Source organism: Nicotiana sylvestris, chromosome 2, assembly GCF_000393655.2.
Source record: "Nicotiana sylvestris chromosome 2, ASM39365v2, whole genome shotgun sequence".
Lineage (NCBI taxonomy): Eukaryota > Viridiplantae > Streptophyta > Magnoliopsida > Solanales > Solanaceae > Nicotiana > Nicotiana sylvestris.
Genome location: NC_091058.1, coordinates 167855300 through 167927388, shown reverse-complemented (window position 1 = coordinate 167927388; position 72089 = coordinate 167855300). Strand labels below are relative to the sequence as shown.

Sequence of the window (72089 nt, the reverse complement as noted above, 5' to 3'; positions counted from 1 at the left end):
TAACAACAGTACCAACATCCTAAGGGGAGTTCCCTCACACAAGGTTAGGCAAGCCACTTACCTCGAACCAACTCAAAATCAATCTGAAACCACGCTCTTACCACGAGTATCCAACTCCGAGTGACCCAAATCTATTCAAATCAATTTCATAACATAAATACAACTATAAACAACTAATTTAGCTAAAGAAATCGAGGCTAAGGTAATAAAATAGAAAAAATGCCCTAAAATCCTATACGGGCCCACATCTCGGAATCAGGTAAAAGTTACTGATTATGAACACCCATTCACTCACGAGCACACTCGAACAAAAATTATCAAAAACCGATGCCAAAATCTCCCTCAAAACTCAGATCCTCAATTCTCCCAATTTTTCACCAAAAATCCGAAATTAAATGACAAAATTAAGATTAGATTAATGGAATACAACTAGAAAGGGATAAAGATTCGTTACCCACTGATTTCCTCTTCAAAATCCTCCCAAAATCGCCTTCTCCGAGCCAAAAATCAAATTTGGTGTTATGAGCATCAAACCCCTGCCCAGCGATTTCTGCATCTGCGATCATGGGACCGCACCTGCGGTCCCGCTTTTACAGCTGGGGACTCGCACCTGCGAGATTTCATTAAACGAGCGGATACCGCACCTGCGCTCCTTTCTCCACAGATGCGGTCCGATTTTGCGGCCCTATAACCGCATCAACAGTCACTGACCATCACTGCCCAAATCGCACATGTGACCTACTTCCTCGCATTTGTGGGATGCACCTGCGGGCTCCTCACCGCAGGTGCGAAAATACTAGAAGCAACAACTTCAGAAAATAGCCTAAGTCCAATTCAACTTCCGTTAAGCATCCGAAACTCACCCGAGGCCCCTGGGACCTCAACCAAACATGCCTAAAGTCCAACCCTCAAATCACATCAAACAACGCTAAAACCATGAATCACCCTCCAATCCAAGCCTAAAGAACTTGAAATTTCAAGAATCCTATAACCGATGCTGAAACCATCCAAACCAAGTCCAATTGACCCCAAATTTTGCACACAAGTCACATTCAACACTATGGAGCTATTTCAAACTTCGGAATCGAATTTCAACCCCGATATCAAAAATTCACTATTGTTCCAGAAACTTCAAAAATTTAACTTTCGACATTTCAAGCCTAAATAAGCTACGGAACTCCAAAACACAATCCGAACACGCCCCTAAGCCCGAAATCACCCAGCAGAGCTAAGGGAATTGACGGAATTCCATTCCGAGGCCGTCTTCACATTGCTCCAACTACGGTCCAAATTCTAAAGCTTAAACTCTCATTTGGGGACCAAGTATCCCAAAACACTCCTAAACTCAAAACGAATCCTCCCGGTAACTCACAATAGCATAAAAAAATATGGGGAAAGTAGTTAATAGGGGATCAGGGCGTTAATTCTTAAAACGACCGGCCAGGTCTTACACTCATTACTTTTTATGGCTTGTGAAAATAACACCGGATCCTTATTAAGACCAATGTAAAAATATGACTCTTGCAAATAAACCACATAATCATCCAAAATAGCTAATTTTCTAACTCTTTAAGATTTTCTTAATGGCATTTCTTGTGGTTCATTTGTATCAGATATTTGTGAGCTAGTTTCTTCATGAAGTGTTTCCAAATGTTGCTCGATGTTGCCAAAATGTTCTTCAATAACTGGAACAATATTTGGTAATTATGTGGAAGTAGGCACATTCTTAGGTAATAGAATATTGACCCCCACCTCTTTTATTTTCACACTTTGTTTTTCAACACTCCCACTAACTTTACTATACTCAATGAATCTTGCATTACCGATTTCAACAATTCTCGAACTATGGTTTGGATAGTAAAATGCAACCCTTTAGATTTCTCTGGGTAACCAATAAAGTAACTAATTACTGTTAGAGAATCTAATTTCTTTTCTTGTGAATTATAAACTCTAGCTTCTGCTAGGCAACCCCAAATGATTTTTACCTTTTTATCTAATTGCCTTTCAACTTTATTAACAAACACTTTGAGAGCATCTGTTGCTTGAGATTTTTCTTTCAGCAAATAGATGTATCCATAACGTGAAAAATCATCGATAAAAGTGATAAAGTATTTTTCTCCACCAAAAGATGGAACATCAAAGGACCCACAAATATTGGTGTGTATAATTTCAAGAAGATGGGTGCTTCTTGTGGCACCTTTCTTACTATGCTTGGTTTGATTTCCCTTAATGCAATCCAAATATATAGTAAGATCAGTAATTTAGATTCGGATGCGTCCTTCGGTGCTTAGACTTTGAAGGATCTCCGCCATTCTTTCCCCGCCATGCCTTTCCTCCAATATTTCCGTCAGCAAATCTCATTCTTTACTAATCTTTCTAATCTTTCTTTGGATATATGACCCAAACATCTATGCCATATGTAAGAAGAACTTTCATCTAGTGAACTACGTTTAATTCCAACATTATGTTGAATAGCAAGAAGGGATTCAGAAAAACCAATATCGAGTTTCAATTTATATAAACCATCACTAAGAAAACCAGAACCATAAAAAATAGCATTCTTATATAAATTAAAACATACATTTTCAAACTTTAAATCAAATCCAGAAACATCAATTCCTGAAAGAGAAATCAAATTTCTAGAAACTGAAGGTACATAAAGAGTCTATAATAGATCAAGGTGACGTCCAGTCTCCATGATCAAATGATAAGTCCCTATGCCTTCAATTGGAGCCTTCATATGATTTTCCATGAACAAGAAATCCTTATTTGGATTTGTAGTTTGGATCGTAAGGAATCCCTGCAATGTAGTAGATATATGAGCAGTTGCACCAGAATCAAGCCACCAAGTATTATTAGGAACTTCTATTAAATTTGATTCGAAACATTCAAAAGCAGTAATTGTACTTTTCTTTTCGAAGCAAGCTTTACGTTTCAGGAAATATTTCTGATAGTGTCCTTCCTTGTTACAAAAACGACACATATCTATCTTATGTTCCTTCTTAGCATCCTGTGGAGCTTTAGCAGGTGCTTTCTTATTCTTGAACTTGTTGGCCTTCGCTTTAAGTCCTTTACTAGCTCCTTGACCCATGAGGTTAATTGAATAACTCCCTTGTTTCATAAGTCTTGACTCCTCCTGAGTAAGTATACTGGATAATTCACTAACATTCCACTTATCCTTAATAGTGTCATAGTTAATTTGAAAAGGTCCATACTCAGGAGGTAACAAGTTCAGAATAAACTGAACCAAGAAAGAGTCATCCACTTTCATCCCCAAGGTCTGAAGTCTTGCTGCAATGTTAGTCATCTTGATAATATAGTTTTGCATACTACGTGACCCATCAAACTTCATGGTCGTGAGTTCAACCATTATTGTACCAGCGAGAGACTTATCTGCAGAACGAAAACGTTTTTCCATAAACTTTAGGTATTCCCTGACACTTTCTGTTTGTGAAATAGTACTCTTAATGTTGTTGACAATATTCGTTCGCATAAACATAAGGCTTAGCTTGTTAGAGCGTTTCCATGCTTTATGGAAAGACTTCTCATCCGCACGGCTCGAATCAATAATGGCAGCGGGCTTATCATTCAGCAGAGCCAAGTCAAGATCCATCATACCTAAGTGGAACTGGACTTATTCACGCCATTCAGAGAAGTTCAATCCATTGAAAATAGTAACAGACGAAGCAAGCGAATGAAAAGGAATAGCTGCAAAATATATAATACATGCTCACAAATCAATATAGACTCAACAAAATAGTTAAAGCATATCGCAATTCTCCTTTGGGTAAATACTACGGCACGCTATCATAATTTAAGTCCCATTTAGTCTTTAATAGGTAATTAAATATTTTTAACCAAATATATATGCCATCTTTGGACAGACAATATATATTTGACTAAGAATATTACTTTACCTCATCATATCACTATTCATAAATAATTTATTTACCTTTGGGTAAATCCTTAAGTTCTAGCAATAGTGAAAGCCAGTTTATCCATTTATTTTCAATAATAGGCATTTCATTAGTTTTTATGAATAAACTATAATTTTATGCATGCGTAATTTCTTAAATATACTAGTTTGGCCACTTTGGTGACTAACAAACTATATGAACATAAATACACACATACAATAAAAAATTTAGACATTCTAGTTTGATCATTTTGGTGACTAACGAACTATATAACTATAAACACATACATTAATTATTTCACAATGTAAGAACCGAATTCCAATCAATGTGGCATGTGAAATTTACGTGTGTATTCCAAAAATTTAGGAATAAAATATTATCACTTTAATGGTCCAGAAAGTTTAAATATTAAAACCAAATATTCTAGTCCAAAACATAATAGTTGAAACTTCCTGTAATAGGTTTACATAGACATGCTATATGTTTATATATATTAATGATAAAATAATAATTAGACTGAAGAAAACTTAATTACTTAGAATATGCCAGAACTTTATAGGTATTGATTTCATTCATTCATTCGGCGCCTTCGAGGATTCTTCATTATGCCAAAAGTGATTTTAAGGGAAATAAGGATCTAGAATAATAGATCAATACAGTCAATTTTCGTACAAACTCAAAGACAAATTTGATTCTTAACACATACTATTATTGGATTATGCCCAGCAATTGCATATATAATATGAAGTCAGAAATATTAATAGAGGAATAATCTTATATCACAGAGAAGTCACAATACCGTAATCCGTAAGGGTGTATGTATAACTCTATATTTTTTTACGAGGATTATCAATTCAAACCTCACGCTCTAATACCATATGTAAACATATATTTTAATTGTATACCAGGATCTTGAACATGATAATCGTACATAAAATTGTTACAGAAAACATACCTGAATCGTAAGCCATTATCACGAAGTGGAAGTGTTAATTAAAATTGGTTTCTCACCCCTTGCCCTAACTTTCGTTACCGCCGACTTTAGTGATAGAAGAGAGAAAAAAAATACGGTAATCCTAATGGGTGGGGAGATGACCAATTTATAGAAGTTCTCATTTAATCCAGTACGTCCATCAAATAACCGATCGGACGGATGAGACTTGCTCACTAATTAAATATTAATTATGGGCCTTAAACTTATTGGACCACAAATAAGTTAACGTAAGAAAATCTTACACTAAGCTCCCGCTATGCGCAGGGTCCGGAGAAGGGTCGGACCACAAAGGTCTATCTTCGAATATTTATTTAGGTAAGAATTTTCGAGATTGTTTTATTCTTTATTAATCATGGGTTGAGATGCGGCTAAAGTTCCCTCTCAAGTAATATCTATCTAGCAGAAAGAAATTCACTCCTTTAAAGACTTTTTACCCATAGCTACCGCTTCAACAAAAACAGAATGACTTTTCTCGGATGAGATGGAACAAGAGACTATTGTGCACATTCTATTAAAATGTGTCCATGTAACACATTGTTGGCAAAAGCTTAAACTACAATGTCTTATACGATCAGTCAACACACACGACAGTCCTAACCACAACTGGCTTAGATACCTCATTCATCAAAAGGGTAAGTTCACACACTCAACATTCCTCTAAAAAATCTCATTTCTTTTGCATTATGGCATTTGTGGAATACTCGAAATAAAAAATGCTTCGAACACACTGGGACTCTCCCATCACCAAACTTAATTATTCAACTAACTGCGTAACATCTTTTTTTAACTAACACTAATGCTCATACTCACGGTACAATACTTATGTATGTAAAGTGGAAGCCTCCCAAACATGGCTTCATCACCTTAAATACTGATGGGCCTTCCATATACACAATTCACAAGCAGGCTTTGGGCACTTTTTTTTTTTTTTTTTTTTGGTAAAATTCAAGCTTCAAATTATAAAGGAATTTCATATGAACTCTAGTCTTAATTAAATTTGCTTGACTTTAAATTGGCTAATGTGTTCCTGTATTGTAAAACATAGATCAAATAGACACAATGGTGCGTCTCATAAAACGCATCCTACTTAGTAATAAGGTCCACCCTCAGTATACTTCAATTATTGCACTGTCCCACACACCTTGTCATCTTATAGTGGGATTAATTGAAAATGGCCCATTAAGTAGCTCCATTATATTATAGAGTAAAAGATTGATGCTGCCATAACACTAGCTTACAATTTCCAGATAAAAGAAGGTTTAAATTAATTTTCCTCAAAATGAAATTGGAATCTCCTATCATAAATAGAAAACTAGTTAAGCCATTTGATAATGACATTCTAATTATATATCATACGTCATACGTTATTTTAGCTTTTCTATAGGAGTTATTAAAAGACATTTGACAAGTGATGGCTGATCAATCAATTTCATAATTAGCTATATTATTTTTTTTCTGTTCTTTTTCTTTTCTAAAATTTTAGGGGTGGATGGGCCTATGTATGGTGATAAAAAAGGTAAAAGAGATTAAAGAGGGCTTTTGATATGTTGAAATCATGTACTGCATATTGTGAAGTTACAATTACCAAACTGTAATTCCAATTCCAAGCAACTATATATGTCTCGTAATTTACAAGCTTTTGAAACTGTTGTTTTTTATTTCTTTTCCTCGAGCATTATGATTGTCCAGAAAAAAGAAATGCAGGTGGAACCGTTGGAGTCATTGTCAGGGGCAGAAAAGGTTAAGAATTTGGCCAAATTCCCTAATTTGGTCAATACGTATAAATTATTAATTTAAAAAAAGAATTAGACTTCAATTTTTCATCCAAACACTGTTCAATTAACAGATCATAAAAGAGGGAAAAGCAGTAAAAATGGGAAACACAGAATTATACTTGGGCTCAGTCATAGCCTGGTTGACTCACTGAGCCTATCTATATTCATTCGGCCTGAATCATTGCCCAAGAACAAAAAATTTACACTAGCAAATTAAATGACTGTATCAACATTTCCCTCACCCTGCCAATAATTACTGAATTGTTCAATTTGAACAGATAGCTAATTAAACATTTGGCTTAGCCATTGAACCCGGTCTGACTCCACACTGCATCTCTGACTCTGCTCATGTCTCGACCCTTCAGCGTCCGGCCCACGCCTTCAAATACCGAGTTAGTAGATGATCTTCGGGACCGACCGTACCCACGAGCCAAGTATTCATGTGGCGGAACCATCTCCAACTCATGATCATCGACACCATCGTCCGAGTCGTGGAATGACTCGACCGAGTCGACCCGACATATCATGGACCAATCAGGGACATTCACTGGAGCTGAGGATGCCATGTGGCGCTCACGTGGGGATTGCACTGTCATGTTGTCTTGTCCACGAAACTGGTGCAAGATCCGAGGCTGTGTCGTTGTACCTGGATCGTCAAAAGCCAACGACAAGCCTCCAGTTTGGCGGCGGCTCCTCAAGCTTCTGTTACTCTCGGCGGTGGCACGTGAACTCCAGTCGCTCCTTGAGCCATTCAGTAAATGATCATCGCCGTTGACCATGTCATCAACCGTTGACCAGACATCATCTTCTCCCAACTCCGAGGTTTCGTTGACTGTTTCATTTCCATGATTGTAACTATAGCTTCCTAAGTACCTTTCACTCATACTGGTGGTCAGTTTTCGACCTTTTGCCATTTTAACGTCACCTCTATATCTAATTACAGATACTTTAATTACTTTCCGGTAATTGTGAAAAGAAAGTGTTATGTATATACAATAGTACTATGTGCTTTCTTTAAATACTTCAGGGTACCGGAATCTTGATTTTCCGGCGACCCCAGAAAAAGATACATAATAAAAATTAAATAATAAATTGTCTCTGTTTAAATATATGATGTAGTGTTATATCTCTCTGAGGGAAAGCAGTAAAGTGCAGAGACAACTTCAAAGGCTGATGATGTATATATAAGCTGTGATGGCGAGAGGAGGGAAGTTAATTTGAATTTCATGTGAATTTGGATTTGTCATCATTTCATAAATGTTACTATGGTCGTATGGCGACTCAAAGTATATGGTGAGAATAGAAGACGAGCACGAAACTGTAAAATCAAGTTAAAAAAATTAGGAAAAAATTAAGAAAAGCCAACTTGGCAGATGTGATTGGAGATGATGGATTTACACGCAAAAAGGGCAGAGATAGCATGACAGGTGTCAATTACTCGACGGACACCGTCTTGTTAGATTGGATTAATAATACTCTTGACATGAACCTATTTACTTTTTTCGGAAGAAAAATAATCTTTTTTAAATTTGAAAATAATTTAACTTAAACTTTTAATTCTGTCATTAATGAGAAATATTTATAGTCACACAAATACTCTAGACCCCCTTTTGACTTGTTTAGGACCACAAATTCTAAAAGTCTTCATTTTTTCTTAAATTTCGTAACCAATCAAACAATTTCACATAAATTGAAACGGAGGGAGTACTATTTGAATTTTATATATCCACTAGCAAAATAGATTGATTGTTAGACAATCAACAAAAATTAATATGCTATAGAAGACTACTTATATGATCTTTTAGCTTATTATTTTTATTAATTAAAGATAGTTACTTTTCTTAATTATTTTTAAAGCGGCTTGATAACATAACGTTCATCTATGTCGTCAATGTATAAAAGTTGAATTTTACTATTAGAGAAGGACTTAAATAAGGCCTTAGCAAATATATTTTAATTCACGTTAGATTGAGTGATATATTAAACATGTTAACAATATTACTTCTACATGTACAGGTTCAGCTTTCAAAATTTTACTAGTAAATTTCTAAGTATTTATGAGGAATATTCTCAAAAGCTTCATCAATGTTTCCCTACTTTACCACACCTATATATAATTTTTAAACATTACACTTATCTCCAGTTTAATCTTTTGTTTCATTTAGTAAATTTTCTCACATGTGTAAATTCTTTTACACCTATTTGCAATGTTAAGTATTCAACATTTTCACGTGTGATCTGAGAAGAGATAGTCCTATCATAGAGTTTCTATGATTAAAATGCTTTTAAGAAACTCACCTTTTTAATTATTGACTCAATAAATTAGACAATCAACCGATACCTACTAACGTGATTAGTATTGTTATTTATGAAAATTAGAAAGATAATCTACTACTCATTTGTTTCAATTATCGTGTGACATTACAACCTTTACTGCAATATTTCGTAAATTATATTGTTCAACAGGAAACTTAAAAGTAACACGAATCTTGTAATTATTTATAAATGAAAGCATATGCTGAACCTCAAAGATTTGGATAAAAGAGCCATGCATGCAAGGCATGTGATCTTTTTCTGTCCATATAAGATTCTATATTTTTATACATTTTTCTTTTAAAACGCTAAGGTTTCATGTGTACATTTTAAAGCATTAGTCTGATGATGACATTTCATGTTCAATGGAAATAAAAGCTTAAAAATCTTAAAGCAATTAAATAGAGTTAGGTTTAAGTTCTATTGCCCTATTCTTCCGGGTCAATATCTACGTCATTTTGCATATGAAATTGCACTTTATTTAATTTTAAGGAGCAGTAGAATGTGACATATTAAGTAATATATTGTAGACATATTAAGTAATATATTGTACTTTTTTGTTTATGTCACTTTGTACATTAATCTAAAATTGTAAATCAAGTTGACTGTGTCACGACCCGGATTTCCCACACTCGGGAGTCGTGATGGCGCCTACTCGTAGAAGCTAGGCAAGCCACTAAACATAGAAAATTTTTAACTCTTTCATTTTAACCTTTTTTAACAATCTGAATTAACAGGTATCCAACATTTAGATATTAACAATAAATGAAATCAAGCGAAAGACTTAATCTAATATAATAACCAAGATCAGTACGATAATGACAACACACATCTCTACCCAGAATCCGGTGTCACAATATCACGGACGGACTAAGATTACTACAACAAATGTCTGAAAGAAATACAATCTGTCTCGAAATCTAATGAAAACAGAGTACATAATAAAGTAGAAGAGAATGCCGGGCCTGCGGACGCCTGCAGGACTACCTCGGGATCTCTGGCTGGACTGAAGGCCGGCTCCCCAAGTGCTACTGTCCAAAAATTGCTCTGGAATCTGCACATAGTACAGAGTGTAGCATCAGCACAACCGACCCCATGTGCTGGTAAGTGCCTGACCTAACCCCGGTGAGGTAGTGACGAGGCTAGGACCAGATTCCAAATAAACCTGTTGTGATGACCCGGCCAGTCGTCTCATGAGTTACCACCCCATTTCCTCCATTTTTGCTTCTTTATGCTTCTTTATCCGTGTTTTATGGTATCGGGTTGGTCGGATCGAGTCCGGAATGATTTTGGTAAGGTTTGAGATACTTAGTCTCTTTTAAGGGAGTTTGAGTTGGAAAAGGCAACCAGATGTTGACTTATGTGTTAGAGGACTCAGATGTGAGTTCCGATGATTCGGTTAGCTTTGGTAGGTGATTCATGACTTAGGAGGGTGATCGGAACGGGTTTTGGAGGTTCAGAGTAGAATTAGGCTTGAATTGGCAAAGTTGATATTTTGGCGATTTTCGGTCGATAGGTAAGATTTTGATATAGGGGTCAGAATGGAATTTCGAGAGTTGTAATAGTTCCATTGTGTCATTTGGGATGTGTGTGCAAAATTTCAAGTAATTCGGACGTGGTTTGGTTGGGTTTTTAATCAAAAGCGTAATTCGAAAGATATTAGAAAGTTTGGCTTGAATCCAATGTGTTTTGGGTGATTTGATGTTGTTTGAGGTGTTTTGATGATTGGAACAAGTTTGAATAAGGTTTTAGGATATGTTGGTGCCTTTGGTTGAGGTCCCAGAGGCCTCGAGTGAGTTTCGGGTGGTCTATCGGATCATTTTTGGAGTTAGGAAATTGTAGAAGTTGCAGGCTCAGCTGTATCAGGCTTTTACTCTTCGCGTTCGCGAGTGGAGCCTCGCGTTCGTGAAGAGTCAGTGGGGATCAGTGAAATTTTAGCCTTCGCGTTCGCGAGGGAGGCTCCGCAATCGCGAAGGGCTGGAAGCTCGTGCATCGCGTTCGCAAGATGTAAGTCGCGTTCGCGTAGGGTCTTTTTGGTCAGCTGGTCTGAGGTCGCGGTTGTTCTTCGCGTTCGCTAGAGAGGGGTGCGTTCGCGAAAGGAAGGGTTGAGGAACCATCGAGTTCGCGATGGCCATGTCGCGTTCGCATAGGAGGAAAAGTTGGTCGAAGTAATTTGTGCTTCGCGAATGCGAGGGTTTGACCGCGTTCGCGAAGAAGGAAAATAAGGTCTGGGCAGAATGTTTTTAAACTCGTCTTGTCCACGAGGATTGGGTTTATTTCATCCATAGTTGATCATTTTGGGAGATTTTTGAAAGATATTGAAGAGGGATTCAAGGGGAATCATTGGGAGGTAAGATTTTTGGACTTAAAACTCGATTATTATGTGAATTTCACCTAGAAAATCATAGAATCTAAGCCTAAAATTGAAGAACTAGGGCTTGAAATTGGAGATCAAACATTTGGGATTTGAAGGGTCATTTGTGGATGGAATTTGATGTTCTTGGTATGTATAAACTCGTGGGGAGATAAGGAATCCGTTGATGTGAAAATTTTCGAATTTCAAGACGTGGGATCGGGGGTCGGGGTTTGGTAATTTCGGGATTTTGTGCCCTTTGTTGATTGTTTTTGCTTGGGCTTTGTTCCCTTAGCATATTTTGACGTACTCGTTCTGATTTTAAATAGATTCGACGCGCGTGGAGGCCGATTCAAGGGGCAAAGCCGTCACGAGCTAGAGATTTAGCCGGTTCGAGGTGAGTAATGATTGTAAATGATGATCTGAGGGTTTGAAACCCCGGATTTGCACATCGTATTGCTATATTGAGGTGAGGCACACGCTTTATGACGAGCATGGAGTCGTGCACTATTGGGGATTGTGACTTGGTCCATCTCGATTGATGATTTTACCGCGTATTTGATTGAAAACTAATTGCTATCATCATTATTTGGGCTGAATGTCTTATTTAGGCTTCGTGCCAACTATTTGAACTCCTCGGAAATTTTTATTGATATTTCCTCTCTGTTTTGACTTTATACTTGAACTCAGTCATGTTATTTTTCACCGTTTTACTGCTCAGCCATGTTTACTCAGTTTTAATACTTAAATGATATTTTAAATGATGATTGGGCTGAGAAACACTGTTTTACTATTGCCCGAGAGGCTTGTGATAATTTTTGACTGAGTAAGGCCGAGGGCCTACGTTGTGAGGAAACACTGATACTGATATAAGGCCGAGGGTCTGAGATATGACGCCACGAGGTGGCTTGACTGATATGAGGCTGAGGACCTGAGATATGTACGCCACGAGGTGGCTTGATTCATATGAGGCCGAGGGCCTAGTTTGATGCCACGAGATGGCTTGATATTGCGCTTGGGCCGTAAGGGGCCCCTCCAGGAGTCTGCACACCCCCAGTGAGCGCGGGTACCCATTGTGATGTGAGATTGAGCCCGAGGGGCTAGTATTGTTCGGAGATATTGCCCGAGGGGTGAATTTGTTGATACTGTGTCCGAGGGCCGAACTTCTATTTGGTTACTCTAGCTTAATTACCTGTCAATTACTTGTTTATTTGTTGAAAGAGGATTTTACTTGACTTTCCACTGTTGTACTGCTTTTAAATGGTTTTACTGCTTCATTATAGAGTGTCTTGTGCCTTACGTGTTTTCTTACTTTCAGTCTTTATTTACATTTGTTACTCACTGAGTTGGAGTACTCACTTTACTCCTTGCACCCTGTGTGCAGATTCAGGCGTAGCTGGTTCCGCTCCCGAGTGCTGATTCTTCCAGTTTCAGGCGAGCGTTCGGAGACTACGAGGTAGTTGTTGACGTCCACATCCCCATGTCTCTACTCTTTTATCATTTCTATTTCCCTTCAAACATTTGTACTAGTTTATGGATTTAGCAGACTTGTATTATGGCCTATAGACCCTCATGACTTGTGACACCCCGATTAAGGCTGTGTTGGGTTGTATTTCTACACTTTATTGATATTATCCGCTACTTAGTATTGCTATATCATGTTTTAGACTGCTTTTACATTATTTAACTGTTTAAAAAGTAAATTGGGTTTGATTAACTGGCCTTGTTTTCACGAGAGGCGCCATCACGACCGAGTTCGGGTTTGGGGTCGTGACACCTGTGCAGTTATATAATATACAACGGAAAATAAATAGGAATAAACAATTAACATGGGAGGGGTACATGCTATGGGGGAAATATTGAATCCAGCAGAAACTTAAGAGAAATATGAGAGAACAATTCAAGATTTACAATAAAACCATAATAACACTATTGCGGCGCGCAACCCAGTCCCTATGATTTAACACTGTTGTGGCGTGCAACCCGATCCATTTATATCACTATTGTGCGTGCAACCTGATCCAATATAACATTGTTGCGGCGTGCAACCCGATCCATCATAACATTGTTATGGCGTGCAACCCATTCCATATATAGTATTGTTGCGGCGTGCAACCCGATCCAACATAACATTATTGCGGCATGCAACCCGTTCAATATATAGTATCGTTGCGGCGTGCAACCCGATCCAACATAACATTTATATAATTTTAGCAACAACCATACCAAGAGTCCCGACAAGGGATCAACAATAAGCTACACTATCCCGGCAAAGGATTCGACAGTAAAAGTAAATACATCCCGGCAAGGGAGAAACAACTATAACCAATCCTAACCCAACTTCTACTCATCTCAGCTAACACCAATACTCAATCATAAGTAATTTCCACGAAAACAAACTTAATCCTTGCTCAATATCGAGAATCTTCAATTAAAGCATCCGTAGTACTATTTAAGAACACACAATAAATTGCAATTTAAGACTCACGGTCATGCTCGACACCAATATATAGATACTCGTCACCATGCCTATACGTCGTACTCAACAAGAAGCAAATAGCAAATAGGACACAACTTCTAATGCTTCAAGCTAAGGTTAGACCGAACACTTACCTCGAACTTCCACGGCCAACTCAAGCCTCAAACACCGCCTTTCCTTTTGAATTTGACTCCAAATCAATTATATATAGACATAATCGACTTAATAACATCAATAAACGCTAAACAATCCAATTCTAATGCTTAATTATAGCTTTCCCATCATTCTTCCCAAAAAGTCAAAAATTGACCCCGGGCCCGCTTGGTCAAAACATGAGGTTCAGGCCAAAATCCGATCACCCATTCACCCACGAGCCCGAATATATATTTTATTTTGAAATCGGACCCCAAAACAAGGTCAAATTCCCAAATAATCAAAAAGCCATAACTCTACCCAAATCCCTAATTTTCTACCCTTAATCTCATGTTTTAGGCCTAGATATCTAGTAGGTGTTGATAAAAATGGAGGAAAATAAGCTTAGGATTACATACATATGAAGTTATGGTGAAGTTCCTCTTCACAAATCGCCCAAGAGGTGTGGAGAAGATGAAGTTTATGAAAAATGGTGGAATTCACGTAATACATTCTGTTTTTGGAACTTAAAATTACTGGGTGAATTTGCTCTATGCGTTCGCGACAAGCTCATCACGTTCGCGATGAGCTAGGCCTGAGAGACCTTCGCATTCGAGGAAATGGGCTCGCGTTCATGGAGAACTAACTCCTTGAGCCTTCGCGTCCAAGTGGTCGTGTTCGCGTAGGTATAATACACCCCCTGCCTAGGCTCATAAGCCACCGCGTTCGCGTATGCTGGGTCGCGTTCGCGAAGGGTATCCCCCCTTAGCCTTGCGTTCGCGTCACCAGCTTCGCGTTCGTGAAGAAGAAATTTGGCACCTGGGAGATTTGCCTTACGTGTTCGCGAGTGTGCCCACGCGAATGCGAAGAGAAAAATCCCTAGGCACTGAACAACAAAAAACCTACAACTTTTATGAGTTCAAAACCTTCCAAAACACATCTGAAACACACCCGAGCCCTCGGGGCTCCAAACCAAACATACGTACTAACTCAAAAACATCATATGAACTTATCCGTGCGATTAAATCGCCAAACTAATCCCTTAAACAACGAATTAAACCTCAAAATCAATGAAATATTTCAAAACTTCTTAAAACATTAAATTTTGCATTTAAGGTCCGAAACACGTCAAACAGATTTCGTTTCTTACCAAACTTCACAGAATTATCTTAAATCACATATAAGACTTGTACCGGGCATCAAAACCAAAATATGGGCCCGATACCAACATGTTCTAATCAAAATTCATTTCCAAATCCTTTAAACAATTTCAAAAAATAATTTTCTTTAAAAATTCATTTCTTGGGCTTGGGACCTCGGAATTCGATTCCGGACATACGCCCAAGTCCCATATTTTCCTAAGGACCCTTTGGGACCGTCAAATCACGGGTCCGGGTCCGTTTACCCAAAACGTTGACCGAAGTAAAATTAATTCATTTTATAGTCGAAATTTATTATTTTTCGTAGAATTTCACATATAAGCTTTCCGACTACGCGCCCGGACTGCACATGCAAATCGAGGTGATGCTAAAAGAGGTTTTTAAGGCCTTAGAACACAGAATTCAATTTAAAAACAAGTCATGACCTTTTGGATCATCACATTCTCCACCTCTAAAACAACCGTTCGTCCTCGAACAGATAGAAGAAGGAAGTACCTGCATCAGGGAAAAGATGGGGATAACGGCTCCGTATATCGGATTCAGACACCCAGGTCGATGCCTCAGTAGGCTGACCTCTCCATTGAACACGAACAGAAGGAAAACTCTTTGATCTCAACTGACAAACCTATCGGTCTAGAATAGCTACTGGCTCCTCCTCATAAGACAAGTCCTTGTCCAACTAGACAGTGCTGAAATCTAACACGTGGGATGGATCGCCATGATATTTTCGAAGCATGGACACATGAAACACTGGATGCACGATTGATAAGCTCGGCGGCAATGCAAGTCTATAAGTCACCTCTCCCACTCGATCAAGGATCTCAAACGGGATAATGAACCTAGGGCTAAGCTTGACCTTCTTCCCAAATCTCATCACGCCCTTCATAGGTGACACTCGAAGCAAAACTCACTCACCGACCATAAATGCTAAATCACGAACCTTGCGGTCGGCATAACTCTTTTGCCTGGACTGAGCTGTACGAAGCATATCCTGAATAATCATGACCTTATCCAAGGCATCCTGAACTAGATCCGTACCCAACAACCGAGCCTCTCTAAGCCCAAACCATCTAACCGGAGACCGACATCGCCTACCATATAAAGCCTCATAAGGAGCCATCTGGATGCTCGACTGGTAGCTGTTGTTGTAGGCAAACTCTGCTAAAGGCAAAACCTAATCCCACGAGCCTCCAAAGTCAATGACACAAGCTCGGAGCATATCCTCCAAAATCTGAATGGTCCGCTCAGACTGCCTTGTTCGTCTGAGGATGAAACGCTGTACTCAACTCAACCCACGTGCCCAATTTTCGCTGAACTGCTCTCCAGAAGCGTGAGGTAAACTGCGTACCTCAGTCCGAAATGATAGACACGGGCACACCATGAAGGCGAACAATCTCCCGGAAATAGATCTCAGCTAACCTCTCAGAAGAATAGGAGACTGCCACAGGAATGAAATGCGCTGACTTGGTCAGCCTATCAATAATGACCCATACTGCGTTGAACTTTCTCCGAGTCTGCGGGAGTCCAACAACGAAATCCATAGTGATCCGCTCCCACTTCCACTCGAGAAGCTCAATCCTCTGAAAATGAACCACCGAGCCTCTGATGCTCGTACTTAACCTGCTGACAATTCAAACACCGAGCCACATATGCAACGATATCCTTCTTCATTTTCCGCCACCAATAATGCTGCCGCAAATCCTGACACATCTTCGTGGCGACCGGATGAATAGAGTACCGGGAGCTATAGGCGTCTTCTAAAATCAACTCTCGGAGTCTATCCACATTAGGCACACAAACTCGACCCTGCAATCTCCAAACTCTATCATCACCTAAGGTAACCTGCTTGGCACCTCTGTGCTGCACCGTGCCTCTAAGGACACACAAATGGGTATCATCATACTGTCGATCACAGATACACTCCAATAATGAAGAACGAGCGACTATGCAAGCTAACACACGGCTGGGCTCAGAAACATCCAACCTCACGAACTGATTGGCCAAAGTCTGAATATCCAAAGCAAGCGGTCTCTCACTGACCGGAATATAAGTAAGACTGCACATACTGGCTGACTTCCTACTCAAAGCATCGGCCACCACATTGGCCTTTCCCGGATGATATAATATGGTGATATCATAGTCTTTCAACAACTCCAACCACCTCTTCTGCCTCAAATTCAACTCATTTTGCTTGAACAAATACTGGAGACTATTGTGATCCATGAACACCTCACATGCCATGCCATACAGATAATGCCTCCAAATCTTCAATGCGTGAACAATGGCTGCCAACTCCAAATCATGAACTGGGTAGTTCTTCTCATGAATCTTCAACTACCGCAAAGCATAGGCAATGACATTGCCATCATGCATCAACACTGCACCAAGTATAATACGAGATGCATCACAATAAACTGTATAAGGCCCTGAACCTGTGGGCAAAACCAACACCGGTGCCGTAGTCAGAGCTGTCTTGAGCTTTTGAAAGCTCTCCTCACACTCATCCAACTATCTGAACTGGGTACCCTTTTGGGCCAACTTGGTCATCGGGGCTGCGATAGATGAGAACCGCTCCACGAACCGACAATAGTAGCCTACCAATCCCAAGAAAGTCTGAATCTCTGTAGCTGATGCTGGTCTGGGCCAGTTCTTGACTGCCTCAATCTTCTTCGGATCAACCTGAATACCCTCTACTGATACAACATGACCCAGGAATGCAACTGAACTCAACCAGAACTCACACTTCGAGAACTTAGCATATAACTGACTATCCCTCAAGGTCTGAAGAACCACTCTAAGATGCTGCTCGTGCTCCTCCCGGCTGCGGGAATATATCAAAATATCATCAATGAAGACTATCACGAACGAATCCAAGTAAGGTCTGAACACTCAGTTCATCAAATCCATAAAAGCTACTGGGGCATTTGTCAACCCGAATGACATCACCAAGAACTCATAGTGCCCGTACTGAGTGCGAAAAGCTATCATAGGGACATCGGATGCCCTAATCCTCAATTGATGGTAGCCAGATCTCAAGTCAATCTTCGAAAATACCTTAGTACCCTGAAGCTGATCAAACAAATCATCAATCCTCGACAATGGATACTTATTCTTGATCGTAACCTTGTTCAACTACCGGTAATCAATACACATTCTCATCGATCCGTCCTTCTTCTTAACAAACAACACTGGCGCATCCTTAAGCGAAACACTCGGCCTAATAAAACCCTTTTCAAGCAAGTCTTGCAATTGCTCCTTCAACTCTTTCAACTCAGGTGGGGCCATACGATACGGAGGGATAGAAATGGGTTGAGTGCCCGGAGCCAAATCAATGCAAAAGTCAATATCCCTGTCGGGTGGCATACCCGGCAGGTCTGAAGGGAAAACCTCAAGAAACTCACGAACAACGGGCACAGAATCAACAGAAGGAACCTCGGCACTAGAATCACGAACATATGCCAAATAGGCCAAACACTCATTCTCGACCATACGCCGAGCCTTCACATAAGAAATAACACTACGGGTAGAATGACTAGGAGTCCCTCTCCACTCTAAACGAGGTAAACCCAGTAAGGATAAGGTCATAGTCTTGGCATGACAGTCCAAGATAGCGTGGTAAGGTGATAACCAGTCCATCCCTAATATGACATCAAAATTGACCATGTCCAAAAGAAGCAAATCTACACGAGTCTCAAGACCTCCAATCATAACTATACAAGAACGATGGACTCGATTTACCACAATAGAGTCAGCCACCGGTGTAGACACATATACAGGGGCACTCAAGAAATCACTAGGCATGACCAGATACGGTGAAAAATAAGATGATGCATAGGAGTACATAGACCCTGGATCAAATAAAATGGAAGCATCCTTGCCACAAACCAGAACAATACATGTGATAACCGTATCGGAAGCCTCAGTCTCAGGCCTGACTGAAAGAACATAACATCGAGGTTGGGCCCCACCACCTTGGACTACCTCTCTAGGACGGCCTGCAACTGGCTGGCCTCCACCTCTAGCGGTCGGAGCTTCACCTCTAGCACCTCTACCTCCACCTCTAACACCTCTACCCCTACCTCTAGTTGGCTAGGCGGTCTATGGAACACCTGGTGCCTGAACCATAGCACGGGAACCCTGCTGCTATGACTGAGTACCCACCAATCTCGGACAAGCCCTCCTGATATGACCATACTCACCACACTCAAAACATCCACCTGAGTGCTGTGGCTGAGGAAATTGAGACTGACCCTGACAACCTGAATGACCACCCCAAAAACTCTGGAGCAGCGGTGCACTGATAGGAGATGGTGGTGCACTGTAGGGTTGCTGATCAGAATACTACATGTGAGAACCACGACCACTTGAAGCACCGTGAGAAACCTGAAGTGCTGACTGAAAGGGCCTAGGAGGATGGCCACTACCTTACGAATCCCTGCCTCTAGATGAGGCACCACTGAATCTGCCTGAATGACAGGGCCTCTTGTCTGACCCATGACCACCTCCCTACGACAGAACCATCTCCACTCTCCTGGCCACGTTGGCCACCTCCTGGAAAGTAATCTCACTCCTAGTCTCCCTAGCCATCTGGAGATGAATCGACTGAATAAGTCCATCAATGAACCTCCTCACCCTCTCTCTTTCTCTCTATGGGAAGTATGACAGGATCATGACGAGCCAAGTCGATGAATCTGGTCTCATACTAGGTAACAGTCATGGAACCCTGCTGGAGACGCTCAAACTACCTCCGATAGGCCTCTCTCTGAGTGATGGGGAGAAACATCTCCAGAAATAGCTGAGTAAACTGCTCCCAAGTCAAAGCTGGTGATCCGGCTGGTCTATCCAAATAGAAATCTCTCCACCATATCTTGGCGGATCCAGACAAGCGAAAAGTGGCAAAATCAACCCCATTGGTCTCAACTATCCTCATGTTCCTGAGAACCTCATAATAGCTGTCTAGATAATACTGGGGATCCTCAGTAGATACACCACTTAAAGTAGTAATAAAGAGCTTGGTGAACCAATCCAAGCTCCACAAGGTATCGGTAGACATAGCTGCTCCATCACCGGTCTAAGATACCAAAACCGGCTGAACTGCTCCAACTGGTTGAACTGCTGGAGTCTGAAACTGGGGAGCTACCTGCATCGGGGTGCGAGTAGCAGGAGTCTGGGCTCCTCCTCCAGCCTGAGAGACGGTTGGTGTTACAAGAAGCAAGCCTGCCCGGGTGACACTCTCCACAAGGCCCACTAGACGGACCAGAGAATCCTGAAGTACTAGGGTAGCAATAAACTCCTCTAGGACCTGAGCTGGGCCTACCGGAAGTGCTGGGGCTGGAACCTCATCATCAAAGTCAACCTGAGGCTCCACTGCAGGTGTTGTTGCCCTAGGCTGAGCTCTGTCTTACCTCGGCCTCTAGCACGGCCTCGGCCTCGCGCTCTGCCCCTCGTGGGAGCTGCTACTGGGGGCTTAGGCTGCTGGTCAGTGGATGAGGAAGCGTATGTTCTCGCCATCTGTGAAAGAATAGAGTAGATTTTCAATTAGCATTGAGAAACCATTCCGCACGACAGGAAAGAATAAATGTGGAATGTTTCCTAACTCGGTAGCATCTGGGGGATAAATACAGACGTCTCCGTACTGATCCCTTAGACTCTACTAAGCTTGTTCGTGAATTGTAAGACCTATATAACCTAGAGCTCTGATACCAACTTGTCACGACCCGGATTTCCCACCCTCGGGAGTCATGATGGCGCCTACGAGTAGAAGCTAGGCAAGCCACTAAACATAGAAAAACTTTAACTCTTTCATTTTTAACCCTTTTTAACAATCTGAATTAACAGGTATCCAACATTTAGATATTAACGATAAATAAAATCAAGCGGAAGACTTAATCTAATATAATAACCAAGACCAGTACGATAATGAAAACACACATCTCTACCCAGAATCCGGTGTCACAATATCACAGACGGACTAAGATTACTACAACAAATGTTTGAAAGAAATACAATCTGTCTCAAAATCTAATGAAAACAGAGTACATAATAAAGTAGAAGAGAACGCCGGGTCTGCGGACGCCTACAGGACTACCTCGGGATCTCTGGCTGGATTGAAGGCAGGTCCCCAAGTGCTACTGTCCAAAAACTGCTCCGGAATTTGTCCATAGTGCAGTGTGTAGCATTAGCACAACCGACCCCATGTGCTGGTAAGTGCCTGGCCTAACCCCGGCGAGGTAGTGACGAGGCTAGGACCAGACTCCAGATAAACCTATGCAGTTATATAATATACAACAAAAAATAAACAGAAATAAATAATTAACATGGGAGGGGTACATGCTATGGGGGAAATATCGAATCCAGCAGAAACTTAAGAGAAATATGAGAGAATAATTCAAGATTTACAACAAAACCATAATAACACTTTTGCGGCGCGCAACCCGATCCCTATCATTTAACACTATTGTGGCGTGCAACCCGATCCATCTATATCACTGTTGCAGCGTGCAACCCGATCCAATATAATATTGTTGCGGCGTGCAACCCAATCCAACATAACATTGTAGCGGTGTGCAACCCGTTCCATATATAGTATTGTTGCGGCGTGCAACCCGATCCAACATAACATTGTTGCGGCGTGCAACCCGTTCCATATATAGTATCGTTGCGGCGTGCAACCCGATCCAACATAACATTTATATATCTTTAGCAACAACCATGCCAAGAGTCCTTGCAAGGGATCAACAATAAGCTACACTATCCTGGCAAGAGATTCGACAGTAAAAGTAAATATGTCCCGGCAAGGGAGAAATAACTATAACCAATCTTAACCCAAGTTCTACTCATCTCAGCTAACACCAATACTCAATCATAAGTAATTTCCATGAAAACAAACTTAATCCTTGCTCAATATCGAGAATCATCAATTAAAGCATCCGTAGTACTATTTAAGAACACAAAATAAATTGCAATTTAAGACTCACGATCATGCTCGACACCAACGTATAGATACTCGTCACCATGCCTATATATCGTACTCAACAAGAAGCAAATAGCAGATAGGACACAACTCCTAATCCCTCAAGCTAAGGTTAGACCTAACACTTACCTCGAACTTTCACGGCCAACTCAAGCCTCAAATACCGCCTTTCCTTTTGAATTTGACTCCAAATCAATTATATATAGACATAATCGACTTAATAACATCAGTAAACGCTAAACAATCCAATTTCAATGCTTAATTATAGCTTTCCCATCATTCTTCCCAAAAAGTCAAAAATTGACCCCGGGCTCGCTTGGTCAAAACACGAGGTTCAGACCAAAATCTGATCACCCATTCACCCACAAGCCCGAATATATATTTTATTTTGAAATCGGACCCCAAAACGAGATCAAATTCCCAAAAAATCAAAAAGCCCTAACTCTACCCAAATCCCTAATTTTCTATCCTTAATCTCATGTTTTAGGCCTAGCAATCTAGTGGATGTTGATAAAAATGGAAGAAAATGAGCTTAGGATTACATACCTATGAAGCTATGGTGAAGTTCCTCTTCAAAAATCGCCCAAGAGGTGTGGAGAAGATGAAGTTTATGAAAAATGGTGGAATTCCCGTAATACATTCTGTTTTTGGAACTTAAAATAACTGGGCGAATTTTCTCTATGCGTTCGCGATAGGCTTATCGCGTTCGCGATGAGCCAAGCCTGAGAGACCTTCGCGTTCGCGGAAATGGACTCGCGTTCGCGGAGAACTAACTCCTCGAGCCTTCGCGTTCGCGTAGGTATAATACCCCCCTACCAGGCTCATAAGCCATCGCGTTCGCATATGCTGGGTCGCGTTCGCGAAGGGTATCCTCCCTTAGCCTCGCGTTCGCATCACCAGCTTCGCGTTCGCCAAGAAGAAATTTGGCAACTGGGAGATTTGCCTTACGCATTCGCGAGTGTGCCCATGTGAACGCGAAGAGAAAAATCCCTGGGCACTGAACAGCAAAAACCTGCAACTTTTATGAGTTCAAAAACCTTCCGAAATACATCCGAAACACACCCGAGCCCCCGAGGCTCCAAACCAAACATACGTACTAACTCAAAAACATCATATGAGCTTATCCGTGTGATCAAATCGCCAAATTATCCCCTTAAACAACGAATTAAACCTCAAAATCAATGAAATATTTCAAAACTTCTTAAAACATCAAATTTGCATTTAAGGTCCGAATCACGTCAAACGGATTCCGTTTCTTACCAAACTTCACAGAATTATCTTAACTCACATATAAGACCAGTACTGGGCGTCGGGGCCAAAATACAGGCCTGATACCAACATGTTCTAATCAAAATTCATTTCTAAATCCTTTAAACAATTTCAGAAAATAATTTTCTTTAAAAATTCATTTCTCGGGCTTGGGACCTCGGAATTTGATTCCGGGCATACGCCCAAGTCCCATATTTTCCTACGGAACCTCCGGGACCGTCAAATCACGGGTCCGTGTCTGGGTCCATTGACCGAAGTCAAATTAATTCATTTTATAGTCGAAATTTAATATTTTTCATAGATTTTCACATATAAGCTTTCCGGCTACGCGCGCGGACTGCGCATGCAAATCGAGGTAATGCTAAAAGAGGTTTTTAAGGCCTCGGAACGCAGAATTCAAAAACAGGTGATGACCCCACAGACTGAGACTTTGAATTTTTTTTTTTCTAATGAAGTCCACAAGTTGCTAAAGTACTGAAGCAATTAATGTTTACTTAAATTTAAATTTTCACTCCAAATGAATTAATCCATAAAGTTTAAAAGCGCATATCGTGTAGAAATATTTTTTATTGTTCCGGAAGAAGCTCTTACGAATGCTTGAACTATCTCCAGTTGCACTATCAGGACTTTAATTCTTGTTCCACGTGAATTTCTCACTCCGATGACCACAAGGTATCGCAGGGGTGTATGTAGAATTTTTCGTAAGCGTGTCGACATTTAAAAAAATAACCAATAAACAAATCGCTATAACGATATATATCAAAATAACACAATTCGAATCTTATTGAAAAATGTTGGTTGTACGAATAAAGTCTCACATTAGTAACTGAAAAAATTGGGAGTCTACGTGTAAGGTGTTGGAATCTCTTAATGGTGTGAGGTTTTTAGGGAAAAACCGCGTGGGCTTGGCAAAAAACGGACAATATCACACCATGTTAAGAATATCTTTGGATTGGTTTAGCCCAATAATCGGGAATGACGATGGTAGAGCGATGGTGCGAGACTCGGTTTGGAGATACTCACACAAAAGAAGCTAGTTGCGGGCTTCTATTGTCATAAATACTCTAACATATGTGGGTGACACGCAGTGAACAATTGACCCATGGATCATGGTAATGGCCCACATGGAACTTAGTTTACGGAGGAGACCCGTGAATTGTGGTAGTGAGCCAGGTGGAACTTAGTTCGAGAGAGAGATTGATGGGTGTGAGAAAAAAGTCCCACATTAGTAAATAAAAAGATAGGGAGCCTACATATAAGATGTTGGAATCTCGGCCTTTTGGAAAAAATCGTGCGAGCTTAATCCAAAGCGGACAATATCACATCATTTTAGGAGTATCTTTGGGCTGATTTAGACCAACAAAAAAAAAACGAATTTAATTATATTACTACGACTCTCCTAGACAAGTTTTTATATTTTGAAATGTATTCATAATATTCTTACTGAAATTATACTAAATATTTTTTTCTTATATAAAATACTAAACAATCACTTAAAACTCAATCGTTATTTGATTTGCAAATGGTTTCGACCAACTTCATCTTCCAAGAAAAAGATGAAAGAAAAAAAATAGTAAGACAAGTTAGAAAAAAAAATATTGTCGTTGTGCACCAAGCTCTAATTTTATTATGCCCGGCTAAGGGGTCAAGTGCTCCACACTCTCTGACAGATAATTTTAAGCAAAAAGGCAAAATTTTGTACTCTAACAAAACATGTAGGCGACGAAGTTCGAACCGAGAACCTCTCCTAAGGAAGAGAAGCGCTTGACCAGAAGAGTAAGCGAGATGTTGATTATCTATATAACGGTACGGTTGAATTTATAGTGTGATTTATACACAAGCAAATCGATTTGATCCCAAAATGATAAATAAATTAAATAAAATGTAAGACTTAGCGTTGGAAGCGATATAAAGTAGCAAATAACTTGGTTCCGAGAGAAAGGCTTCCGAAAGCAGCAATAAGAATAACGTTAAACAATAAATAAAGTATTATTGAGCTTGGAATAATGTGTAGCATAAGCTTGTCACATTTTGTTTCATCTCCTACAATGATTGTTGAAGCCACTATTTATAGTTATACCTAGGGAACAAGGTCCTAGGATCAAGCCCCTCTTAAACGACAATAATGAGGGCCATTGATGAATATGTAACAGCAAATTATGAATGTCAAAATTCTCTGTAACGGATATGTATTTAATACCTAGGAATATTCTTCATTGTATGCCATCTGATGTCAAATATTTGTTTGCGCTCGTTGATAATGTTCCCTTCGGGGGTCTACGCGAGGCCAATCGAAGCTGTTGTCCTCGGTCTCAGTTTTTACTCGCTTCATCTTCTATCTGCCCCCTGGTTCCACGTGTCACTCTGTCATTCAAGTATTTAATATGAACTAATTTTACTCTATACAGATAGTCTCCCTACTTTCCGGTGGCACATCTTTGTGTTTCTGGGAACTTGGTGATGATTCCTTTCTTGGCGGGAAATTTTCTAAACCCTTCTGAAAAGTTTCTGACACTTGATAAGACGCACGTCTCCTTGTGTTTAATACCCCGAACATGTGTTACTCCATAATTTAGTAATAATTTCGTCGATCCTCAAGGTAATTATGGCCATGATTTTAGCCACCTATTCCTTTACTTATACGTCTTATTCTTCTTTATTTACACTTAACAGTTTTACAAACTCTCTCAACTTCTTTGCATTCAACTCTTTGCTTCTTTCATCTTTCATTAATCTTATTCAAATACCTCTTATTACCTTCTGCCGATCATGGCTTCTTTCACTAACTCTTTCAAGAACTCTGGTTTTCTCTTCGGTGAGGCCTGAAGAAGAGCAAGGACAAAGAAATCGACATTGATGTTGACCCTCCCACGGTGAGCACCATTATCCCCAAATGTCTCAATACAACCAAGGACTTCTAAGAGAAGATCCTAACTTCAAACCCCCGTACTTGGGCTGTTGGAAGATATCCTTCTTCTATCCACCCTTCTAGTATTCTTGCTGTGAAGGAGGACTGTGATTGCCACAACCTAAACGTCATTGCTCCCGATCTGGTGGAGCGAGTAACCTTCACTAAGAAGGGTTTAACGTACGTTTACACATACCCCTTCACTTTGAGTGTATTTTATGAGCGGGGGGAATTGACCCCGTGGTTTTGGAGCTGTACCACTGGTATCAGATTTGTTTGGCACAAGTGAGCCCTTCGGTATGGCGAACGGTGGCCTGTTTATGGTAGCTGTGGTAAGAAACAGAGGAGCCTCTCACCTTGGCTCACATGATGAACCTCTACTCCCCCAAGATCTTTCGTGGAGGATTATTCAATTTCAGCAAACATGGCCACCATGCATTGCTGACCAGCATGGATGATGACAACGATCGTGGATGGATGGAGCAGTTTGTCGCTATTGCTACTAGGGACATTATCCCGGCTACAACTCCATCCCTTCCCGAGTCCTGGACTCATCCATGTAAGTTCATTCCTTGAAAATAGGTTGTTTCATATAATTGCCAACCTTTCTTCTTTCATTATTTCAGCAACTCAGTGGATAGAACCAAGGATTGATGTCCTAGACTGGTAGGTTCAAAAGATTTTGGACATCACCATGCCCGAAAATTGGCTGTGGAAGGAATTGGCCCCTAAGTATGGGTGGAGGGCCAACAATCATGATAAACGGACTCGTAAAATTGACCCTTACTTTATCTTTGTACATAAGAAACTGGGTAACCCTACATTTTTGTTTGATTCAAACCTCCCTCGGGGTTCTTTCTCCATCAAAGAGGAGGACGTTTTGGTCGATCCCGTAGAGGCTGCAAGGTTGTTGAAGGAGGCTCTTACCTGAACTGGTGCCTCTAGGCATGCTCCCGATGCAAGTGTTTCTTCTCGGAGTCTCCGACCGAAGATCAAGAAACCATAAAGGGGTCGCTCTTCCTCGGGTGAGGGAAGGAATAAAAAGGTAAAAAAATCTGCACCCGAGCTAGCTGTAGCCACTGTGGTTGGTCACGACAATGGGGAAGCTAGTGATGAAGGGGCTTCCCTAAAAAGGAGACAACGACCTTCATCAGCTCAACATAATGCTCAATCTGAAGAGCTTATAACCCCAGACAAGGACGATGCCTAAGCAACCTGGGAGAATTTGACTTGGTGAAGAATGCCAATTCTCTCTTTCCGGTCCCAGTTGCTTCTCCTTGTCCTATGAGGCTGAGTACCAAGCCTCTTCTACCTTCGACTGGTGAGCAACCGACAATCAGTATTGCCTCTACCACAACTGCTTCTCGACCCACAACACCATCAACTTCATCTCCTTCCACGCCGGCCATGCCTTCATCACCAGCAACTGCTATATTACCCCCACTGGCCACAGACGCCCTAGAGGAGTATGTATCTCTTTCCTAGTCCCCAGACTATGGGAATTTGGGGCACAACTACTTACCCACTTCTGCAGATCCCATAGGAGGATGAGTATCTCCCTCTCGGTATCTACCAAGTGCCATCTGTTGTCCCATCTGGTGGAACTCACCAATTATCTGAAGTAGCTGGCTTAACAAAAGGATAAAAGGAAAATGCACTTCCCTTTGGGAGAGTGTTTCTTAAATAAGGCCATGCACAATACGACAATGATAACGTACTTTTTCTTTATGATTTACTGCTTGCTTCTTCTTGACTTGCTATGATAGGATTTCTAACTTGGGTTTTTGCTTCGCAGGCCAACTTCCTTGCTTTAAAGGGCCTTAAAAATTGATCCTTGATAAAGAAGAGCTCAAGTCCGATCAAGATCAGTTGTCGGTCGAGAGGAACCAAATTGTTGCTCGCCTCCCGGTACTGGAAGCAAAAGCTATTTTAGGCGAGTGAGTTAGAGGCTCGGTTGAAATAGAGTGAGCAAGAAGTGATGTCCCTCAGCCAAGATGCCTCTCAGTTAAATATAGAGTTTCAAGAAGCTAAGGCTAAATGGGCTGAGGTCCAAGATGATGTGCTCGCTGTCGAGCGCAAATCTGTCTCCATCGAGAAAGTGAATAGCTTGGAGGCAACCTTGAACTCCAAAGCTGAAGAGGCTGCTATAGCCGAGGATAAGCATGCCCGGATGGAGGACATATATAAGAGTATTATGGAACATAATAAGGTTCATATAACCATTATCCGTGATCTTGATCTTAGTCGTAGCGCCACGAGATCTGAGCGAGATAGTCTTTTAACTGAGGTTGACCGGCTTAAATCAGAACTCCAACATCGAGCAGATTTCCTCATCATTGAAAAAATAAATTCTATGTATAGTATGAGGAGAAAAACCTAGGAAGAGACCAGAGCAGGCGTCATTGATATTAGAGATGAAATTGCCAAGGCCCGAGAGCTGGAATCAACTGCTCGAAGATGCCTCCCGGCTCAGCCGGATGTAACTGACTCTTATAGTTCTGGTTCCGAGTTCTCAGGACCAGAGGAGGAACTTGAGGAGAATAACGATGAAGGCCAAGATCCCGAGCCGATAGCAGATCCGCCTACTTCTCTCGGGGGCACTGATGCTCCTCTTCCCCCGAGTTCTAGGGGCGATGTAGTTTGGATTTTTGCTTTCTTTTCCTTTGTTGTTTTATTTTTGTATTTTTTTATTTGTGTTTCTTGGCACATTTGATAAATAAAAGTGCTTTTTAAGCATTTCACAAAATTGACTTTTTGCGTCGAATTATGCAAGGCTTCGGGTGTATCTTTCCCTAATAGCATTTGGTTTACAGACATAAACTCTTTCGGAACCAACCCCTTACCGTGAGGGTTTCATAAGTGAGGGCCCTATTATGTTTATGATGCTCTTGAAAAGGATGTCTCAGGTTCATTCCGGCACTAGCATTTGAAGTACTTGATTAACTTTCAAATGATAAATTCATCGTTTGGACAAGAAACAAGATAAAAATGAAAGGACTTTATTTTATTCCTTCTATCTTCAAAAGTACATAAGCATTCGTTTTTCTGAAAGAAAATAAATTGCCATTACATGAGGCTAATTTGTACAACTTGTTTCTACGGAGCTGGCTATGAAGTCCTCGATCCCGATGAGATTTTTTTTCCAGATTTCATAGTCCTGATTTATGTGGCAATCAGATTTCTATATTCTCATACTATCCCGCCCCCCAGTGTTAGAATGGGAAGTATGCAAATTGGAACACTGGAAGTTTTGCTCCTTTGAGGATTCAACTAGTGAATGGTTGGATAATCTTTCATTTGATAGCAAGCTTCGTTTCCCATTAGGAACTTTGCTATTGAGCAAAAGATTATATAACCACTCCCTAATAGCTTGTAGGAAAAAGAACTCGTGAATGGTTGAATCGCCTTTGGTCCGATGGCAAGTTTTGTTTCCCATTAGAAATTTGCCACCGAGCCAAAGACTATTTAACCATCTCGTAGTGGTTCTCTACTTCAATGCCTTATCCTTTAAAGGTCTTATCCTTGCTGGTGATGTTTTCTTCATAGTATGTTTTTCGTTGCTGTCTAGTTAAAAACCTTGCTAGAAAACTCATCTAGGACAAAAACTGGATAAAGGAAAAAAGAGTGCGGCATATACTTTCAGTACAAGTGATGCCCATCAGCAGTAATATCTTTTGAGGTGAGTCACATTCCAGTTGCTTGGCAATTTGACTCCATCTTGATTTCTAGTTCATATGATCCTTTTCTAGTGATAGATGAAACTCGGTAGGGGCCTTCCCATGTTGGGTCCAACATTTCTAAATTAACCTCTCGGGTGTTTTGAGTCATTTTCCTCAGAACTAAGTCTTCAACTTTGATATAATGGAGATTGGCTCTTCGGTTATAGTACCTTTCCATTCTTTTTTTTTGGGCCACCATCCTTATGTACGCCAAGTCCCTGCGTCCGTCAAGCAATTCTAATTTGACCAGCAACGCTTCGCTATGTGTTTCTTCATTCGCCCGAAAGTAACACAAAGTCGGTTCTCTTACTTTCATCGAGATGAGAGCTTCTGCACTGTATACGAGAGAGAAAGGTGTCTCTCCGGTGCTTGACTTGTCCGTCGTCCTGTATGCCTATAGCACTCCCGGTACTCTTTGGGCCACTTGCCTTTGGCCACTTCCAACCTTCTTTTGAGGTTTTGAATAATCTCCTTATTGGTTAATTCCTCTTGCCCATTTGTACTCGGATAGTATGGCAAAGATGTGATTATTTTAATTTTTAAGTCATCAAGGAATTTTATGATCTTTTAGCCTATGAATTGCGACACATTGTCGCAGGAAATCTCTTTCAGTATTCCGAAACGGCAGATTATGTTTTTCCATAAGAAATCAACCACTATGCGCTTGCCGATTTTCTAGTAAGGACCTGCTTCAACCCACTTAGTAAAGTAATCAGATAAAATCAAAAGAAACCTTACCTTCCTAGGAGCCATTAGCAACGGACCGACTATATCCATCCCTCATTTCATGAATGAACATAGGGATAGTACCGAATACAATAGTTCTGTCGGTTGGTGCACTAACGGTGCATGGAATTGACGTTTGTCGCATTTCTAAATGAATGACTAAGCGTCTTGTTCCATTCAAAGCCAATTGTATCCTGACCTAACTAATTTTAACACCAACGAATCTAATAGTACCCCGCCCTAACTAATTTTAGCACCAACGAATCTTCTTCTGAATGATTCCCGCAAATTCCATCATGAACCTCTCTCTTGATGTAATTAGCCTTGGAGGCTCCTAGACATCGGGCCTACGGGCCTTGGAATGACCTTATGTATAAATGTCCTCCCAAAAAGATATAACGAGCTACTTTGGTGTGGAGTGTTGGGGATGCCGTCGGGCAGCTTGCCATGCTCGAGGTAATCCATGATCTTATTTTTCCAATCTTAGACTAGCTTGGTTGTGTTCACTTCATAATAACTGCCTATATCCAGTACCAAGTACATGAGTTGTACGACCGTACCGAAATCTGACCCCTTTATTATAATGACCCGGCCGATCATTTTAAGAATTAACGCCCCAATCCCCTATTAACTGCTTTCCCCGTATTTTTACTGCTATTTTGAATTGCCGAGATGTTAGGTTTTGAGTTTCGGAGAGTTTTGGGACACTTAGTCCCTAAAAGATAGCTTAAATTTTGGAAATCTGACCGTAGTCGGAACAGTGTGAATATGGCTTCGAAATGGAATTTTGATGGTTCTGTTAGATCCGTTGAGTCATTTCGGGCTTAGGGGCGTGTTCGAATTGTATTTTGGAGGTCTGTAGCTAATTTAGGCTTGAAATGGTGAAAGTCGAATTTTGAAGTTTCCGATTCGATAGTGAGATTTTGGTCTGAGGGTCGGAATGGAATTCCAAAAGTTGGAGTAGCTCCGTAGTGTTGAATGTGTTCAAAATTTCAAGTCATTCGGACGGGGTTTGATAGACTTTTTGATCGAAAGTGTAAATTTAGAGTTTGGGAGTTCTTAGGCTTGAATTTGTGGTTGATTCATCGTTTCGATGTTGTTTTAGGTGTTTTAAGGATTGATATAAGTTTGGATAGTGGTACTAGACTTGTTTGTGCTTTTGGTTGAGGTCCCGGGGGCCTCAGGTTGATTTCGAATGGTTGACGGAAGGATTTGGAATTTGGAGTTGCAGCTGAAGCTATGACTGATGTCATAACCGCATTTGCAGTTGAGAGGCTACAGGTGCGACTCCCGCAGATGCGGAATCAAGCCACAGAAGCGGCCAGATGAGGAAGGGCCAGGAATCGCAGAAGCGGTAGAGGCACCGCACTTGCGTGACCACAGATGTGGATTTTGGGTCGCAGGTGCGACGAAGGGGTTTTAAGTGAAATTCGCAGGAGCGGTCCCCTTGATCGCAGAAGTGGTACTGCAGATGCGGATTTGCTCGGCAGATCATATAAATAGTTGCATTCGCGAATTTGAGTTATTTTTCACCTATTTTCAAAAGGGAAGAAGCTTTGGGGAGCATTTTCGAGAGGGATTTTCAAAGGGATTCATTGAGGTAAGGTCTTTGGTCCCTAAACTCATTATTTAGGTGATTTTTAGCATTATAAGCATGAAAATTTAAGGAAAATCAGTGGTAATTCGGGGTTAGAGTTTGATTAATTAAAGACTTTTGAGTGATGATTTGAAGGACCATTTGAGGTCCGATTTTGGTACTTTTGTTATGACTGAACTCGTGAGAGTGTGAAAATTCTCGAAATGTAAATTTTACCTGATTCTGAGACGTGGGTCTGAGGGGCGTTTTGGTCATTTTACCTAATTTTGCGTATTAGCTTAGACTTTCTTTGTAGAATCAGTTACTTGAAGTGTTATTTACATTATGCAATTGAATTAAATAGATTTGGGCCATTTGGAGTCGAGTACTCGTGGCAAGAACGTGGTTTCGGGTTGACTTTGAGCCAGTTCGAGGTAAGTAGCTTGACTAACCTTGTGTGGGGGAACTTCCCCCTTAGGATTTGGTATTATTGATAATTGAAATGCATTGTATGTGAGGTGACGAGTGCGTACTTGTGCTAATTGTTGAAAATCTGATTCTCATTAAGTAACTACTAGTATGTTTCTTTTCCTATTTATAATACTTGCAATTAAAGCATGTTGTTAGCTTAGGAAAAGCATTTCTAATTGCCTTACTTGTTCAAACTGCCTTATTTGGATTACGTGCAACATGCTAGGTTAGAAATACCTATTTACCATGGTATGGAACTTGAATTGAACTGTGTACTCTTCTTGCTATTGATGTGCGTTAACTTTGGAACTACGAGACAGTATCCCGGGAGATCCCCCTGTATGTTTACTTTGGGACTACGGAACATTATTCTCGGAGATCCCCCTGCACATTTACATTGGAACTACAGGACTGCACCCGATAGATTTCCCCTGTACTGAGTATTTACATTTGTGACTACGGATCGATATTCCGGGAGATCCCCTCGCATTATGAGTTGGACTATGGGATGGTATCCCGGGAGATCCACTGGATATTTACATTTGGGACTACAGGACGGTATCCTGGGAGATCCCCGGTTGTTATCTTTGTGTTGAGCTGTATTTCTTTCTGTGTCTACTTTGCCTCCGTGGAAGTTGTTGCAGTCCTTTATATGTCGTGTTACTTTTACTGTTGTATTTATCCATACTGTTTTTTTCTACACTGTTGAACCTTATATTTTATTTAACCTCCGCAGGGCCCTGACCTTTCTCGTGACTACTCGACCGAGGTTATGCTTGGCACTTACTGAGTACCGCTGTGGTGTACTCATGCCCTTTCTGCGCATGTTTTTCATATGCAGATCCAGGTACTTCTACTTAGACTTATCATGCTTGAGATGAGGTGCTTGAAGAGACTCCGAGGTATATCTGTCGCGTCCGCAGACCGAAGAGTCCCTTTCTACTCTCCCTTTTAAGTATCAGCCCTTTTTGTATTTTCTTTCCTTTGTTAGATATTCTGGAGTTAGATACTTGTAGATATTCAAAGGCTTGTGATCATGAGATTCCAGGTTTTGGGAAATGTATTTAGTTTTCGAGAGTTGATATTATGTATGCCGAGTGACACTTTTAAACACTATTTTATTACACTATTTCAGTTTTTATTATTTCTTCCGCAAATTGGTTTATTTTTCGCATTGTTAGGCTTACCTAGTCGTAATGACTAGGTGCCGTTATATTGGTTCACGGAGGGTGAACCGGGTTCGTGACATTCATTTTCCTGGATGAGCCCAAATTGACAAATACATCTACTTCTGCATTTTTCTCTCTCTAGATGTGGGTGATGACCATTCCCTGAACCGTGCGAGTAGAGTTTGGACTTTAACCACATATTGTTGCATATGTTCCTCCTTGGTGTAGAAGATTCCATATACTTTATTTACCATCAGTTGGGAATCACATTTGATTTCATTGACCTTGGAGTCTAGTCCCCAGCCAATTCAAGTCCGACAATCAAAGCCTTATACTCGGCTTCTTTGTTAGTCAACAGAACAGTTTTTATGGCCTGCCTCAGTACTTCTCCCGAGGGCGTGATTAAGACTACCCCAAGCCTAAACCCTTTCATGTTGGAATATCCATCCATGAACAAGGTCCAAACTCCTAAGGTCATTTACAACACCATCATCACTTCCTTTGTGGCCAAAGGCAGCAGCCACAGACTGAAATCGGCGATGAAGTCGGCCAAAACTTGTGATTTGATCGCAGTCCTGGGTTTATATTCGATATAAAATTCACTAATTTTGACTTCCCACTTGGCCAGTCGACTTTACAACTCAAATTTGTGAAGGAAATTCCGCAAAGGAAAGGTTGTCACTATGACTATCGGGTGGCACTGAAAATAAGGCCTAAGCTTTTGAGCGGTGACTACGAGAGCTAAAGCTAGTTTCTCCAAGTGTAGATAATGACTTTCTGCTCCCGATAAAAAATTTCTAGCATAATAAATAGGAGATTACGTACGTTTGTCTTACCAGACTAGAATGACACTTACCGCTACCTACGAGACCGTTAAGTATATTAGCAACTGTTCGCCTTCCTCTGGTTTTGATAGTAACAAAGGGCTTGATAGATATCATTTCAGGTCCTTTAGAGCCTGTTGGAATTCTGAACTCCATTTGAAGTTGTTCTTCTTCTTCAAAAGTGAGAAGAAGTGATGACATTTTTTCGAAGACCGAGAAATGATCCTGCTTAGAGTGGCCAGCCTTCCGGTTAGTCTTTGGACTTCTTTCACATTTGTCATCCGTTCTAAAATGTCCTCGATGGCTTTAATCTTGTCGGGATTGACTTCGATCCGCCTTTTTGACATCGGGAAACCCAAAAATTTTCCATAGCTGACTCTGAACGTACAATTTTTGGGGTTAAGCTTCATGTTGTGCACATGCGGAATTTATTATTCTTTTTTGGAACTACTACGTTAGCTAGCCAGTCGGGATAATTTACCTTCTAGATTGAACCGATATCAAGCAATCGAGTTACCTCTTCTTTGACAAACCTATTTCTGACCTCGGCAATTGGGTGCTTCTGTTGCCTTACCAGCAGAATGCTGGGGTCCAGGCTTAGCTTGTGTACGACCAAGCAGGATACCTATCATAACCACATGAGACCATGTAAAACAATCAGTGTTAGTTTTAATATATTCTGTAAATCCTGACCTAAGCTTGGGTTAATCCTATTCCCAAGTGGAACTTCCTCTATAGAAACTTTTTGAACAATGCCACTTGTTCGAGTTCTTCCAACGTGGATTTGGTCTCATCCATTTCTTTCGGTACCTAGAAATACCTTGGTACATGGTGGGATTCTAACGACTCCTCCCCTTTGTCGTGTTCGTTTGGTCTAGGACAAGGCATTTGTTCCTGTATTTTCTATGCCGCGTGTTCCTTCCCTTTACTACTGAAAATCGAGATCGCGTTCATTTCCTTTGTTGCCGGTTGATCTCCTTTTATTTGTTTGATTTCATCTGGAGTTGGGAATTTAAGAAGTTGGTGATATGTTGATGGTGCTGCCTTCATCTCGTGTAGCCATGGTCAAAAATTATGTTGTAGCCCATGTCACTATCTAATACTTCAAACAAGGTAGTCTTCATGACTCCTTCGGCATTCATGGGCAACAAGATCTCCATCGAGTTGTCACACTGTCTAAGTTGAGCTCGGCGATGAGCTTTCTTTCCAGAATGATGCTTCCAGTTAGCTTGGCTTGCTCCACCACTCTCCATTGAATGATATTGGCTGAATTTCCTGGGTCCACTAAAATACGTTTAATTTTAAAATCTAGAACATTAAGAGAATTTACCAGGGCATCATTGTGCGGAAATAGAAGTCCATCAGCGTCTTCTTCTATGAAGGTGATGTTGTCCTTGGAGACTTCCCGGTGTCTCTTGATATAAGTCACCAATACCTTTGTCTTTTTTGCTGCCGAGAAGGTTACTTCGTCGAACTCATTTCCCCCAAAAATAATGTTGATGGTTATCCGGGGAGGATCTTCATGTATCTTCGAGGTCTCTGCATTATCCCGACTATGACCGTAATTATTCTTCGCCTGGTTGCTTAAGAGCTCTCTGAGATCATCATCATTCAACAACGTTGACACCTCCTCGCGCAGATGTTGGTAGTCCCTTGTCTGGTGGCCATTAGTCCTATGATACTCTCCCCATATATTAGGATCCCTTTGGCTAGGGTCAGATCTCATTAGCCCCGTGCTTCCTTGATGTTCCTTATTGCCAATACCAGTTCCACTACGCTTCAGATAGCTTGGGATAGGTGGAATCCTGGGAAATCGATACCTTTTTGTCTTGCAATAATGTGTTATTCCGATCGCTGTCAATTCTTTTATCGAAAGCGAACATATCTACTGACCAGAACCCTCGGTCGAGTCCCTCAACCCTTTCATAGGGGAAAAATTGACCCTTAGAAGATCGCTGATCTGCATCAAAATAATCCTTCAATTTATCCCTGTTCTTTTCTCGATCCCATCCCTTAGCTGATGCTGGGAACCCGAGTTTATCATCTTCCATTCTGATCTTTGATTCATAACGATTATGGACATCCACCCACGTAGTTTCCTGGAACTCGAGCGGGCTTTCTTTTAGTTTCTGAGAGGCGTCACAACTCCTCGGGTTCAGCCCTTTAGTACACGCCTCAGCTGCCCATTTATCTTGCACGACAGTAGCATGATCCTTTCTTTCTGAAAATTGGTCACAAACTCACGCAGCAACTCGGACTCTCCTTTTGAAATTTTAAATGTTTCTGCCTTCCGGGCCTGTACCTTCCTAGCCCCGGCATGGGCCTTGATGAAAGAGTTTGCGAGCATTTCAAAGGAATCTATTGAGTGTGAGGGTAAGAGTGAGTACCATGTCAAGGCCACTTTCATGAGGGTTTCTCTGAACTTCTTCAGCAGGACTGACTTAATATCGTATGGAGCCAAGTCGTTTCCATTCATCGCTTTATAGGTAATCATGTGCTCATGAGGATCCGAAATCCCATCATATTTTGGTACACCTGGTATTTTGAATCACTTCAGAATTAACTCGGGTGTTACGCTTGATTTAAATGGGAACTAGGTGTATTTCTTTAAGTCCGGGTCCTTCAACACTTTTGGCGCGCTCGGAATTTAATCCATTCAGACGTTTATTTCCCTCATAAACTGCATGAGCTCGATTTTGAAGGGATTACTACTGTTGTTGTTACCAGATCCATTGTCGATCCCCCCGGCCCCGTCGAAGTTGACCTCATCCCTCGGGGTGTTGTTATCAACCCTTTGCGCTGTTTTATTCGCGGGAGCACCGGGAAGAGCTGGACCTCTTCCATTCGCGTTGCTGGAAGCACCTGACAATGCTTGCCTTAATTTTGTCATGGCCTCGTCTTGCTGTGAGAGATGACCCACGATGGCCTTTTGCTGTTCTCTCAAGATCCTCACCATTTTCGCAACACGCTCGTCTTCGGCATCATTAGGAGTCGTCTCTCATTCGTTTCAGGAATATTGCCCGCCATGAACCGGCGTGGCTGCGTCCTCCTCTTTACAGGTATAGCTGATCGAATCCTCGTGTTGAAGAAGATTTTCATGTGTCTCAACATTGTGTGTGATGTTGACCTCGTTAGCTGCCATATTTTATGATTTTTTCTAAGAAACAAAGAATCAAACAGATTAATAATAGATGCAAGGATCAACTCAATCACACAACTATCTAGGCCCCACAGTGGGTGCCAAACTGTTTACCCGTAAAACGGTACAGTTGAATGTATAGCATGGTTTATAGACAAATGAATCGATTTGATCCCAAAATAATAAATAAATTAAATAAAATATAAGACTTACCATTGTAAACGAGATAAAATAGTAGATAACTTGATTCCTGGAGCAAGGTTTCCAAAGATAGTAATAAGAACAACGTTAAGCAGAAAATGAAGTATTATTGAGCTTGGAATAATATATAGCATAGGCTTGTCAGTTTTTTTTCCTCTCCTACAATGGTTGTTGAAGCCACTATTTATAGCTATAACTAAGGAACAAGGTCATAGGATCAAGCCTCTCTTAAATGACAATAGTGGGGGCCATTGATGAATATGTAATAGCATATTATGAATGCCAAAATTCTCTATAATGGATGTGTATTTAATATTGAGGAATATTCTTCGTTGAATGTCATGTGATGGCAAATATTTGTTTACCCTCGTTGAAAATGTTCCCTTCGGGGTCTACCCGAGGCCAACTGAAATTGTTGTCCTCGGTCTTAGTTTTCACTCGCATCTTCACTCTGCCTCCCCCCCCCTCCATCCCCACTTCCACCCCTTAATTCCACGTGTCACTCTGTCATTCGAGCATTTAATGTGAACCAATTTTATCCTATTCAAATGTACGTGGGAAGCAGTGTCATTTTAACTTATTTATGCAAAAAACAAATTGTACATATCAATAAATTACACATATTTAGTGACATTTTCTGACAAAGCGGTGTCCAATGACACCACTTTCACCGCCAAGGTGCGTCCACCGCTTCCGTATCCGTAAAACTTGGGACTCTCTGACCAAGCAACCAAGATTATCTGAAATTTTATGTATTAATATTATAAAACTTTTAATAGTGTAAATGTTTTAACTATAATTAGTAATTGATCATAATAAACAATCAGTAACTTAAAAAATGAGGGAGGTAACTTACAACCATAAGTGTTAAATTCTATTGATCATGTCATAGAAATTCTTTGGACCGTCGAAACATAGTCTTTATCAAGAACGTTAACAAAGAAAAGATTCGACCCTCATGGAAAGAGCACAATGGACGGTCGAGAAGGGTTTGGAGGGGACAACATGGAACCCACGACGTGTCTTTGGTGAAATAGTAAGCCACAAAAACCTTGTCAATTGTATGTCATCAGCATCATTCAACATCAAATGGACATAGAAATCTCTAATACTCTACAGGGAGTTTGTGAGAGAGTTTTCTTGCTAGCTGCAGCAGTCAATTGATTGAGTTGGTTCTCACTTTTATGCCTGCCTTTGTTAGTTAATGTTACAGCAAAATGCCGTTTGTGTTCGGTTGGAAGCGTTATTAAGGCCAGCCCACCCAAAACCTTCAAGTCCTTGTGGTTCTTCTAACTCACTTCATTTTTATAAAAGACTAGTCGTAAGGTACGCGCGATGCGCGTCTACCTCGTCTCAATGAGTACAAATTTATTATAAATTATATTTAAGTTAATCAACTCAATAAATAAAGAAAATATCTCATAAAAGTCATTAATTATTAGTCAATAATTTAAGTTAAAATTTATTTCAATTTTATAATATCATAACTTTGATCTCACAAGTTATCATTCTTCCTTTCATTTTCAACAAGAATACATAACCCTTGAAAATCTATTTAATGTTGAAGGATATAACTTAAAACATATGAGCAAGCAACTAATAATCTACGAATTTCAAATGAACACAAAATCAAAATGCACAACAAATTTAAAAAAAAAAAGACATTCAACAAGGATACAAAAGCAAGCTAGTAAATGAAAGGAATTCAAATATAATATAAAAATGTATAATGCATATATATATATATATATATATATATATATATATATATATATATATATATATATACACACACACTAGATTTAGTGTATGTGTGTTGCACGTGTATTATGCGTTATGCACAAAAGAGCATATTTTAATTAGGTAGAATAAGAATGAATTACGTATAAAGGTAACTGATGATGCAACAAATATTTAAATGGTAAACTGTCTAAAATAATGCATATTTAATTGAATAAGAATGACTTAAGTATAATAGCAATTGACGTTGCAAAAAAATTATTACATTAAAGAATTAGTTGTATTCAGTGTGTAGACACTAAATTGAGTGGTACAACGAAGCTTAGATGTGGTAATGTATATTATCAAAAAATTAATAAGGCGAACAGAAGTAAAATATTATTTATATATTTAGTGAAAGATTACTGGATGAAATCTAAATAACTTACCAAAATTTGTTCGATTGGTGCACTTTGATGCCTCTTCGAATGAAACAAAATTATTTGAAAAACCAATGGTCGAAAAGTGAGTATTGCTTTCTTCAACTAAAGTATTCTCCTTAAATCCAATCTCAAGCTCCTTGTGCAATGATTGAAAATTAGGATTGGCACTATTGATGTGTCCGTTTATGATATAACAAATCTTATTTTGTTGTAAATAATTTTTCCACTTCTCAATATAACCATTGAAAAGTATAGCGTGAATTTTTTCCCGGTAAAAAATTCTACTTTAAGCTAATCTGATGGTTAAAACTATAATATGAAAAGACATGAAATAAAATATTGATACAAAATAAAAATTACCTATTCATTAACTAATGTCACAATTTTTCGGGTGCCTTGATTTGTTTTATTGTTGAACTCTTTTACCTATTCCACTCCCAAACACTAACACTCGTATTACCCAACATGAGTCAGATACTCTTAGACTATTAATTGGGACATACTGGTCTGACAATTCCTTTTCACTGGCCATTCAGGTGTACCTAAAATAAAGCATGCATAAGAGTTTTATAAGTTATCAAAGTGACTAATTCAATAATTGATTATTTTTATGATATAAGGAAGATTGTTTATCTGAACAAATGTAATTGTTGAAATCTAAGTGATTCAAGCATGTCAATTGCAAATAACGCAAATCATGTAGTGTTAATGTTACACAGAATTAAAGGAGATAGTCTAATTTCAATTTTCTTTAAAACAAGTAACTTGAGCTGGCATAGCAATAAGTATTATTTATCACACAACAAAGGAAAAAAAATACTAATTTAAGTAATAAGACTTAGATCGGATGTCTAATCGATTTTTGTGATGAATTGCAATTTTTTGATAACATGTATTAAATTTGTAAATTACGTGAGATGTAAAATTAGCCACGTCCAAAACATGAAACAAAAATTATATAATAACAATTTGTTGATGCAACAATAAAGATAAATTGTTGATGCAACAATAAAATCTGGTGCATGCAAACGTGCTTGCAAAATACAAAGTAATAAAAGATGTTGATATTAGTAAAAGAAACAAAACCTAAAATTATGATGTTGGAATAGGACGAAGTTTGACAATTAAATTGTGACATTATAGGTTTTTTTATAGAAATATTTTGGTACACAAATTGATACATAAAAGGAATTATATGCTCGTGGAGAATCTAACTACAAAATTTCCTAGTTTCGATAATTTAATGACAAATAAAGTCATTTATTGAAAGTTGAACAAAGTAATAAAAATTTAGGAAAAAACGTTATTAACTATTCTAGTGTAGGAAAAAATTACCAAATATTTACTACTCCAAAGAATAAAGGGAATTTAACCAAAGTCCAATAGACATACCGTCATTTAATAAGAGTGAACCAAGTAGCGAAAGTGCAGGAAATTCTTTTTATTTACTATCCTTGTGTCAGAAACATGAAGACAAGTTTTACCAAATAATTACGGCAAACAAACTAAGTCATAGGGAAGCGAAAATTTAGGGAAACTTTTTTATTAACTTTCCTATGTAAGAAACGTGAAGAAACATTATACTAAATAATTAAAGCAAAATTAATAACAAATAATTGTGGCAAAAATTTATAAAATAATCTCGTTAACAGTTCAAGATTGTTAAATTTTTATTAAATACATATATGTATGTATATATATATATATATATATATATATATATTAAAAAAAGAAGTAATATGTACGGAATTTATATGGTTATTATACATTATTCAAATAAGAACATAATTTATAAAAGAATATATTTTAATTGATTTCAAAATCTTAAATATAAGGATTTAGTTCAAATACAGAGAATTTAATAAATAAAATTTAGTTGATCTCAAGATACTAAATATTTGGTAAAACAACACTAATGAATTATAGCTATTTTACGACTGAAACTTAATGCCCAAAGACTCTTTTTTACCTATCTCCTTGACAAGTTGTGGTAGCTAACGTTTAGCCTTAAGAACATTCTATTTTTTAGTACTACTAATTAAACTTATTGTTAGTTTGAGTGTCCGTATTGATAACTACAGAACTTTGTTCTTTATCGTGTTCTTTAAGCGTAAAGTAAACAAGCAATAACATAAACACAACGATTTTTACGTGAAAATTCACCCGGCTCAAAAGGTGCAAAACTCACGATCTACGGCATAAGATTTTCAACTCCAACTCCACTAGGAGAATGAGCTAAAATGTATCAATTACAAGACTGTAATTAAATACTCTTTAGTACTCCTAATACTCTTATTTGATTCTCAAGTTACTCTAGCTTGTAAAGCAAAATATTCACTCCAATTCACTAATTGTTTATGACACTTAATTATAACTCAATTTTCTAAAACACATTCACTAGAATGACTCAGGAAGAATACAAGGCAAGTACTCAACACGAGTAAACGACTTATGACTCTTTATTTGATATGTAAAAGGATAATTCAAAAGTCCAAAGTCGATCCTCTTTGAAACACTACTTGAGATCTTCTATGAGTTCTATTCATAGTCAGCTTCCTCTTTGATAGGACTCCTACTGTTTCTAGGATTATACAAGCTTTGGGACTTTTGTCTCTGACTGAATTATTCGTATCTTCTTTAGCAACGACCCTTATCACTTATAGCAGTCTTCTTCTACCAAACTCGGAACTGGTAACTTTGATATAAAGTTACTGTCTTGTATACAAGTACAAGTATCAATCATGAGGAGCTGATCCTTTATCCTGAGGAGCTGGTTCTTCATAATAGTTAAGAAGCTATGTTGAGGACTTGATTCTTTGAACATTTAGTCACACTTTGTTAATCATTAAAACTTCAATACTCAACAAATTCCTCCTTTTCTATGATGAAAAACTTTGTACATAGCAGAACCAGGTAATCACATCAAAAAACCAAATAATCACAACAAGTGGCAAGTACTATTGATAGATATGTATGTTCACAACCCACAACTTTCCAACCTTATCTTCCCCCTTTTGGCATCACAAAAGTACACACAAAAAATGTTATATAGTACACATAGATAATGTAAGATTCAAGGCCAAACATGCAACAACACAAGCTTAAGAAAAGGTAAATAGACTAGGCTGATGATCCAATATAGTATAAAATAGTAAAGTAGAGCAATAAGAAACATTAAGTAGTGCCAAAAGAAGCATAGGGCCTTGTCTTCATTATTAGAACAGAATAAACTAAGCCTACTGCAAACTACTCAGACTAAGACAAAAAAAGAACAAAAGATAAGGCATCAGTGGAATAGCAAAAGAACTAAGGACACTGGGAAGGAACATGTTCATGGGTGAGAAGCAGAGGGCGTCAAAGTTTTCACAAGGGTGGAAATATGTTGGGCATGAGCCTCCCTATCTCTTATGAGCTCTTCCCTGAGTTGCTTTGTTTCCTTTTTCAGCTTATTATTGTCTTCATGAAGCTTGGCATTCTCTTCAATAGCTAACTCCAACCTCTTGCTGAGCTCTGCAGCCCTACTGCTCCCAGGTAGAATAGTAGATCATGTGGTTCCTCTAGCCTTGATCTCCTCATACCCATATTTCTTAAGGGTAACAACATCCAAGACATCATTGTGGTTTTCAAACTTAAGCTCAGGTAAGGCAATATTGAGCTTTTCAAAAAATGCAGTCAACATGAAACCATATGGCATAGCTTGCTTGAGTTTGGAAGCATCTGCAGCTCTTGCCATGTGTTGAATCTTCAGGCTAAGTAGATTGATAGGTCTACCAGTGTCAAGCACCTCCATAACATCCATGTCTAGCAGAGTAGCTTCACGCCTTCTCTCAGACTTCTGATGAATACAAAAATTGACAAAATGAAATAGTAATTTGTGAAAGGGAGTCATATCGATTTTGTACACTTTCTAGGAAGCATTTTGTTCAAACTTTTGGGAGAACTTCCTGGTGAACACAATGCCAGTGTCAACATCATTTTCTATGGCTGGCCACTTCTTCTTCAAGTAATTGTCAAATCCCAAGGAAGAGATATTCAGAAGCATCCCCAGCTCCTCGGCATCAAACTCCATTTCATAGCCCCTACCTTATTCTTGACTACCTTCCCATCAAATTTGAAATTTGCATAGAATTCCACCACAGTAGGAACATATAGTGGGGGAAAATCTTTGACAAACATGTGCTTCCACCCTTGTAGCTCAAGTTTTTCAACTAGTTGAGCCATCCCTTCTCATCAGTATTTGCAAGAATCCTCCCATTTAGCACTTTTTTGTTCTTGAACTTTGTGAGTCGATCAAATACAGCTGGCACATTCTTTCTTGTCTTACCCCTACTGGACCATGCAAAAGAGGTAGCAGGTTTGGTGACTTTTGCACTCTTTCTCTTTGGTGTAGCAGACTTAGCTGGCAAGGCAAAGTCAAACTCATCTTCTCCATCCACCACAATATCAGGTTCCACAATTAAGGCCTTCTTCTTTGGCGTCTTTGTACTTCTAGACTCCTTAATGATTTGTGCATCAATAGCCTATCTTTTACTCCTTGTGAGAGGAGTTCTGGCAGGAGGAGCCACTCCTTTCCTTGTTAAGACTACTGACTTTGTAGATTTCACATGTGCCTTCTTGGATCTCTTCCCTGCCTCAGATAGTGGCACATCATCTTCATTACTGCAAACTTCTTCATTTCCAGTGAAAGGAGTTAACAGAGACCCAGGTTCTTGAGCCCTTGTCTCTTTACCAGTTTCTTCTGAAGGGGTTATGACAGTGTTTTCAATTGTCATGGAACATTCAGATTCCTCACTCATATTCCTATCTTCTTCCTCAATTTCTTCATCACCTGCTTCACTCTCACTTTCCTTTTTTTTATCCTCACCCTCACTTTTAGGATCCTCATTTTCTTTACTATGATTCTCTTCTTCTGAAAAATCATTAGATTGTTTACCTGTCTTATCATCTGTATCACTCTCCTTCTCATCTCCAGATGCTCCCTCATTATCACTCTTTTCTTCTTCATTGGCTATCTTTTGAGCATCCTGCTGCTCATGATTGTTCCCAGCTTCTTCTTCTTTTTCACTCCATCATCATCCTCATCCTCGGTCCAACTAAAAGAGAGGCTATTAGAAGCCTCCTTTTGTACATATTCTTTACTTTCTTCCCCCCTCAACCACAAGCTCTACAGTCGTAGTATATACCTCCTTCCCCATATCCCCTGCACCCTTTTCTACAGTGAATTTCTCCATTTGTGGCTTCTCACTCATGGGTGAGAGAGTATCTAGGGGTGCAACGTCTATAGCAGACACCAAAACATCTAATTTGGAAGGAGGATGTTGTACATGATCAATAGTGACTGGAACCGATTCCCCCTGAACCACAAATTCCTTGGCTACAGTGTCACCCTACGGAGCAGAATCAGACACTTTCTTGGCTCATGTGCATGGGTGGTTGTTTTTGGAGGAAGCGATACAGTGGAGGAGGGAATAATAGAAACAACATAAATATAGGAACATGGGATGATGATGTAGGTATAGTGGAGGATATCGAAGGAGAAGGAACAAGTGTGGTGTGGGTTCCCTTGATGGTTTGGCATTTTTCTTAGATTTTTGCTTCATGATTTTGGATTTTGCTTCAGCCTTGGCTGATGATATGGCTTTAGAGGGTGTTTGACTGGCTTTAGGCATGGTGACTAGATGAGAGACTCGAAGAAGAGAAAGAGAGAATTAGTTCTTGATAATTACTTTTGATTTCTGCTTAGGGTTTGAGAGAAATAGTGAGGTCTGAGAAGCTGATCGTAAGAGCCTTTAAATGCATTACTCCTGATTGACTAGAAAAGAGAAAATGACCAAATTTGAGTTCTAATGAGACTCTTATAGCAATTACTTTGACTGTTACTATTTCAGGTGTAAATGATCTCTAATTGCACTAGGATTCCCCCTTACTCTTTGATTAGAAGAGGATTGAAAGTAAGGCCAATGGAATTAGAAGTCCGAGTATAGCAATAATTTTAGGATATAAAGTCCTAGTGACTTAAGATAGTATGACACGTACATGAGTCAAAGAACCAACTCTTTAGAAACTCCTTATTTGTTTCTGCAATAAAGCTTTAGCACTTTATATTAGTATCATGCAACACATTTATCAGCTAGATTCTTAAAGCAAGTGTGTGAGCTTAATACAAGCACAAAACTGAATCAAGCACATTGTACTTAGTTATCTACTTTTTACTATGTCTTTTCTAACCAATCACTTGGATTCAATCTTAGTGGGAAGAGTTTATTAGACATATTTCAAGGTTGTTCCTTTTAAAGTGATCCCTACTAAGAGCTTTAGTAAAAATATCAGCAATTTGATCTTCAATTTTACAAAAATTAATTAAGATATTCCCCTTTTCAACATTGTCTCTAAGAAAGTGATGTCTAATGTCCATGTGCTTAGTTATCTTGTGTTGACATGAATTTTTAGCAATGTTTATGGCACTGGTGTTATCATAGAACCATGGGAACACAATTAACAAATATACCATAGTCAATTAGTTATTGTCTTATCCATAGCAACTAAGCATAGCAGGATGGTGCTGCCACATATTCAATCTCAGTTGTAGATAAGGCCACTGAGTTTTGCTTCTCGGTTCCTCAAGACACCAGACAAGAACCTAGAAAATGAGCTGTTCCTAAAGTGCTTTTACTGTCAACATGAAAACTTGCATAGTCAGCATCAGCATAACCAACTAGATCAAAGCTATACTATCCGGTATACCATAGATAGAGGTCAGGGCTCCCCTTGAGATATCTTAGTATACTTTTAACAACCTTCAGGTGAGATTCCTTGGGATTTACCTGAAATCTTGCACATAATCCGACACTGAAGACTATATCAGGCTTGCTTGCTATGAGGTACAACAGTGACCTAATCATTCCTCTATATAGTTTCTTTTCCACACTTTTCCCTACTTCATCAATGTCCAGCTTTGTTGCAGTTGCAATATGTGTGTCAAGGGACTTAGAGGAATACATGGTGAACATCTTCAGTAATTCTTTGATATATTTTTGTTGATGTATCATGGTTCCAGTAGGCATTTGCTTGATTTGCAACCCTAGAAAAAAGTTCAATTCATCCATCATGCTCATTTCAAACGCATTTCCCATCATCTCAGCAAATTCCTTGCACATTGCTTCATTGGTAAATAATATCATCCACATACACTTGCATAATCAGAATATTCTTTCCTCTGCTCCTTGGAAATAGAGTGTTGTCCGCATTTCATCTTACAAAGTTGTTGGCTAAGAAGAATTTTGAGAGCCTTTCATACCAAGCTCTTAGAGACTGTTTTAGTTTATAAAGAGCTTTATCCAGTTTGACCACATAGTCAGGAAATTCTTCATTTTCAAATCTAGGAGGTTGTTTGACAAACACTTCCTTCTTCACGTAACCACTCAAAAAGCACTCTTTACATCCATCTGGTATAAAGTGAACTCCATGTAGGAAGCAAAGGCTATAAACATTCTTATAGCCTCCATTCTAGGTACATGTGCAAATGTCTCATCATAGTCAATGACCTCCTCTTGATTGTATCCCTAAACCACTAGTGTGACATTGTTCCTTGTGATATTTCCTTGTTCATCCAACCTGTTTCTGAACACCCATATGGTACCTATGACAGTTCTATTCTTGGGTTTCTGTACCAAGTGCTAGACCTTGCTTCTCTCAAACTGATTTAGCTCCTCTTGCATGGCTATGATCCAGTCTAGATCCTTTAGAGCTTTATTGATGGTCTTAGGTCCAACCTATGAGAGGAATGTTGTGAGTGCACATAGATTTCTTAGAGAAGATCTGGTTTGCACCCAGCATTGGGATTAGAGATGATGATATTCTCAAAAGATTATGAGATTTGATGCTTCCATGGTCTAATTTGTATGCCCAGAGAAGATTCACCAGAGGAGTGACCCAAATGAGCAGGTTCAGTAGGTGTGGCTTCATTAGTCTGGTCAGCTATTAGAGTAGTTCTTTCTTCTTCTTGTTCCTCATGATCAATGTCAAGTCCTTATGGTTTTAATATCCATCTTCATCAGATTCCTTTGTATCTCCGTCACAGTGAATCATATGTCATAATCTTCATCCTGCAGACCTTTCTCAGCCAAATTGTTAGATTCATCATAAATAACATGAATATTTTCTTCCACAACCATAGTTCTTTTATTAAAATCCTTATAGGCCTTATTATGTGGAGAGTAACCCAAGAAAATTTTCTCATCACTTATGTCTTCAAACTCACCTAGAGCTTCTTTCCCATTATTATGCACAAAACATTTGCATCCAAAGGCTCTCCGGTGAGTGATGTTGGGTTTTCGTCCTCAAAGAAACTCATAGGGAGTTTTCTCAAGAATGAGTCTGACCATGTATCTATTTAGCAGGTAATAAGCAGTATTGATTGCCTCAGCCCAGAAACTCTTAGGCATTCCATTGGAAATCAATATTGTCCTCCCCATGTCTTCTAAGGATCTATTTTTTCTTTCTACAACCTCATTTTTTGTGGAGTTCTAGGTGCAAAGAAATTATAGTCAATATTAGGGGTGTGCATTCGATTTATCGATTCGATTTTGACCCTTATTGATAATTACTTATCGATTATCGATTTGTACATATGCTTATCGTTATCGTTTCAATAAGGTTTCGATTTTTTCGATTCCGATTTATCGATTTTTGGGGCTTATAAATTTGGTTATTGATTACACCAATAAGAAAATTTGCGGGATTCTACGGAAAGTATATCGCTATAAATACGCCTAACTAATATGGACAAAAAGAAGTTAAAATAAGACGAACACCATTTATAACTAAAATAATGCAAATCGTTATTTTCACTTATTGTGTTTTATGGTTTTAATAGTTGTGCTTGGTATGTCTTTTTTGTTTCTTATAACCAGGCGAATCAGGCATGGACCTTAGGAGCAAAGCCAGGGTATTGCATTATTTTATTAATCTTTTTTCAGATTAACATTTTCTTTTTTTCGTTTTTAATTGCTTGAAGATTGCTAACTTTATACAAATTGTTTTATTTACAGACTCTTTTAGTTCCAGTTAAAGATCCTTCAAAGCTTCCCAAATGGAACTATGACGGGTCCAGCACAGGCCAAGCTCCTGGAGAAGACAATGAAGTCATTATATAGTAACCGAAGAGGACAAAAATGGTTTATCGATAAACCGATAACCGAATAGGACAAAATCGAAATCCAAACCGATAACTCGATAAGGAAAATTTCGAAATTGAAATCGAAATTTATAAATCGATAAACTGATAACAAATAATCGAATCGATTTATCGATAAACCGATTCGAATGCACACCCCTAGTCAATACCAAGTGATCCATAGAACTCAAGGAATTTTGAATTTTCAAATTCAGTTCCATGGTTAGTTCTTATACTTAAAACATTGCACCCTAGATTTTGTTGAATCATTCTGACAAATACACAGAAAACATCAAAGGTTTTGATCTCTGGATCCCAAAAACAAAGTCCATGTATTCCTGGATAAGTCATTAACAGTCACAAACACATACCTTTTACCTCCTCTACTCCTTATTCTCATTGGTCCATATAGGTCCATGTGAAGGAGTTCCAGAGGTTTAGAAGCACTTACAAACTTTTTAGATTTAAAGGATGACCTAACATATTTCCCTCTAACACTGGCATCACATACCTTGTCAGAGGTGAACTCAACTTTAGGTAGACCAAGGACCAAGTCCTTTGGCGCCAACTTGTTGAGTTGAGAGAAACTGGTATGAATGCTATAACGGTGGATCATCTTCCACTATACTCAATCATGTGTGCTCACTCTAAGAAGTGACATAATCGATATCTTGTAGACATTTTTATGTCTCTTACCCTTTAATACAATTTTATCAGCATCATGCTTAGTGACAGTGCAAATTTTAGAATTGAATTTTACCTCATTTCCTTTGTCGCACATTTGAGAGATGCTAAGAAGATAGTTTTTAAGACCTACCACATAATACACATCTTCTATAGCATGAGAGAGTGACTTTCCAACCTTGCCAATACCTGTTATTTGGTCTTTTTTTTCCATTTCCAAATGACACACTCCTCCTTGGAAGGCTGTTAGTGAGATGAAGGTTTGCTTTTCTCCAGTCATATGACTTGAGCATCCACTGTCTAGATATCAGTCTTGATTTTTTTCTCTCACCTTAGCCTGCACCAAAATTCGCAAGTTTTTTTGGGAACCCAGACAAGCTTGGCTCCCTTTTTGTTTAAAAATGATGAATCAGATCCCTTCTTGCCCAGAAGGAGAGAGGATTAGAAGTTATTTTCTTATTAACCTTAATCCACTTAGTATGGACAGAAGGATTAACCTTTGGATCCTCTTCCTTCTTCACATTTTTAGAAATACCAAAGGTGTTTCTAAACTGAGCATGAATTAAGGCAGAATAAGTGTCCTACTCTTCCATAATGAGTACACATGTTATTATCAGAAATTCTTATATACTTTGGGTCAAACTTAGGGACAAGTTCTCTGTAGCCAATTCCAGATTTGTTAGAGCTACAGTTTTTATTCAGTCAATTCAAGAAATCAAAAGATCTATGCCATTTGCTTAGTCTAGAGAGTTCATAATTAGCCTTTTCTAGATTTTCATGCATGACTTTATTTGTACATTCAACATCACAAAGATTATCATTAGCAATTTTTAATTCCTTTTCAAGCTTATCCTGTAGATCACTCATTTTTCCTTGCCATATATATCAGTAGACTTCTCATTATCGGAAGTAAGTTCAAGAACCTGGTTCTTAAGGTCTTTGACATTTTCTCTAAACTAGCTTTGTGAGCTTCAAGCTCTTTGATATCAAGTTTGACACAAAAAAAGTTGCTTATTAGTTGATCATTTCCAATACTCATTTTATCCATTTCATTCATTAAGGTCATAATTATGGCCATTAGTTATTTTTTGGACATAATATGAATATTCTCTTTCAAGTCAGATATACTTAGCTGGTTTGCTTCATCTTCAGTTTCTAAATCACTCATGGCCATCAATCCCATCACTTCTTCCTCTGTTTTGGATTCTTCAATTGCCATCAAAGCCACTTTGATGCTTTCACTTTCAAAGTTAGTTTTCAAGGTTTTCCATATATCATGAGCATAGATGCAAGAGGACATTCTAAGGAGAGTGTTTCTAGACAAGATTCTTTAGAGCATGTCTTTTGCTTTAGCATTTTTCTGAACTAGCTGACAATCTTCTTCATTGTGTTCATCTTCTCTTTTGTTGCACTTGCTACCTTCACTATCCAATTTGGTTGGGAGAATTGGTCCATGACTGAAAATTACCCATATGTCAAAATCAGTAGCTTGAAGAAATGTTTCCATATACTGCATCCATTCATCATAGTGGTGTTCATCAAATAAAAGAGGTCTTCCAATGTGCATTCCAAGTTGTACTGGGGTTTTATCTTCACATCTTGGTGTTCATCAATCACAGAATCAAGACTTATATCCCCATCCTCCTTTTCTTCCTCTTGATCAATTCCATTGTCCTCATATGCTGCCAAGAACGCCTGCTTCATTGCATCAATAAATCCTTTGCCTTGGATTTTTCCTTTGTTGGAACCCTTTTCTCTCATCTTCTCCCGTTTTTCTTTTTTCAGCTTGTTCTTTCCTCCGCTCAATTTCCCACATTGCACAATCCTTGACCATGTGATCTAGCTTTCTACACTTGTAGCACCCATCATAGTTAGCTATGTCGATATGCTTATTCTTGCTACTGGTCTCTCTATTGGATGCATTTTTGGAATTCTTCATGAACCTCTTGAAGTTGGAAAACATTGCTGGATCAGGATCATCTTAGTCAGATTCATCATCCTTAGATGCTTTAAGAACCAAGGCCTTATTCTTCTTTGGTTCTTCCTTGCGCAGTTCTATCTTTATCATCTCATGAGTTTTTAGTTTTCCAACCAACTCATCAAGTGAGATTTTGTCCAATTTCTTGGCTTCCTGGATTGCAGTGACTTTTGATTTCAAAGTCACTTTCCATGAAGGTGGAAGGATTCTTAGAACTTTGCTAACCAACTCTTCTGAGGTAAGCACTTTTCCAAGTGATTTCAGTTCATTGGTTATTATAGTGAACCTAGTCATTATATCCTGTCCGGGATCAGACTCCTTCATGGAGAAATGCTCATGGTTTCTCATGAGTAGCTCAATCATTGATCTATTTACTTGGTTTGTTCCTTCATGAGCAGTTTGAAGTGCATCCCATATCTACTTCGCATTAGAGCACACAAAAATTCTGTAGTACTTATCAGGAACAAGTCCACAGATAAGCATTTTCTTAGCCTTTGCATTCTTCTCCATCATTCTGAAATCTACTGCCACATATTCGGCGCGGTCCTTAGGAACCGATTCATTTTGTGCATTTTATAGTAGGAATCGAAGGACCTTGGTTCACTATGGTCCATAGTTCATAGTCTTCAGGTGTCAGGAAGTCTTCCATTCTTTCTTTCCACCAACTGTAATATTTTTCATTGAACAGGGATGGCATGGTGGTTGATTGTCCTTCATTAATTTCGGGTGGAGCACTCATCTTGCTTCCAAGATCTCTCTAGGTGTTAGCCGTGTAAATGAGAGAACTTGCTCTGCTACCAATTGTTAGTTTGAGTGCCCATATTGATTACTGTATAACTTGTTTCTTTACTGTATTCCTTAAGCGTAAAGTAAACAAGCAATAAAATGAACACAACAATTTTTACGTGGAAAATCACTTAGCTCAAAAGGTGCAAAAACCACGACCTACCACGTCCAACTCCACTAGAACAATGAGCCAAAATGTATCAATTACAAGACTGTAATTAAATACTCTCCAGTACTCCTACTACTCCTATTTGATTCACAAGTTACTCTAACTTGTAAAGAAAAATACTCACTCCAATTTACTAAATGTTTATGACACTTGATTACAACTCGATTTCCTAAAACACATTCACTAGACTGACATAGGAATAATACAAGGCATGCACTCAACACGAATAAACGACTTATGACTCTTTATTTGATGTGTAAAAGGATAGTTCAGAAGTCCAAAGTCGATCCTATTTGAAACACCACTTGAGATCATCTAGGAGTCCTATTCATAGTCACCTTCCTCTTTGATAGGACTCCTACTGTTTCAAGGATTCCACAAGCTTTGAGACTTTTGTCTCTGACTGAATTATTTGTATCTTCTTGAGCAACGACCTTTATTACTTATAGCAACCTTCTTCTACCAAACTTGGAACAGGTAACTTTGAGATAAAGTTACTGTCTTGTACAAACGTACAAGTATCAATCATGAGGAGCTAATCCTTTATCCTGAGGAGCTGGTTCTTCACAAGAGTTAAGCAGCTACGTTGAGGACCTGGTTCTTTGAGCATTTAGTTACATTTTGGTAATCATCAAAACTTTAATACTCGAAACACTTATGTTATATACTTCAATTGGAAGACAATTTATATAAGGTAAATCTTAATTGATTTTGAAGTCTTAAATATTACGACATCGTAAATATTTCAAACAAGGAAAGATTTTCCTAAAGATTATGAAAATAACCTAAATTATAATTTTGTTCAATGTGAAATTTATTTTTAATGGGCAAACAATGGGAGTGATATTTTATTAAGGGCTTTTAATACATTGTAGATAGATTCTTTTTCGTCAGAACACATCATATGTTAATATAAAAAGTTAGACAACTTTACAATACTTAGTATTAACCCAATTAGAAGGGAGAGTGTCAAACATCTCATTCACTAGAGATAATGAGAGCTTAGCTAGTTTATGACTACAAATATTAAACTTCATATTTATATACAAGAATGTAGCATCCTCCAAATGATGCTTGAGTTGCCACACATCACTACAAAATGTATTAATATCCCATGAAGGAGTGATTCTTCTATGGAACATTTGAACCACTGTTTGTGCATCTGGCAGAATGTGGATTTTCTTCCAATCATACTTTATAAAGTTGCAATGCTTTCTTGATAGCCAAGGCTTCAGCTATCAATGGCTTCTCAATAAACTGGATTGGCTATCATGGGCGTGAACCACATCACCATTGGCCACACTTGCTTTCTTAGATGATCTGCATCCACCTAAAGAGTAATGATTTGCTGATTAGTAATATCTGGCTGAGATGCAATATGAGATGTAGTCTATAATGTACGTACTGTATTGGAGAATTAATTAAAATTTTAAAATCAGACATTCCTCTTGCTAAATTTAAATTACAACATCATTCATTCCATAGCAAAGAATTAAAAATACATTCATTTTTAGCTTTTGAAATCATCCATAGGATAGATACATATAATTGAGTTAATTTAATAATGTCAAGAAATGGTTCAACACTAGCAAACTGGACATGTTTTACCAGCACAAATAGCGGATAATTCTATCTGTTTGACTCAAAAGACATCGGAACCTTTTTTAAACAAATCAATCAAAGAAGATGAAAGGGTAAATCTTAGTTAGACATAATTAATTCCAGATCAAAGAGCTAATAGTACGAATCGCATATACGATAAAAGAGATATAAATGATCTTATCGAAATTCATATTGTGTCTCCCATCGATCGATGGGGAGATAGATTTATATGTTCTTCTATAGATTACTTCTTCCCTATCAAGAATACAAGAAGAGATCTTGGGAGAGAGAAAGGGGGGAGCAACCCCCTTCATCGAAGGTTTTCCCTTATTATATATAGTCAAGTCATCCTTGTACTTTACTTGGGCCGACGCCCTCTTGCCTCCAATGTGTCTCGGTCGTGACTTTAGCCGCTGCTTCTTCCGATGCGACGGATGTCGGGAATGGGTGTAGAGTGGGCTATGTTATCTTTCACTGCCCAATCACTTAGGCGGGACGTTGGTCAGTTCGATCGTGACGGTCAGATTTTGACCAATACAGTTAGTCCCTCTGTCTGTCGGGATCGTCCTCTGTCGGGCTCGGCAGACGGATCATGATTGCTACGAATTCGAGCAAAATCTAACTTCTAACTATTCATTCCTTAGTTACATTTCTTGGGTTTTTGGCGGGGTGGCGACGTTCTTTCGGTACCCGTGGACCGTTGCGGCGGTTTCAGAACCGAAATGTCGTTTGGTATCAAAGAGCTATTTCGTGGTTACCACCATTATGACACACGTTCCTGGGGAGCTGAAACGTTTCATGCCCTATCAGATTCAATTGGCGGCTCTTAGGTTTCGTGCTCGGGGGATTTATGTCTCTTATAAATAGAGGAAGATTATCATTCGATTGACACATTTCTTTACCTTTTACTCGAGAAATTTCTGCAGGCATACTTTCTTTATGGCCCTCCAAGTTTTCGTTTGCCTTTAATTAACTGAAAATCTCCGTCCTTTCTTTCCGTTGTCTTTCTGTCGCTTCGTCTGGGAAAAATGGTTGGTGATTCCTCTTGCACCAATCTTCCTGCCACAGTTCTGGCACCGGAAAGTGCTGCTCAGGCCACCTGAGGGGTAGATGCGGTGGAAGACGAGGAGATCCCGTCGATAGTCGAGATTTTGCCTTGCCCTGGGAGAGAATTGGCCGACTTCAGCAGTCGCGCTGGGGAGACCGGGGCAGAGCCAGAGCCTATCCCTTCTATTCTGAGAGAAGTAGACATTGCAGAGTTGAAAACCAGGTGGGGGATCCCCGACTACATTGACATGCGACCGGCAGAAGGGACCGACATTGTTCACTTTGACCGTCCTGGGTATTGCGTATTTTACGCCTACCCCTTTCTGATTGGATACATGCTTCCTCTCCCTCTCCTGGTGGTAGACTTCTGTTGTTTTTATGAGGTATGCCTTGCTTAACTTTTGTCATACCTGTACAAGTTGTTCCTTATGTTGCTCAAGTTTGCAGAACTCACCGGTAGTGAGATCACTTTGGACCATCTGCTCAGTATCTTCGCCCCTCAACTCATCCACGACATGATGCTTCACATGCGTCCTCAGGGGTTGAAGAGCCTAGTGGTGAAAATGGACGACAGGACCGACCGCCATTTTTATGAGAATTATTTTTATGTGCGGGCTGAGCACATTGTGGCGGATCCGATGGGGTTCCCTGAGAAATGGAACTTTGTACGTAACTCATGCTTCTAGTCGGAGATATATCCGACTGTTTTTTTTTACAATACTAAGCTTTGTCATGTCTTTGCAGCCGAAAAATTGCCGCCTCCCCTTATCAAAAATATCCGTGAGTGGGTGAGCGCTATTCTCCCTCATACGGTGGGGGTTAGCACATGGGCGGCCATTTATGACAAGTATGGACGTAGGCCTATTTCTGGTAAGATGTCGTTTTTGTTAGCCATTTTCTCTTTTCTCTCTTTGTATTTAATTCCTCACGTGCTATTTGTCGATGTCAGGGAGGGTAAGGAGAATGAGGGCTCCTCCGTTAGCTTTCCGGCAGTCGGCCTCATCTACTCACCCTGTCGCGGTACCTATCGCTCGACCTTCGTCGAGGGCTGCTTTAGTTGAGTCTGCGGCCTTGGTTACTCCTACAATGGCCGCTTCTCAGGCCGAAGTCCCGACCCGCGTTGCTCGCCCGACGGGTGAATCTTCGTCTCCTGGGGAAGAGGGGGCTGTCGAAGAGAAGGAGAGTGGAGTTTGAGACTGCTCCCCCTACAGTGATTCTTCTAGGAGACTATCCTACGACAGGATATGGAGAGGGGTTGTCGTGGCTTCTCTCGTAGGGACTAAACTAGTCGTTGCCTCAGCTTAATCAGAGATTCCCACCATTATCGGTGGTCAGCAACCTGTCGTGGCGGAAGGTCAGAATTCTGGGGATGTTGTTATAGTTTCGGACGTACCCTCATCCTCTATAGTTGGTCGTGATTCCTCTTCGGCAGCCAAAAGAGGGAAAGGTGTGGTGGTCGACGATTACGAATCCGAATCGGACGTCGACCCTGATGATGTCAGGATGTTTGAGGAGGGACTTACTCACTCGGTGGTCCGTGTGAGAGGATCGGCCCGTATTCTTGAGATCCTTTCGGATACCAATCTCTTGGGAGACATGGAGGATCTGGTTCCGCAGTTCAGCAAGTTATGCTATGCAGCCAAGAATGCGGTCCTTCGATTCGTTCCTGATGTTGATTTGATGGATGAGGTGGCCGCTATGGGCTTATGGGTATGTTAAGCTTACTTTTTCTTTTCCCTCGCCTTTCTTGATGATACAATGCTAACCCGTCTTTACATTTTTCAGACGTATATGGTGGAAGTGGAAAGCATTCGCAGGGCCAACATTCGGGCCAAAATTTTCTTGAAGATGTTGGAGAAATATCGTCGCTACCGCAAAAAGTGCCGCGAGATGCATGAGCGGCTAAGAGCAAACCCCGGTAATCGGGCTCTTGGTGAGGAGTTAGAGAAAAGGGACCAGGAGTTGATGCAAGCTATCCGCAGCAGGAGTGTTCTTGAAGAGCAACTTCGAATAAAGGATGAGGAGCTCGAGTTGGGCAAGGGAGTTGCCGCAGAATGCGAGCATCTGCAGGAGAAATTGAGGTCAATGTAGTCGGAGATGGATCAGAACTTGATCAAGGTCAACGCGCTGAGCGTGGAATGGATGGGGAAATTGACCGCGCTGGGTTAGAGAGCATTGAGATTCCTTGGTCCGCGGCTTCGGCGAGGGCGGCAGCCCTGGAGAACACCATCCGCGTCCTCCAGTCCGAACAAGAGTTGGAGAGAGCGATAGCTACCCTCATGAAGGCAAGGCGCGAGGAGCGTATTAGCGAGATTGATCAAGAGGCATCGGTTGTGGGAGATTGGGTCGCACCATTGGAGGCAGAAAATGGGCGACTGTTGGCTCAGATTGAATCTTCCTCCACCGTCCTTCCCTGCCATATGCACGAGCATTGGGATTACACCGAAGCCCAGCATGATATATATAAGAGTTTGTGGGAGGCGGGTACTACGACTGAGGTTGCATATGAAGGAGTGCAAGTGAAAGCAGGTGAGGCTCGCGTCAATTACAGGTATGATGCGGCGACTCTTGAATCTAATGGGGGTGCGAATGCCGAAGGAGAACTTCCCGGAGATGGCAATGGAGAGGGTGGCGATAACAATGCAGAGCAGAGGGATAGTGATGTTGATTTGTTTTCTGTTGGTTGTTTCATTCCCAATTTTTTGTTCGTAGTCGATTGTCGTTGTTCCTTTTTTTTATTTTAGACTATTGACTTGGGTCTTATGTAATCCGTGACCATTTTCGCGGAGACTTTGTATAAAGGAGAATTTTTTGATGTTATTTGCTTTGTATTCTATTATTGTTTTCGTTTCACGTGATTCCGATGCGAGATAGATTTCCGCACGGCGAGTCCCGGTCTTTTGCATTTTTCGATGATTCTTGGCCTTAGGAATATTTCGCACTTTCTCATTGGCGACGGCTTATGGCCTTAAAGGGTGTTATTTCGAACTTATCGAAATAGTAACCCATCTTCGTTCGATCGAGGTTGAAATTTTCTCTTTTTGGCGAAGGCCCTTGGCCTTAATGGGTGTTATTTCAAACTTATCGAAATAGTAACCGGTCATCGTTCGATTAAGGTCGGGCTCTTCTCTTTTTGGCGAAGTCCCTTGGCCTTAAAGGGTGTTATTTCGAACTTATCGAAATGTAACCCGTCGTCGTTCGCTCGAGGTCGAACTCTTCTCTTTTTGGCGAAGGCCCTTGTCCTTAAAAGGTGTTATTTCAAACTTATCGAAATAGTAACCCATCGTCGTTCGATCAAGGTCGAACTCTTCTCTTTTCGGCGAAGGCCCTTGTCCTTAAAGGGTGTTATTTCGATCTTATCAAAATAGTAACCCGTCGTCGTTCGATCGAGGTCGAACTCTTCTCTTTTCGGCAAAGGCCCTTAGCCTTCAAGGGTGTTATTTTGAACTTATCAAAATAGTAACTCATCATCGTTTGATCGAGGTCGAACTCTTCTCCTTTTGGTGAAGGCCATTGGCCTTAAAGGATGTTATTTCGAACTTATCGAAATAGTAATCCGTTGTCGTTCGATCTTGGTCGAACTCTTCTCTTTTTGGCGAAGGCCCTTGGCCTTAAAGGGTGTTATTTCGAACTTATTGAAATAGTAACCCGTCGTCGTTCGATTGAGGTCGAGCTCTTCTCTTTTTGGCGAAGGCCCTTGGCCTTAAAGGGTGTTATTTCGAACTTAACAAAATAGTAACCCATCGTCCTTCGATCGAGGTCGACTCTTCTTTTTTGCGAAGGCCATTGGCCTTAAAGAGTGTTATTTCGAACTTATCGAAATAGTAACCTGACGTCAATCGATCGAGGTTGAACTCTTTTCTTTTCGACGAAGGCCCTTGGCCTTAAAGGGTGTTATTTCGAACTTATCAAAATAGTAACTCGTCGTCGTTCGATCGAGGTTGAGCTCTTCTCTTTTCGGAGAAGACCCTTAGCCTTAAAGGGTGTTATTTCGAACTTAACGAAATAGTAACCCGTCGTCCTTCGATCGAGTTCTAACTCTTCTCTTTTTGGCGAAGTCCCTTGGCCTTAAAGGGTGTTATTTTGAAATTATCGAAATAGTAACTCGTCGTCGTTCGATTGAGGTCGAACTCTTCTCTTTTTGGAGAAGGCCCTAGGTCTTAAAAGGTGTTATTTCGAACTTATCAAAATAGTAGCTGTGAGCACGTGATTTTTGCCATACATGAAATACTCCTACAAAATCTAAAAAAATAGATTTTCTTATTGATTATTTGCCATTTTTAGGAATTTTGTAGATTTTTATTAATTGTTTACATTTTTCTTGCTTGTTAATTTTTATTCAAATCATAAAAATACCAAAAATATCATGCACTGCATTTAGGATTTATTTTTACACTTTTTAGAGTTAATCCGTAATTACTTGTTTTGTAAAATTTGAAAATCACAAAAAAAATAGTTCGTTTTCACATTTTTGCCTTTAATTTTTAGCTCATTGATTTTTCACTTTTAATATATATTTGAGTAATGTTTACAATTTTATAATTAGTTAATTATCTTGATTTTACATTTTTTAGATAATTTAGGATTTTTTTAAATTTTGGGATTTCTAATTAAAAAAAAGAAAAAGAAAGAGAAAAGAAATTAATTGAAGACAAGAGTTTCATTTGGTTTTGGGCCATTTTAAACACCCCAATTTCGGCCCAAATTCTTCCCCTTAAACATTCATACTCTCCAGCCCAAAGAACCCTCCTCCCTTACCACCCCAGTCCAATTAAACCGGGTTCAGCCCAGCAAAAATGAACCAACCCGCCGGTTCGACCCGTTTCCTTCTTAAATATAAAAGCCTCCTTATAATTCTTTCCCCCATTTGAACCCTAAACCTAGAAAATCAGAGACGGTGTCCCCTCTACTATTCTTCTTCTTCTCCTCAACTCGCCTCAACTCGTTTGAGTTTTGAGCGAGTTCATTCATTGGTCTCCCCCTCCATGGCACCTTATCCTCAACAGATTTGTCAGAGGAGTACGATATTCTCTCAAAATTGCACGATTTCGGATTCAAAAGGACAATTGTTGGGCGAATGGGAGCCGTGGATAGATGTGAATCAATCCACGCCCTCCATTTGTCCCAAAATTGTTCAGAAATCTGAAGATTTTCGGATTCTAGGCAGAAGCTTCGAGATATTTTGAGGTTTATATATAAGGTGAGTTCTTTTCTTGTTAGAGGAAAAAAGAAATTTTCAGAAAATTAGGGAGTAAAATTCTAGGGTTCTTGGAGTTTTTCATTTCTTCAAGCCTTTTCTTTTAAATTTCAGTCTGCGTCTTTTCAAAAAAAAAATATAAAAGTTATAGTCTGAGTTTTGATTTTCGATTCAAGTATTATTTTATTTCGAAAGGAATAAAAAATTATAAATCTCAGCATTTCTCTTTGATCTCTGATTTTCAAGAATGTTTTTGATTTGAAGTATAAGTCGGGTTTTGTCGCTGGGGTTCGGAGCTTTGGAGTTGTGAATTTCCATTCGAATTTCTGTTGCATTTGGGAGTTGGCTAGTTGATTTGCTGGAACTCTCTTCACATTTTCCTTTAGTTTATTTGGCATTTTGGTTGCCATTTTTTGTTGTCCAGGTACAGCTCATTAATTAAATGACATGAACCTGCAGATTAGTTTGGGAATAAGAACTGATGGAAATTGTTCATATGTCAGTTGTCCTGTTACCTTTGTTTGATCGCTATTGTTGGTTAGTTTAATTGCTGAAGTTTTTTTTAGTTCCTACTTTTGCTTCTTCTTCGGCTCTATTTTTTTTATGATCTGGGTCAGAATCAGATCTCTTGATGTTTGTATTAGTCTTAGCTTCTTTCGTTTCCTCTATAGATCCAGGAAAGTTTTTTTAAAGTTTTATGAGGGGATTGTTAACACTGAATTGGGCATTTTGTTTGGTTTAGATTGACTTAGTTTTCTTTCTTATGTGACGCTGATTTGTGCGCACATGTAGTGTGTTCAACTTTAAGAGGTCAAATTTGCCTTGTGATGCAATAGTTTTTTTTTAAGTTGAGCAAAAGTAAGGAAAAGATTTTTTGAAGTCATATTGTCATAATTAGTGGTGTATCTTAATTCACTTTAATGAATGTTTAAGTATGCTAAGTAGTTTGATGTTGTGCTTATAGTGGCATCAAGGTAGCGTGTTCAATCTGAGTGCAGTATACTCCCAGCCTAAAAATGATATTTTGCTTATGAATCCACTTCTCAACATAGCCCAAGCATTGATTCCCTTTTAAAAATTGGTAGGAAAGAGATGGCATTGCATTATATTTATCTATCATCCCTACGATTGATTGCTAATGCTGAACAAATCTGTACCAAAGGAAGTTTTACTAAAATTTGTTTTGAATGTACTATATTTAAAGTCAAGGAATATAAATCAGTGTAGTATTTTAATTGCAGAAATATACAATTTATTAGTGTCATAGCTTTCATGTAATTAACAGATTTCATATTTCAATGGCTAATTCATCCATATACTCGAGTTGTTAAGTATTTCCAGTATGTTTAAATGAAATTGGTCTATCCCTTTTTGTAATTGGCCTAGTGACTAACGAAGGCCCAAAAGGCCTTCCTTTTAAAAATGGATTCGGCCGTCCAGGAGTTGGGATATGAATTGATTAGAATGGCTCCAACTTTAACCTTTGGCATTTTGAATCATTTCCAATTGTTCAATTAAGGATTTTCTTGGAATGAATTAACAGATTTCTGTGCCCCCTTCCCTTTAATTAAAACAAATATAAACAAATAGGCATATGTTGAAACCCCCTTTGAAATAATTTGAGGCGTGCCATGCCAAATAAAATTTTTAAGCCCATGGCCCTCGTATAATTAGTAATAACTCTTTTAGATCGAGGTGCGCCATTAATAAAAAATTTCATGGCCCTCGCAAACCTCTTATTAATCTAAATACTCGTAGTTTGCTTTAGGCTCAATTTAGACTAGCATTATGATTATGTATACGTTCGCGTAACATAATTGCAAATTTAACTCTAAAAGGACTCGAGGGATGCGTTCGTGCAACTTCAATCAAATTTTCTTAAATAAATAAATAAAGCGTTATTAATTGTGGACACGTTCGTGTGACATAATTTTTGATGCACCAAAGGAAAAGAGTATACGTACGCGTAACTCAATTCTTTAATTATGAATAATTCAAGTGATTTAAAAGTGGTAAAAAGATAATTGCACATAGGTTTTAAAAATGAGTAGTCAAATAATTAAGCCAAGTATAAATTGCTAAGTGACCGTGCTAGAAATACGGAACCCAGGAATGCCTAATACATTCTCCCGGTTTAATAGAATTCCTTACCTAGAATTTCTGGTTTGCAGACTTTTAAAAAATAAAAATTTCTTAGATTTGGGATTTAAAATAAACCGGTGACTTGGAACACCAATTAAAATATTCAGAGTGGCGATTCTGAATTGAATAAATAATCCCATTTCGAATAATGTCACTTAGATTGGAAAACTCCCTTGTATACCTCTTCGGGTGCGTAAAAAGGAGGTAGACAATTCTGGCGACTCTGCTGGGGAATATGAACCCACAACTTCCGGTTTAGGGTTCAAGAATTCGAGCTTGTTAATGCGATTTTTAGTTGGCTTTATTGTTGATTACTGTATTTTTTGGACTTAATGTGCTTTGTCATTTACTGCTTTTATATTACTTGAACTGTATTTAAATGTCTTCTTACGCCATCCATATGAGTCTTCTGAAAATGGTGCACACGATCGTGTGGCCCGCTTTTTCTGTAGAAATTATACCAAATAAGACGGGCTAGGCAAGCAACAAGGCCGGGCAAACTTTCGTACTCCTGGTACGTTGCCCCCTCCTCGACCCCAGTTGTCCGCTCGGGTAACCCGAGTCTAGACCACAAACCCCAGGTTTTAAACTTAGAATAACGCAACCTCATGCCTGATCCCTAGTAGGAACGATTATTTGCATCACGTTCACTTGACCTTGGGGACTCAACACAGGAGTTGGGTCCGTCTAGGACAGGTGTACCCAAAATAAAGACCATCCTGATGCATCCTACGTGCTATGTGAATATTTATCTGTTTCGGCTTACATGTTGACCCACTAGGAAAGAAAATAAAGATAAAAACCAAGAGTGAGGTAGGAGAGAGAATTTACCCGGTTTCTAAAAATTCCGGTATTTGAAAATATCCCCAAACCCTGCCGAATTTTTGAAAGTGAGTCAAATATCATGTTTTTGTGTCAAAACTAACCGAACTGCGTAGGTCTGATTCTCACCGGATGTGGAATACGTAGGCAACTCACATAAGGTTCGGCCTCTTTTTTACCAAATAATAAAATAAAAGGTGTTTCAGGGCTTTGGTCAAAAAAATAAAGTCGACTCGGCTTCGATTTATTTTTAAGTCGTTTCTTAATGGAATTGCCTTATATTACATTCCAATTGTCAAAAGGCTATTTTCGGGAGAAACAGGAAAGTTTGTTTAAAAGGTGTCTTTTTCTTTTAAAATACTTAATCCCGGCCTCAAAATTCATTTGGAATTGTGAAGGAGCCACGTTTGCAAAAACGACCATTTTACTAACATAGCAATAAAAGGGGTCCTTGTCCGTTGATTTTTTTTTTAGAAAACTTGTTTTGCAAAAAAGAGTCTACAAGAGTCAACCCTAACCTTAACCCTCCACAGGTACAAATGAATATCGTCCAGTAATCATCGCAATCTGTCATAGAAAGGGCTCGGATGCAGCTACATAAGTGGTGAGTTGATTTAGATGAAGATGACCAACTTTGGGTAAAAGAGCAGTTGGGTTTCCTGGTAGACATCATGTACATCAAACCACAGGAGGATTTTATTAAGGCTTTGTTGACCTTTTGGGATCCCGTTCACAATGTATTCCGTTTCTCGGATTTTGAGCTCACACCCACTCTGGAAGAAATAGCTGGGTATATTGATTTCGGCCAAGAGTTAAGAAAGCAACAACTCATATTCCCCAGGTCCCCATTAGTACACAAATTCTTCGATCTTTTGAAAATTAGCAAACAAATGAGCAAGGACCGCACAAGCAAAGGGAGTTGTTCGCTCTACTTCCTGTATTTCAGGTTTGGGCACTCGGCCAGGTTTGAAACACATGAAAAAGGGTTGAGTAACAAACAAGACAAGAGCACATGGTAAATTTATCGTTGGTTTGCTTTTATCGTGGCATTTCTGGGAATCATGGTATTTCCGAATACTGAGGATACAATAGACCTTCGTATGGCCAGAATCATACAGGTGCTCATCGACAAAAAAGATCACACACTTGTCCCATTAGTGCTGGCGGACATTTACCAGGCATTAACATTGTGCAAATTTGGGGGTCAATTTTTCGAAGGCTGCAATATTCTTCTTCAAATGTGGATGATCGAACACCTTCGCTGTCATCCTAAGTTCACGAGATATGCTTCAGACGAGAATAATTTCATCAAAAAGTATGAGGAAAAGGGTGGAAGACTACAAACTGCCAGAAGGGTTTGAAGCCTGGGTTTCCTATTTGAGAAAATTGAGAGCAAATCAAATTGAATGGACCATAGGATGGCTCCCGATAACAGAGATCATATACATGACTGTTTCAAAGGGTTACTTGATGATGATGGGAGCAAGAAGTATACAACCATATGCACCACAAAGAGTTCTAAGACAACTGGGAATATATCAGGTGATACCCAAAGAGGCAGACTTAAGCACCCAAGTCATTGAACTACACCTACAAGCAGCGATCCTTGAGGCTTTAGTTCAAAGGGACTGGAATTGTTGTCGGTACCTAAAAAGTAACACCCAGGTACCAGACCCGGCTAAGGGCGAAGTTGATCCCAATTATGCTGCTTGGTTTGAAAGGAGTTTTTATGTGAACAATGAGCCGGAGCCGGAGCCCGAACCCGTGAGGCCCGCCAAAATGTCCCATGTTCAAGCCTTTGATGAAAAAATTCAAGAAAGGTTAGCCTGGGGGGAAAAGGAAAAGGAATATCAGGCCACCATTCATGTTTTGCGAGAAGAGTTGAGAAATGTCACCTTCAACAATGATTTACAGGCACAAGAGGCCGAGGGTGAGAGGAGAAGATTGGTTTGAGAAAATGAAGCTCTTAGAGCCCAGGTTCGACAACTGAAAATAGCAGCCGAGAACCCGGGCAGAAGCAGGAAAGATGAAAGGTTCATTTACAACCTTACTCAAAAGGTGTGTGACTATGAAGATGACCTGCAGAAAGCTAAGTCTGAACTAGCAAAAGTACGAATGAGGTTGGCTAAAAACGCCAAGGTGTGTGCAGCTTTCGTTCAACAGATGAAAGAAAGATATGAAAGAGGGGTCACAGGTTGGGAAAAGGAGATTAGCAACCTCGAAGGTGAAATGGCTAAACAAGCCAAGAATTTTAAAGCCGAGAGGGAACATTGTTACGCCATGATGGCACGATTAGAAGGGGATCTACAGCACTTGTAAGAGCAAAATCACACTGCTACCCAGGTCTTAGAAGCTATATCCCAACAGATTGGGCGTTTGCTGCAAGGAAAGGGCATTATAAGAGAAACGGTCAGGAGGATTGCTGACTACATTGCAATGAAATGAAGTGCGTGTGAGGACATGACCAGATCCATGTTTTTCGCCACTGTAATGATCTTTGTCCGTCAGATAATAGAGGATCTATATCAGCTCCAAGATGACATAGCAAGTAGGCCCGCTGCTAGACCAGTTGGTGTTCCTAGGACAGGGTTGGAGGCACTGATGTTTTCTTGATTGTATTTTCTTTTTCTTTTCGAGTCTGTATTTTCATTTTTTTTTAAAAAACATGTTTTGAGTTTATTTTAAATTCCTAGAAAAGGTATGTCCTGAGTCTATTTAAAGTTGTAAAGTCCTAGAAAAGTATGTTTCGAGTATTTTGTAATTCAGTAAAGTTGTATTAATGAAAATTTGAAAAACCACAAAAATTATTCTTTTATTTTTTGCATTTACCTCTTGAACTACGTTATGATCTGATTCGTGTGGTGTCGTGATACGTAGGCAATCCTCATCGGATTCGGACATGATTTCTGTAAACAATTTAAATAAAAGAAGGAAAAACCGAGAGAAAACCAAAATAAAGAAAAATAGAAAAATGAAAAAGAAGATAAAGGAAAGAAAAGAGAGGAAAATAAGGAATAAGAGATGAGGCAAGAAGAGGAAATTGGGGAAAGTAAGCAAAAACCGGGATGAAACATGCAAACCGTTGCGAAACATGTAGAAACACATTTAACTGTATAGGTGCATCGCACCCTAACGTGCGATTACCTATGTGTTATTTATTTCAAACTGACATGTTTGTTGTCTACTATTAAGCCAGGTTTTACAGTAAGGTGGTTGGTTTTGTGGTAGTCTGGCTTCGCATCCATACTTCACACGGTCGAAGGGTAGCGTTGAAATATCTTCGGAAATGACTCTACCAACAATTCCTATTGCGGATGATAGTCCAATCTCGGGCATCCCAACTTCAGAATCGGCAGCTGCTGAGGAAAACTGAATTTTGCGTCTCCGCATAATGGAAATGTGGGATGCCTGGGCCAATGGAAGAGAACCACCAAGTGTGATCCCTGGGTTCCCTGAGCTTTTTCCTAGGGCAAGTGGAACCTCCAACATCCCGATCAGTCACCCCACTACCTCACTGATGTATCCTACCATCTCGGCCCACTTCATTGGAACACCTTTTGAGGTCCTCCCCCAGGTGTTAGCTTCAGGTACGGCTTCAAATATCTTCACTGCTCCGCCTTGCTCGGCTACTGCACAGCCTACACTGCCCAAGCCTAGCTTTGACCTATCATCCTTCACCTTCCAAACACCATCTTTCCCACTCGAACCTACACAGTTCCCCACCTATACCTACTCTCAACCACCCCGGTATGAGTTCACAGCAGGGCAAGAGAAAGCCACCAAAACCCCTGAGCAAAAGGATATTGCAAGAAAGATGAGGAGCATGGAGCAGAGTCTCAAAAACATACAGGGTTTGAGTGGACAGAAAAGTGTATCCTATGCCGACTTATGTATGTTCCCTCACGTGCATCTGCCATTGGGATTTAAAACCCCGAAGTTTGAGAAATATGACGGGCACGGGGATCCCATTGCCCACCTCAAAAGATATTGTAACCAGTTGCGGGGAGCGGGTGGAAAAGATGAGCTCCTCATGGCCTACTTTGGAGAGAGTTTAGTTGGAATCGCATCTAAATGGTATATGGATCATGATATATCCCATTGGCATATCTGGGATGACCTTGATCGGAACTTTGTCAGGCAATTTCAGTATAATATCGACATTGCACCGGACAGAAACTCATTAACAAATCTGAAGAATAAGTCCTCTGAAAGCTTCCGAGAGTATGTTGTCAAGTGGCGTGAGCAAGCCTTCAGGGTAAAGCCTCCAATGGACGAGATTGAAATGGTCACGGTCTTCCTCCAAGCTCAAGAGGCTAATTATTTTTAAAACATGATGTCAGCAATGGGTAAACCATTTACCGAAGCCATCAAAATCGGCAAAATGGTTGAAAATTGTTTGAAAACTGGGCGGATCTTGAGCCAGTCTGCTATAAGGGTTACTTCGCAAGCCATCCAGGTTGGGTGGAGGAGTAGCGAGTCGAAAGAAAAAAGAAGAAACGTCAATGGCGACTTCGAGTGCAAGGAAACCTCGTCCACCCATACCTCTTTTCTCTGAGAGAATCCCACAACATTACTATCCCCACCAAGATGTAGCTTATACTCCTCAGCTATACACAGTGATGAATGCCCAACCCTATGTCAGACCACAACAACAATTTAACCAGAACAGAGCTCCACTTCCCAGAAATCCACCTCCTTACCAAGATCATTACAATCCTCGACCTTCACAAAACAACTTCCGTGCCCGGGAACCACTAATGAGAACATACTTCACACCCATTGGTGAGTCCTATTCTAGCCTATTTCCTAAATTAGTCCAAATGGGTTTGCTGCAACCTGTACCCCCGAATAGGCAAAACCCAGATTCACCCTCTTACCAACGTGGCCCCCGGTGTGCTTATCATTCAGGGGATAAAGGGCATGATATAAAAAATTGTTGGACTTTGAAGAGGGTTGTGGAAGATCTGATAGAACAAAAGAAAATAGTGCTAAGGGACGAATATATTCCCAATGTAACCAACAATCCACTACCGGCTCACAATAACAGGCCGGTTATTGGGATGATTTGTGAAGACAAGGAATTTGACCCAGCTCTAAAAGCCATCATTGTTATAGCTAACTTGGGAAAGGAGCCAAGAGCTGTCACAAAACAAGATAAGGGGGAGAAAAAGAGTAAAGCCACCCCTCAAAATATGGAAAAGAAAGTAGAAGTTGAAACTGGGGCAGCTCCCTCCAAAGATGTCGTTCTCTATGTCCCTCGAGGCCGCAAGAAAGAACAAATGGAGTTGAGTCCTCCTAGAAGGTTTGAGTTAAACAAGGGAGCCCATACGTATGTGCCCAAGGGGACCTACGTGATGCGGGGGCCAATAATTCTACCAAGGCTGAGTGAGCCCGTGGTTATTGGCCACGCGCCACAAAGGCCCATGACGGATCCTACCGCTGTGCCATGGAACTATAACAAATCGGTAGTGACTTACAAAGGCAAAGAGATATTAGCAGAAGTTCAAGAAAATAGCCCGTCCGAGAAGTACTTCAATTTGGAAGAGGTGAATAACGCCACGAAAAAGCGTTTCCCACCTAAGATGCCGGTGAGTGCTGAGGAAGCAGAGGCTTTCTTTCAGAAAATGAAAATGGCAGATTACGAGATAATTGACCAGCTTCAAAAGTCTCCCGCTCAAGTCTCTCTGTTATCTTTGTTGATGAACTCCACTAAACATCAAAAGGTATTGATCAAAACCCTCAACAAAGCATATGTACCAATTGAAACCACGGAGAACAATTGGAAAGAATGGCAGAGAGGTTTTTTGCAATCAACCAAATCTCCTTCAGCAAGAATGATCTGCCCCCAGAGGGGGTCGCACACAACAAAGCCCTTCACCTGACTGTGAAATGCGAAGGGTACTACTTAAAAAGGGTCATGCTAGATGGCAGGTCTTGGGTAGACATTTGCCCACTCTCAACTCTGCAGCGTATGGAAATAGGTACTGAGAGAATCAGACCAAACAACGTGTATGTACGTGCCTTTCACGGCATAAAGAGGGATACAATAGGCGAAATTGATCTGATTCTAACTATCGGCCCGGTAGACTTCGAAGTGACCTTCCAGGTTTTGGACATGGACACTTCCTACAATTTTCTCTTGGGAAGGTCGTGGATTCATGCAGCGGGGGCTGTGCCATCTACTCTCCACCATATGGTGAAGTTTGAACATGAGGATCAAGATATTGTGGTTCACGGGGAAGATGAGTAATCGATTTATCGGGATCCGTCAGTCCCGTGTCTTGAAGCAAGAGAGGGGAGTGAGCACATAGTTTATCAGGCCTTTGAAATTGTGGTTGTAGACCAGTACGAAGAAGGAAACCCTTGCCCCCAACCCTTCCTTTCTAATGCATCAATCATGGTGGCCAAAGAAATGATCAGGCATGGTTACAAACCTGGGAAGGGTCTTGGGAGATCATTGCAAGGAATAGTTGAACCTATCACCCTGACCGCCAGTGAAAAGTTCTTTGAGGTAGGCTTTCGACCCACTCCAGCTGATGTAAAATGGGCAGATGATAGAAAGAATGATGGTTGGGTCTTGCCTCAGATGGTGCCGCATATGTACAGAACATTTGTCAAGCCGAAATACAATGAGGAAGAGGAAGATGAGGCCTTTACGACTGAAGAAATCAAAGAAATCTGTGAGGCCATAGGGAAGATACTGTATGAAACCCACATGGTCCAACCAGGGGAAGGCTCAGGCACCGCTAAGGTGCTATATATGGGACCTAATGCTAAACTGCGGAATTGGAAGGCTACGCCATTCCCAATCAAGCGGGAGTCCCGGTAGACCTATCCTGCCACTTTTTCTGCATCACGAGTTATTCCAGGGTGTAAATCGGATGTTTTCTTTAGTTTCCTGTCTTTTAATTTCTAATGTAAACCCCGTTATCTTCAAATTCAATGAAATGAAATTAATATTTTATCGTTCATCTTTTTTTATTTCTTCTGACTTTTGTTATTTATCTCTTTATTTTCTTCTTTTAGTTCTAATAATGTGGTTTTAAATAACATGACATTCTTGCGGACTTCATGCCCAGATCTAAACACGCTGTCTAACTGTGAAATAATAAACCAAGAACCAGACTATGATGAAGAAGAGGCTTTTAGGGAAATAAATCGAGAATTAGAGCAATTTGAGAATAAACCTAAGCCGAACTTAAATGATACTGAGCTAGTAAACTTGGGTAGTTCATAAGAGGTACAAGAGACCATGATAAGCATTCACACAGATGAAAGAACTAGGGATGCTTTGGTCCAAATTTTGTTTGAGTTCAAAGATGTGTTTGCTTGGTCATATGATGACATACCCGGTCTGAGTGTTGATTTGGTGGTTCATAAGTTGCCAACTTACCCTGATTATCCCCTTGTTCAACAAAAGCAAAAAAAATTTAAAATTGTTATCAGTGACAAGATCAAAGAAGAGGTCACAAAACAGTTGAAAGCAGGTGTGATCCGAGTGGTTCGATACACCACTTGGTTAGCCAATGTAGTTCCAGTGCCAAAGAAAGACGGGAAAACCCGAGTGTGTGTGGATTACAGAGATCTAAATAAAGCAAGTCCTAAGGACAATTTCCCTTTTCCAAACATCCTCATCCTCGTTGACAACTGTGCCAAACATGAGATATAGTCTTTTGTGGATTGTTATGTTGGGTATCATCAAGTCTTAATGGACGAGGAAGATGCAGAGAAGACAGCGTTTACGACACCTTGGGGAACCTATTGCTACAGGGTCATGCCTTTTGATCTGAAGAATGCCGGGGCCACCTACATGAGAGGCATGACCACCATTTTCCATAATACGATGCACCAAGAGATAGAGGTGTATATAGACGACGTGATCATCAAGTCCAAAACTCAGGATGACCATGTGCGAGATTTGAGAAAATTCTTCGAGCGGCTGCGTAAATATGATCTGAAGCTAAATCTAGCCAAATGTGCATTCGGGGTTCCATCTGGCAAACTTTTGGGATTCATAGTTAGTCGGAGGGGCATCGAGTTAGACCCAACCAAGATAAAGTCCATTCGAGATTTGCCTCCTCCAAGAACCAAGAAAGATGTTATGCGTTTGCTCGGAAGATTGAACTACATAAGCCGATTCATTGCCCAGTTGACATCTACATGTGAACCCATTTTCAAGTTGTTAAAGAAAGATGCAACAATTAACTGGACAGGTGACGTGACGTGA

The 72089-nt window shown here is 39.7% G+C and overlaps 4 protein-coding genes across 4 annotated transcripts; 1 reads left to right on the top strand and 3 right to left on the bottom strand.

Moving 5' to 3' along the window:
• Positions 1-6985: 6985 nt before the first annotated feature.
• Positions 6986-7600, bottom strand: LOC104229610 (protein S40-5-like). Its single transcript, XM_009782268.2, has one exon. The coding sequence runs from the start codon at positions 7598-7600 to the stop codon at positions 6986-6988; it is 615 nt and encodes a 204-aa protein (XP_009780570.1).
• A 36868-nt stretch (positions 7601-44468) lies between these two features.
• Positions 44469-47417, bottom strand: LOC138885948 (uncharacterized). Its single transcript, XM_070166957.1, has 4 exons — positions 47085-47417; positions 45444-45647; positions 44865-45287; positions 44469-44756 (listed from the first exon to the last, which is right to left on the bottom strand). The coding sequence occupies exons 1-4, from the start codon at positions 47415-47417 to the stop codon at positions 44469-44471; spliced, it is 1248 nt and encodes a 415-aa protein (XP_070023058.1).
• Positions 47418-52100: 4683 nt separating this feature from the next.
• Positions 52101-52460, bottom strand: LOC138885947 (uncharacterized). Its single transcript, XM_070166956.1, has one exon. It carries the CDS (start codon positions 52458-52460, stop codon positions 52101-52103), a length of 360 nt encoding a protein of 119 aa, XP_070023057.1.
• Positions 52461-68364: 15904 nt separating this feature from the next.
• On the top strand, positions 68365-70112 carry LOC138885946 (uncharacterized). Its single transcript, XM_070166955.1, has 2 exons — positions 68365-69661; positions 69844-70112. Exons 1-2 carry the CDS (start codon positions 68365-68367, stop codon positions 70110-70112), a joined length of 1566 nt encoding a protein of 521 aa, XP_070023056.1.
• Positions 70113-72089: the final 1977 nt, after the last annotated feature.

What these genes read in the sequence shown, in the direction of transcription:
- LOC104229610 (XM_009782268.2), bottom strand. Translation starts at nt 7,600, where the DNA reads ATGGCAAAAGGTCGAAAACTGACCACCAGTATGAGTGAAAGGTACTTA.
- LOC138885948 (XM_070166957.1), bottom strand. Translation starts at nt 47,417, where the DNA reads ATGTGCAAGGAATTTGCTGAGATGATGGGAAATGCGTTTGAAATGAGC. An exon ending in GATTATGTGCAAGATTTCAG is followed by an intron (nt 45,648 to 47,084) that starts GTAAATCCCAAG and finishes TCTGCTCCGTAG; the next exon opens with GGTGACACTGTAGCCAAGGA. An exon ending in CAGGGGATATGGGGAAGGAG is followed by an intron (nt 45,288 to 45,443) that starts GTATATACTACG and finishes AATCATGAGCAG; the next exon opens with CAGGATGCTCAAAAGATAGC.
- LOC138885947 (XM_070166956.1), bottom strand. Translation starts at nt 52,460, where the DNA reads ATGATTGAGCTACTCATGAGAAACCATGAGCATTTCTCCATGAAGGAG.
- LOC138885946 (XM_070166955.1), top strand. Translation starts at nt 68,365, where the DNA reads ATGGCGACTTCGAGTGCAAGGAAACCTCGTCCACCCATACCTCTTTTC. An exon ending in TTGGAAAGAATGGCAGAGAG is followed by an intron (nt 69,662 to 69,843) that starts GTTTTTTGCAAT and finishes GTATGGAAATAG; the next exon opens with GTACTGAGAGAATCAGACCA.